Raw genomic sequence first — 63,624 nt, 5'->3', positions numbered from 1 at the left:
ATTTAAGGTTTATTAAAACAGCTGTATCTGTATATTTGTGTAAGTTCAAGATGCTGTTTTAATCTATTGCCATGTTTTAACTTGTTGGTTTGTATTGAAAATTTGAGCCTATCTTTAGGTAGCGTTTATATTGGTGCTAAAAAGTTGTGAATTTTTTTAATTGAAATCCACTCTTTTTAGTTAATCAAAAATGTTTTCTTCTCTCTATTTTTGTCGTTTTCTCATCTATTTTTTTGTTGTCATAGCGATGTATGCTAATCATGTTATGTCATTTTAATTCTTATTGGTGTGTGCATGTTGAGCTTGCGAGTGAGAGTAGTGTTGAATTTCTAGGCTCTGTATTCTGTTTTTTTGCATGTTGTTGAAATCAGTGCACCATTCCTAAGAAGCACATTCTTCCATGTATATTATTGTGTATAGTGAAAAGTACCCTGTATATATATATGTAAAGAGAAAGGATACAATGTGTGCTTTTCAAGCCACATTTTTGTGAAAATCTTAGGATTTGTTTTCTACTGTTTCTGATTTCACAATAAAATAAAAGAAAAATATTTCATCATTAAATAACTGCTTGTGTATTTCAATTTTGTCGTTTTGTATGCAGCTTCCCCAAACAACAGGTATGTGTAGTTAGAGATGTTGGCAATCCATAGAATCTTGAGACACTGAAATTGTTCATTCTTCCTAAAGGTCTTTGTTTGTGCAAGTATTATATTGATCATGATGTACAATAAGGTTATTACCTGGATACCTCAAAGTATGCACGAAGACAGTACAGCAGAAGTATCGACCAAAGCGACAGTGTACTGTCCGAGTGCATACTTTGAGGTATCCTTGTAATAACATGGAATTGCCGAAATCCAAAAAGTTCAGCAACAGCATCAGCAAACATCAAACCCTGGTGGCAGCCATGTTTGTTTTTATTATTGCAGGATGCTTAAGCACGTAATCATTCCATATTTGGAATTTGCATTTCCTTGTATGGTAGAATGAAAATATCGCAAAATCGCGGCAGATGTATAACAATCTATAGTATCATGCATGATCTAAAATAAAATTTTGATACTGAAGACCTTGTATATACAGCACTACATATCCAAAGAATGTCTGAATATGAGAACTTTATTCAACTGAAAAACACCGCTGCCCAAAACCAACTTATGGACATATATATTTTGGTGGAATTTTTTTTTGTTTTTTTGTTTGTTTTTTAAGGCATTCAGTGATTAATATTCTGTCCCAAAATTGTGTAACAGGAAAGGGACGGCATTCAACTGTTTACAAAAGTGCAATTTATTTCAAATATCGTGAACGGGAAACGCCATCCAATGCTATAAAATATTCTGAAAACTCTCGAAAAATATGATTGCTTCTTTTTACCATAGCTATGTTAGTATGTACGCCAAGATGGCGGCGATGTTTGTTGGTGCGCTTTTTGGTCACGTGACTATAGCCAGTACGCAATGCCGGAATGGAGTGGGTTTGATAAATGACATTTTGGCAGTGTGTCTACCAGATGGTCCAAGTTAGAATCCAGCCGTTGTGCTTTCTTTTTGTCACTGGTAACTATTTCATCATTGATGTCCTGTGATCTACTCGGTATATACAATAGAATACAGAGAGTTGAGAAGATTAAGTGTAGACGAAATCCAGCAATGGAGCGCTGACTTATTTGTATGTACTAGTAACCAAAAACCATTGTGCAAAAAAACATCTATTCGTATTACTCGTACCCTTTTTTTGTGCTTCCAATAGTGCTTTGACAGCATTTCCCTGAGATGGCGTGTCACACGCCATGCCAGGTACCTGAGGTCATACAAATCTAAAGCCGAAATTCAATCTTTCTGGTCCAACTGTTTGACGTGCTAATTCTAAAAACTCTAAAGCCGAAATTCGATCTGTCTGGTCCCACTGTTTGACGTGCTGATTCTAATAACTCTAAATCTGAAATTCGATCTGTCTGGTCCCACTGTTTGACATGCTGATTCCAATAACTCTAAAGCCGAAATTCAATCTGTCTGGTCCTACTGTTTGACATGCTGATACTGATAACTCTAAAGCCGAAATTCGATCTGTCTGGTCCCACTGTTTGACGTGCTGATTCCAATAACTCGAAATCCGAAATTCGATCTGTCTGGTCCCACTGTTTGACGTGCTGATTCTAATAACTGTAAAGCCGAAATTCAATCTGTCTGGTTCCACTGTTTGACATGCTAATTCCAATAACTCTAAAGCCGAAATTCGATCTGTCTGGTCCCACTGTTTGACGTGCTGATTCCAATAACTCTAAAGTCGAAAATCGATCTGTCTGGTCCCACTGTTTGACGTGCTGATTCTAATAACTCTAAAGCCGAAATTCAATCTGTCTGGTCCCACTGTTTGACGTGCTGATTCCAATAACTCTAAAGCCGAAATTCGATCTGTCTGGTTTCATTGTTTGACGTGCTGATACTAATAACTCTAAAGCCGAAATTCAATCTGTATGGTCCCACTGTTTGACGTGCTGATTCTAATAACTCTAAATCCGAAATTCAATCTGTATGGTCCCACTGTTTGACGTGCTGATTCCAATAACTCTAAAGCCGAAATTCAATCTGTCTGGTCCCACTGTTTGACGTGCTGATTCTAATAACTCTAAAGCCGAAATTCAATCTGTCTGGTCCCACTGTTTGACGTGCTGATTCTAATAAATCTAAAGTCGAAATTCGATCTGTCTGGTCCTACTGTTTGACATGCTGATTCTAATAACTCTAAAGCCGAAATTCGATCTGTCTGGTCCCTCTGTTTGACGTGCTGATTCTAATAACTCTAAAGTCGAAATTCGATCTGTCTGGTCCTACTGTTTGACATGCTGATTCTAATAACTCTAAAGTCGAAATTCGATCTGTCTGGTCCCTCTGTTTGACGTGCTGATTCTAATAACTCTAAAGTCGAAATTCGATCTGTCTGGTCCTACTGTTTGACATGCTGATTCTAATAACTCTAAAGCCGAAATTCGATCTGTCTGGTCCCACTGTTTGACATGCTGATACTGATAACTCTAAAGTCGAAATTCGATCTGTCTGGTCCCACTGTTTGACGTGCTGATTCTAATAACTCTAAAGTCGAAATTCGATCTGTCTGGTCCCACTGTTTGACGTGCTGATTCTAATAACTCTAAAGCCGAAATTCGATCTGTCTGGTCCCACTGTTTGACATGCTGATTCCAATAACTCTCAAGCCGAAATTCGATCTGTCTGGTTTCACTGTTTGACGTGCTGATACTAATAAATCTAAAGCCGAAATTCGATCTGTCTGATCCTAATGTTTGACGTGCTGATTCTAATAACTCTAAATCCGACATTCGATATGTCTGGTCCCACTGTTTGACGTGCTGAGTCTTGTCTGGTCCAACTGTGTGCCGTGCTGATTCTAATAACTCTAAAGCCAAAATTCTATCTGTCTGGTCCCACTGTTTGACGTGCTGATTCTAATAACTCTAAAGCCGAAATTCGATCTGTCTGGTTCCACTGTTTGACATGCTGATACTGATAACTCTAAAGTCGAAATTCGATCTGTCTGGTCCCACCGTTTGACATGCTGATTCTAATAACTCTAAAGCCGAAATTCAATCTGTCTGGTTCCACTGTTTGACGTGCTGATTCTAATAACTCTAAAGCCGACATTCAATCTGTCTGGTTCCACTGTTTGACATACTGATACTGATAACTCTAAAGTCGAAATTCGATCTGTCTGGTCCCACCGTTTGACATGCTGATTCTAATAACTCTAAAGCCGAAATTCAATCTGTCTGGTTTCACTGTTTGACGTGCTGATTCTAATAACTCTAAAGCCGAAATTCGATCTGTCCGGTCCCACTGTTTGACGTGCACGTGCTGATTCTAATAACTCTAAAGCCGAAATTCAATCTGTCTGGTTCCACTGTTTGACGTGCTGATTCTAATAACTCTAAAGCCGAAATTCGATCTGTCTGGTTCCACTGTTTGACATGCTGATACTGATAACTCTAAAGTCGAAATTCAATCTGTCTGGTCCCACGTTTGACATGCTGATTCTAATAACTCTAAAGCCGAAATTCAATCTGTCTGGTCCCACTGTTTGACGTGCTGATTCTAATAAATCTAAAGCCGAAATTCGATCTGTCTGATCCCACTGTTTGACGTGCTGATTCAAAAAACTCTAAAGCCGAAATCGATCTGTCTGGTCCAACTGTTTGACGTGCTGATTCTAATAACTCTAGAGCCGAAATTCGATCTGTCTGGTCCTACTGTTTGACGTGCTGATTCTGCTAATTCTAAATCCGAAATTCGATCTGTCTGGTCCTACTGTTTGACGTGCTGATTCTAATAAATCTAAAGCCGAAATTCGATCTGTCTGGTTCCACTGTTTGACGTGCTGATTCTGCTAACTCTAAATCCGAAATTCGATCTGTCTGGTCCTACTGTTTGACGTTCCAAAAAACTCTAATATATAAAAGCCGGAATTCGAACTGTCTGGTCCCACTGTTTGACGTGTTGATTTCAATAACTCTAAAGCCAAAATTGGATTTTACAGGGGATTTGACTAATCCTAACTGGCGGCTTCCAGTGAAGGATCGAATTGTATTCAACGCATTTCCCGACCCAAGTAAATTATTTGACAAATGTTGCATCCTGGCTCAGTCATGTGGTGATAGGGCATTTGCTGTATGTGGAATGCCCCGTCAAACAATGTAAAAATTAGACCAATATTAATGAGTTTAAAGTTCATTTGAAAACGTATTTGTTCAAGAATTCAATTGTTCTTTCCTGTTGTAGTTTTAATTTATGTCGTGTGCTATTGATCAGATTTGTCTGTAAATAGCACAAAACAAGTACTAGTAACTAAGTGATTACATTCAATTCTTCAATTCCAACAATAGATTTGCTTAGTAATTCTGGAATTCTTTTAGTGGTGGCTAGGATACGTAGTAATATTGCGATATTTGAATCCAGTTTACATTTTGAATGGGGTGGACCGTGGTCTACACAGCCACGCAGACTCAACAAAGATATTACATTACATTCACGTATAATTACATCGGATGTTACTAATTTAAGAAAACGAGTTAAAAATTGAACTGTGATTTTAACATTCTTCAAAAGTTACTATGCATACTATAACACCCTCAGTAGCATATCTGTAGTTTTTTTGTCGTAGCTAGAAAACACAGGCAGATGAAATAAACTAGCATGTGCGTCTGAACGCAGTAAGTGTTAAAAGCAGCGTCTTCAGGAGTCGGAATAGTCAAAAAAGCATAATTTATTATCAGTGAAAAAGGCCGTTCGGTAATTCCTTAGACTAACATTAGTAGAATACATGCATAGCCGATATGTACTAAAGTATTTTTCTATTCCCTTTAGAACGTCTGAGTCACAGGTCAATTTTTACACGTTTTACTTCTGCGACCATACACACCCGCGACCAGAACTAAGGAGTACCACAGAGCATATATAAAATGCAGAATTTGATTCGCCGAAAAAAAAATTCAACAAACAAGCTGCTCGCTGATTGGTCTGAATGTTACGTGAATACTTCGAATTTACTCGTATTGTGGGCTTTTTTGATTATTTGGCTATGATAGACATTTTTTTTACTTCCTTCTTCGGAGTTTCTGCTCGTGAGTCATTTATCATCGCCCAGGGTCACTCAGATATCAGCCTTGAAAGAAGAAATTAGCTAAAAGGGTGGTGGTCGTTGAAACGCGCATGTGCGAAACAATATTGATTTTCTCCGTCACAATCCAATGCGCTTTTCTAATGAAATCACGAGTACGAATTTTGAACTGGACGTCACTTGCACTTATTTTTTGTCGATACCTTCCAGTTATCAAAACATTACCGAAAGGGGGTAAGACAAAATATTACGAGGGGAGAGAAAAACATTGCCAAAAAAAGAAAGACAAAAGAAAAAACGTGGAAAGGGATCAGACCTCGAAAAAGACATGGAGAGTGGGCAAAAATAAAATCAAACAAATCTGGAGAGACCTGGAATAAGTTCTCTAGCCAGACGGCAAGATATGAACGGCTTTTATCTGTACAATTTTCAGTCTAAATTAGCATGTTCAACTATTTTTAAAAGTAAATCACTCGTTGACTGTATCAGGTCAAACGTTTCCGTTCTGTTTTCATCCAAACCAATAAACAATTGAAGTTGAGAATCAGTCTCAATGTGTTTATTTCGGCACTATTGCTCAGAATTATTATAATTGAGTAGAGCACTAATCATGTACTTATTCACACATCATTTTTGTAATGACTTTCTAAAAAAGGAAAAATCTCCCCATATTTGAACAATTGTTTTATAGTTTGACGGCATGGAGGTAAACACAGCGTCATTTCCTTTATATTCAGATTAAATGAATCACGTAGGGAATGCTATATTGGTTTTACTTCAGGGGCGTTGACCGTGTAACATGTCGCTTAGTGTTGGATAACTTACAACCCCAGCTGCCTCCGGGAGCTGCCTCCGTCTGTTTTCTCCGCTACTAGTATTCACGGTAAATGACAAAGGCGTAGTCAGTGTATTTGGTATTAATTACTTAATTAATTAAAATAACGAACGAATTAATGACAGCGATAAACAGAGAGTGTGCACAATAATAAAGTTACAATACATTTAGTTACAAAATTCACTGTAAATTATTGACGATACGTTTAATTCCAATACATCTATAATTATCAACCTCATAATTACGAAGACCCCCTCTCCCGATTATCTTCTGTGTCCTGGATATATCAAAGAACGATTGCGGACACCTTGGCGAGTGGACAACAGCACACGCTAGCACGTATGCCCAATCAGCTACTCACACAGCTAAATCTCCTTTTTTCTTCAATATTACGACATATAACGATGGTAAACAGACGTATTCAAAATATAAACATGAGTAATAGTTACAATAATATAAGTCGAGGTCACAATGGTAAAAACGTCAACATGAAAAGTATTTTGAAGGTTAACAACGCTATCTATACAGAGTGATGTCGCTAGTGGGTGATGCCCTCTCGGTCACGGTCTCTTTGCTAAGCAGCACATGCGCATAACTGTTTTGGCCTTCATCTACTGTATTGCGTTTCATGAATATACAATCTCAATTTATTAAATATGATTACTAAAAAAATAAAGAAAAAAAATTGCCCGCACAAGTTCTACATGTTTTCAATCCACAAATATTTTTTTTCGGCCTATATAATTCAAAATATTTACATAATCTCGCTAAACGCGTGTTTCATAAAGTCGCGCAGTTTACGTGACATCCGGACATTTGGTGTATATTACGTCTCCTAATCCAAGATGGCTGCTGCAGTATTTTTGCGATCATCCAGAGGTCTGTACAAATTTCTAATTATAGAAGACTTCTTTTTTCACAATTTTTGATTGCATGCTGCAGATTATTGTTAGTAGACATGTGTCACTGTTTTGAACGAACGGAGGGTCGCTACTTTAGGATATATTTTGTCCAGACTCGCTGTGACCTTGGTTGACCCCTTCGTATACGTGACCAGGCCGGGTTTCGACCGGCAATCGTTTATTATGTAAAGTTGTGATTTGCGAGGAACTTTTTACGCCGTATGTATGTTTGTAAGTGGAAGTAACCTATTCTGAGTACTTCTCCATGTTCCAATCTCTACGTTGGTGTTAATATTTTTCAAAATTCAAGTTTAAAAAATGTTACGAATTCCTGAATGTCTACCAGAAATTGTCAATGCGGAATGATCAATGTTTGAGCTACCCCCGAGTACTTACTGACCAAACTACAAGGACTGTACTCAGGGCTATGTTTGAGCAAACGAAAATTTGCTGGGGACTAAAATAAAAAATAGTAAAACTGCTGATAGTACGTGTAACCACACATGATATGATGTCCAATCTAATGAATGTGGACTCTATTGTTTATCAACAGCTAGGAACCTTTGCTCTTCAATGCCTTGGAGTGAACCCTGCAATTAAATTTTATATTTCCCACCTAAAGAGTCTTAAAGACTATTATTATCTAGAGGGGCATATATTTGTATACAATTGAATTGGGGGACTTGGAGTGTGGGTTATCGTTAACATTAGGGCTGTGGTACAAAAGGAAGTCTTTCAAAAAGTTTGATTGTATAATATAAACATTAGTGAGCAAAATGTTCACCCTATAAAATGCATGTTTACCACAAAATCTAAGTCGGCGTCACTGTCATTGTCGAACAAAATCCCTACAGCTTCATCTTGAAGTTCTTTGATGTTGCCACACACAATTTGGACTTAGTACTTTTAATCCACGGATTTCGCTGTCTGTCATATTGGCACTTTTAACTTGTGTCTAATCACAATAAAGAGACAAGAAGAATTAGATCGCGGCAAACAACTCTGCTTCATCATTTTTGACTTTTAAGCATCTTCTTTACTGATTGGCTAAGAATGACATCACTACTAAATAAATGAATAAACTATTGTTTCATCATAGAGGTCAAGTCATCAGTGTTACTTTGTAAAATTGCTGGCCCCAGTTATGGATTCGCCAGTTGCTACCAAATATTTTATAAAGCCAAAATAACATACTTTCAACCACTCTCCCAGGTACGGATTGCTAAAATATTGCAACATTGGTTTCATTGTCGATGATGCTAAAGCCGAACGAGTGCGCCACTTGCTTCGCTGCTCTCGATACTGTAAGATTTGCTTGAATCATTTATAAAGTAAACAGTGGTGCCCTGAAGGCAGAATGCAAAATTACCTATTTTGCTGTCACGGCTATTTCGTGTTCACCTCTTGTTTTATGCAATTGACATATATATACCCCCTGGGTGTATGCCCGGACATGGCCTCAATTTCTTTGTTGTATCAAATTGAGGGGTGGGCGTTTTTCCAGGCATGGTGCTTACGCGGACAACTACGGTAAATATGGCAGTTTATAAATGGCGAAAGCTGAGTTACAGCGAAATAAACACGAGACTTGTGACCTTTGCAAGAATTCCTATCCTATTAATATTAATGAGCATTGCAATGACGTCACAGGATTTGGAAATGCATTTGCATCTGGCAAAAGGTTGCAAAATTCATACAAATTACTCTTCCATTGCATAGCTATGAAAAAATTTAGATTTTTATGCTGTTAATGAGATTAGACTACAGGTAATTCTTATTTCAGACAATTGCTATTCCAAGACCAGTGATAAAGGGACTGTGTCAATGAAACTTTGCTGCATTCTTCCCACTACAAAATCAGTAAATATAAAATTAACCACTCTTTAGGATCATTGTTTTTATTGTGACTTTCATTCTGTTTTATTTTCAGCTTTTATGCTTGGTCCCAGGGCAATGACCCGGACATTCATCAAGCCTAGACATACTCTAGGTCACCCGGCTTTGTTAACTACAACTATTCACACTTCACCACAACATGACCAACAAAGTAAGTGACAACATTCAAATCTCCACCAATATCAGTAAACAGTCTTACAACAATCTGATTGGAAACTGTTTTGCATCAAGATCTTCTATTGGAGTTGGTCAGAAGTATATAGCTTACAAAAGCTAATGCAAAACGCTTACAGTACAGTACATAACATACAGTACAGTACATTTTTTTTTAATTTTGTTCTCGGGGTGGACATCCAGTAATTTTCACAGGGAAAACTGGCCGAAAACTCTGTGCAACATGTGTAAATTTGGTTGATGAGGATTACTTTGAAGTTGAGTTTCTTCTTTTTTTACTGCGTTCCACAGAAGCTTACGCAGACCCCATAGAAATACATGGTACATTTGTACATGTCTTGGGAATATAGAACATTCCAATTATAAACCATGTAATGCAATAAAAACCAAGTATTTTCTTCATTGTCTTTCAGTTCAAACAAGCGGTTTTCTGGCATCATCTCACTGGAATGCCGAGAGAGTACTGGCTACTGGTTTGCTTCTTGCTTTCCCCACCGCGTTCATTACACAATGTCCAGCGTTAGACTACGTCTTGGCAGCTGGAGTCACTCTACATGGGCATTGGTAAGTCAAAATATACCTCAAATCTTGTTTGAATTAGCACATATTCGACCCTATTTTTACTATTAGAAGTCTAATTGTTAGCGATCCTAAATACTTATTTATTCTCATCTCGCCTCAAAGACTTTTGCCAGTGATAAGAAGTTATATACAGAGTGTTCTCCCCAAAACAATTTAGTGTGGCGGGGTGGCTACTCTATAATTTACGCCGCTACTCTTGAGAGCTTTCTTGCAATGCTGATGGGTTAACTAGAATGCTGAAGAAATTCCATCCGAACTGATCGAATCTTTTAAGTTTTAAGACCCCTACGCTGACACTATTGTAAGGGTGGCTGATATTTATATTTTGGTCATTGGTTACTCACTTGAGCACTGCCATGGAACCTACTTCTGAAATAAAAAGTCGATGTGCAACAAATTGACAGGTCTTAGAAAACAGATACATGAACGAATACCAGTCAATTGATGACAAAAATCTCAATGAAGCATTTAATTTGGGATATGCAGCTTACTATGCATTATGTGAATGTAACAGAATGTCACCTCCTTTTATCAATAACAAGAATGTAAATGACAACCACTCTTACAATGCTGCAAGTCTATTACTAGGAAGGCCATTACCATGAAAGCCTAGACTATGATCTCCCATGCTTCCTTTAAGCATTATTTGCATGCAACACCACAGAGTTGTACAGTGAAAATGTTCAACAATAAAAAACAATATTTAATTTGACATTCTTGGATTAAACAGCAATGTTGTTTAGTGCCATATTTTCATTAAGGATACACTTTTTATCATCAAATATTTTAAGGCATTTTCAAAAGTTTTGACCTCACAGTTGGCTTGTCATGGGTTGGCAATTGAATATTGGTGAAATGGATTCCATTTCTGTTCCTGAAAATGAAAAAAATAAATAAAAAAACAATTCTTCATTCAAATGTTATTAATAATGATGTATTGTTTTGATTTGCAGGGGTCTACAACAGATAGTAACAGATTACGTCCATGGCGACATGATACCAAAAGTAGCGCATGCATCCCTCTACGGTTTATCAATCGCAGCATTCGCTGGTCTTTGTTACTTCAACTACAATGATGTGGGGATCGTTAAGGGTATTCTTGAGTTGTGGAAGTTGTAACTCAAATAACACTGTAATTTCATAGCATTTGTAAATTAGTTTGGAAATCAGTACTGTTTTATTTTTGTTTGCTTTACACGGCTTGTATCATTCACCTGATTTTTCGAGGAAATACAAAAAATCAAATTCCCAGAATGCAATTTTGAATATGGCAACTGTTTGAAACAAATCAAACTCCAAAAATGCAGTTCCAATACTGCTATTTACCAACAATGTTGTCAACTGTAGATCTTAATCCAGTATTAAATGCATATGTGCTCAGTCAAAAAAAAATGTTTTTCTATTGAAAATGTTTTGCACTTTTACGAAAACTTATCTTACACTTGCTAGTCAGATCTTTTATACATGTATTAAAATTATGGGCAGTTGTGATCGTAGAGTTGCATAATTAATTTGGGAAACAGAAACTACCTGAAGCTGGAGCCAAATAAGTTAAAAATCTCCAACCATCTTTTGTATTGTCACAGTGGAAATTGTCTGAACTGAAACTGGGAAGATACAATTTCTTGAAGTTTCGGCACTGGAAAAATCATGTAAATTATAATGAGCAAAATATTCAGTGTCTAGGCTACCTCACAATTAGTGTCCACCATTGTTTTCTGAAAAAGTCTCGTCACCAATTTTAGAATCTGCTGGTTTATTCAGAGGAGGCAGTCATATTTTCTGTGTAACAGCAATAAGAAGCTAGAAAGTCCAAAACGAGATTAATATTTTAATGCGCAATTTCAGTTCCCTGGGTACCATGTGTTTATTTCATATGCAAAATACGGTGGAGATATGATTCACTTTATTATTTCAGTATGGTACTGACAAGAAAAGTAACATCTATGTATGTGCTGCCGGACAATTCTGACGGGATTATTTACGGTAGTATATTCTGCAAAGTTGGTTCTAAATGCAACAACCTTCATGTGCCCTTTATAGCGTAGTAACAGAACTTTTTTTCCAGCAGTACAGAAAGCAATGCATGACAGTGGTGGTTTTCATTATTTATAGACAAACTCTGCACTCTTACCTTTTATTCAATGAAAAAACTTTCTCTGCTTGTTTTTCCAATGAAAATGATTCAAGTGATTATATATAGTTCAATGTAGATGTAAAGATTGAGTCAAAATTAGGACATGAGGAAATTGTTATTGCTGAACTTCGACTTTGCTTTGGAGTTATTGGAAGGGAGAAGCAGCAAAGGGAAAAAATACAGCGGGAAATTAGTTTAGTGTGCAACTCATGGACTTGTGTTACTTGCACTATGCGATCCTGCCTTTCTTGCTTCAATGAAATATATTAGCGGAAACGTAATGTAATCTGGATTGAAATGGTCATTATTAAATGTTTACTTCAAAAACAAAAATGGGACCACTTTGATAAGTTATATGTATGCATGTCTTTGTATCAGTCAAGCGAGGGGAATAGATAAATGAGCGTGTTTGTGGTTGGTAATCAGGTGGGATATCAACAGCCACAGTAATTGAAGCATCTTCATATGAACGTCACAAGCACAGACATTCAAAATTTTGAGTACTGTACAAGTGTTATTTCAACTGCAGTGCGAAAATAGCTTAAACTGTAAAGAATTAAGATCCAAATGCTGATATGACACAGAATCTTTGTCACAAGCCACTCTTGACTGAAACATAATTTACCAACTCTGTAGGCTCCGTTCATGGCACGGATGTCTCTTATCTGGATGAATTTGATGCCAAGTGTTTACAGGGGTTTGTTTTCTTTTACTGTTTATTGACTGAGAATAGATAAAATCATGTGATGATAGTAGTGTTAACAGAATGGGACCATGTGATTGATAAGCTACCAACAGGTTTATACTGTACCACATCAATTCCTTTCTTTGTGGCACTTGTAAACAACCAGTCTCCTAATGGCACATGCGTAGATTTGATACTAAAGGCATTTCCACAGGCTTGACATAGTATTTTACTTTTATCATAATTGTCGTTGATCGTCTCAATTACTGTACTGTTCATATTTTTTTGCCATAGCTTTGGAGTGAATTCTATTAAATAATGTATAATATAGTCTTGGTTTGTGGTTTGCATTCATAATAGTTTGGGAGGCAAAATATAAGCTAGTGATGTGACAGTGCTAAAGTTAAGTGGTTCTGTGTTGGTTATTTCATAAAGCAGAGATGCAATCTTGCCATACAACACTGCACTAGATTTAATGTTTTGTTCTTGGGCATTTTTTGACTAATTGTACCAGTGTGGGGAATAATCACGATAATGATTGCCTGCTATCTAGATACAAAGTCAACACTTGTCTCAATTTTGCAGACCTTGACTTCCATATATTTATAAAAAAAATACCAAATTTGGGTCAAACCCACTATTCAAGGTCAACGTCTTGAAACGCATGAACACAGATGTATCAACACAATAGAACATGCGTTTTCAGCCATATGTGGGAACGAAAAAAAATAAACATATGTGACTGAGGCCCGCCCAAAGTGTCATATTAAATGTCAAAGCAAATCAAAAATAGCCATTTTTAGCAAGGATGATGAAAATTTTCAATAAAATTAGAGAATTTAAAGTATCGCTACAAAATGAATTGATTTGACTAACTTAAGGTATCTGCATACAAAATATAGAAACAATCAGCCTAGAATGTTTCATAAGAAAGTTCCAAAAAATATAAGCTAAAACTAGAGATTTAAAGATCTCAAAATGAAGAAATCTGAGAGGGGGCCACCCAAGATAAATATATAAAAAGTGTCAAAGCATGTAAAGTTGACGATGGACAATCGTTACTATGAACAGCTCCACTCTGTTATCTTTGATGAGAGTGCAGCTGATAAGACCATGGTGAAGCATACACATGTCTTTGTATGTGCAAAATATTTTTTACAAAATACACTCCATATCACTATGATGCATGCCAGCATAGCATTGTAGAAAATCATGACCAGTAAGGTATTAAAGGGCAGTGGTCGTTGTGCTGTGCATGTGCGACATTTGTGTTGATAACATTGATTTTCCCACAATCCAATGCGTTCTAATCACAAGTATTAATTTTGACCTGGGCGTAAAGTGCACTAATTTCCTTCCAGTCATCAAAGAGATTACCTAGTTAAAGCTTGGTAATGTCTCAGTTTGTATTCATTCATACAAGTCCCATATCTCACACATGCATGGCACGACGACCATCACCATTTAAGCATCAAATTGCAGACTGTGATATTCTTATTTTTCAGATTTTTTTTAATTTTAAATCATAACACGCAACTCTGTGTTCCACTTACCATGGAAACACACTGGAGAATCCAAACTTGTTTGATTTCATTAGCAGTGAATACAGGCGAAGGTGTTTTTCCTACAGTACTGGCAAAATATATTCAACATTCAAATTCAATCAATGACAAAATTAGCACAACTTGTTTTAATATACTGATTTTATATTCAACAGCCGAGATATTTAAAACTATTCGTTATATTCAAAGAAATTAAAGCTATATTGCTATCTACATTTTATTGCAAGTGCCTGAATTACGTCATTGATATTCTTGGTACAACAAAGACATTCCCAACTTTTTTATGCATATTTATGAATTTCACAATTCAAATTGAAATGGGAGGTTTCTATTGGCCAATTAAATAACATTGGAATATTTTCAATTGACATTGCAAACTGTGCTTGTTGGTTGGCTCGTTTGATTAAACTGACATTGAAATTTATAAATATTCATGAAGATAAAATGTCTTTGTTGCTCCAAGAGTACAACAGCAGAAAATTACTGAACATTTCTGTAGTGATGTTGTGATTAATGCCTTGCATATACAAGTATATCACAACAATACTATGTAAATGCAAAAATAACTGCATACACTACTACCGTATAATCTGTATCAGTAGTCACTTCTCCTAATAGAAGTTGCATCCATTCCTTTTCAACAATTGAGAACCAAAAATTCATCATTTTCATATGTGTAGATGCTCTTACAGAAGCCACATCCCATCTGTTGCATTGTACCATTTTAATAGAAGCTGCGGCTTCTAATACAAATTTTACAGTACTTCTCATTACTGTGTAAACACATTCAGTGACTGACTCATAACTGTGAAAGTAATCTTCAGATGACTTCATTTATATAGCTAATCGAATGCTGACACTACGAAGCTTATGTCACTAAAGGTCTACATACACACAAACCAAAACTGTGGTTGTTACCAATATGAAATGTGGAGTTACAGAAAATGAATACATGGCCAGGATGGTCACATGATCATCAGTAGTAAATCCCATTATCCAAAACAGAATTGTGTTTTTTGATAAAATTTAAGATGTAAAAAGGCACACACATACTGCAAATAATTCCAGCATCAATGGAATCCTATACATCTTGATGTGTGGAAACATAGGATGGAAGTTATATACATAATGTTCATTTTGTTGACACCATCACAAGATGCGTTACTTAGGTTAACCATTTTACCAGTTGAACTCTGATACCTTGGTGACTTGCGTTACCTAGGTGATTCATTAATTGATTGGTAATAATCTTCTAATGTATTCCATTGTTTTTGTCTTAATATGATGTGACTTCTTTTAGACTTGATAAAATTATAAGCTGTTTGGGGATTCCATCCATTGTCCTACAAAACAAACAATGTTGTAAATGAAAGAGAATTCATTACAGCATCCATGTCTGCATGGATTCAATTCATTGAAGCGAGTTTTATAGAGCTATGTCACAGGGGAACGGCTGTGAAGTACTAGTATGTTAAGTCGACTTCATACCCCCCTCGACACCTTGAGTCAGGCTGCCATCACCCTTTGTTTCTCAGTAGTAGGCGTTAAGTTGTCTTCTCCAGCCCTTTAACGGCCAATTAGCTACACAATGTGACAAGACATTAGTTCTTTTACCGGGGGTACTTCAAAACTGCCAGCAAAACACAATCAAATTTTTGGGAGCAAACCAACTACCAGCGACTTAGCCGAAACCGTGACTTACTGATTTTCAACTTAGCGAGGGGTAATTGTATTACGACCACCAACCTTTAGCTAGAAATCAGACATCAAGTTAATCTCAAACAAAAGTTTATCTATATACAACCACCAGAGGGTGATATGACAAGAAACCAAACCAACCTTCATAAGATAACAAGCTGTTATAGTAGCACTTCTCGTTCTACCAGCTTTACAGTGAATATAAACACTTTTGTTCATTTCTTTATATTTGTAAATAAAATCCACAGCTTTATTCACATTCTCTGATGACGGTGTACCAACAAAATCTTGTGTCGTCAGTCGGAGTTGTTCAACACCAGCTGCTTCCCATTCCTAAATATATCAAGCAGCACAATGTCAATCATATTTTTTGGCAGGGGGTGGAAATCTGGGCATTTTCACCGCCTGGCAACCATCGCGGTGAAAACAAAGGCCAAAAACTCCCCTGAACAGTGTAACAGGGGGTACCCTGCGTGTGCAACATATATAAATTTGGTGTTCAGGATTACTTCGAAGTTGAGTCTATACTGTTTTCTCGAATTTAGCTATTTTCACGGGCCATTTGACCGGCGTTCCACAGCAGCTCGCGCAAAGCCCATAGAAATGCATGGTACATAGATGCGCATCTTAGCAACGTGGAACGTCTTTTGACGTAGCTCCGCCCCCGAGGATGTGTGTTCATTAGTGATCAAACAAGAAGGTGTATAGTTCTAAAAAGTCACTGGTATATACAGTGAAGGGCACAAAGCTGAGGTCATTATAAATGTTTTACAAATACATATTTTTATAAATCAAAATGGGTGCTAGAATTCAAATTGACCAATCCAAAAATTGTACAGTGACATCATTATTTATTCTAATTAATTTTAATGAGTTAGTTCAACATTATCCAATCAGCAAGCACCTCATTTTAAATAAGTGGGCGGTTGCTATGTCATGCGAAGGTATGTGTGTGCATTATTAGCATAGAGCCAATCACTATTAAATTTTTCAATTTGAATGAGAGTTAATGATCAGTATTTATAAATTACATAGACACAGCTTTATGCTCTACACTGTATTTAATGTTTCATAATACCTCCTTATTATTCACCCAGAATCTTGTTTCATATTCTTCATTCATTGTTATCACAGCACGAACATTCTCATCTTCCACAAGCTGAAAGAGAACAAAAAAAGCTTTAGTCAAATCTGTTTCAAATGTTATGACTGGCTAGTTTTTTGAGACATACAGGATGAAGAACCAATAAGGTATAACCTTGTTTTGAGAAAGTTGGTCATAAACCACTATTTATTGGGTTATTGTGTAAAAGCATGAAGCTATATTTCCATGGTAACATGAGGATACATTTATACGCATCTGTTGGGGTACTAGTATATGATTGGCTGCGATTAGCAGAACAAAGGTCATACAAATTCAAATTTGCTTTTGGCTGAAGTCAGTGTCACTCAGTGGCCTGAATGGCTGGAGTCAGTGTCACTTAGTGGCCTCAATGGCTTGAGTCAGTGTCACTTAGTGGCCTCAATGGCTTGAGTCAGTGTCACTTAGTGGCCTCAATGGCTTGAGTCAGTGTCACTTAGTGGCCTCAATGGCTTGAGTCAGTGTCACTTAGTGGCCTGAATGGCTTGAGTCAGTGTCACTTAGTGGCCTGAATGGCTTGAGTCAGTGTCACTTAGTGGCCTGAATGGCTTGAGTCAGTGTCACTTAGTGGCCTCAATGACTTGAGTCAGTGTCACTTAGTGGCCTCAATGACTTGAGTCAGTGTCACTTAGTGGCCTCAATGACTTGAGTCAGTGTCACTTAGTGGCCTCAATGGCTTGAGTCAGTGTCACTTAGTGGCATCAATGACTGGAGTCAGTGTGGCTTAGTGGCCAATAAGTGGCTGGAGTCAGCGCAGCTTATGCTCCAGTCAATGTCAGCCCGACCCCTCCCACCTCGGGCAATACGGGACAAATGTGGGGCATTAGACAGGGTTTACCGCCAAACTGTGTCCGTGGAGGTGGGGTAATAGCCGTGTTTCATGTCCCATCATCGCTAGCATTGCTAGTACTCTGCTAACAGCAAGCATGGCGAACAGTGGCGATCGGTGGGAGAAATGTGGGGGGGTTTGTTTTGGGTAGGGATTTGCCTATCCATCTTGCCCCAGGAGGTGGGGAATTTTGCAAATTTTACAACAATAATTTCCAAATCGCCCACTAAACCCTGAGGTGGGGAGGGTGGTTGACATTGACTGGAGCATTAGGGGCCACAGAGTGGATGGAATCAATGCAGCTATGAGGCCACAGAGTGGCTGGAGTTAGTGTCGTTTAGCGGTCGGAATGGCTTGAGTCGTTCTTGCAGCTTGGCGGCCACAGAGTGACTGGCATCAGTGTATATAGCTTCGCGGACTAAAGATCTTGAGTAACTTTTGGGAACGCAAAACAGAATTTCATTATTTAACACTTGCTGCAGTTTTAGCATCAATGTAACAGAGAGATGACAATAAAAGTGTAAAGACTTTCCAATTTACCCCCACCCCTTATTCTAACTCGAAACCTAAACTTCCAGCGCCCCAATTCAGTTCTATATGCCCCTCTAGATAACTGTAGGTGTTCTATAGGGGTGTTACCATAGAACGTCACTTACGCACATTCTAATTCCTATACAATTATTTTGAGGGGGCAATAGAAGGTCGGGTTAGATTTAGAATTAGAGATGTACATTGGGAAGTCTTTCCCAGCAACGATACACTTACCTGCTTGGTAATTCCTCTGAAGGGCAATGCTCCTAAAATGACAGTAGAGTCGATCCGGTCATACCAGCGCCTAGACGATACTTTAGACATGACAACGTTAAAGAGTAGAGTCGGGTAGTAAAGAACCCGGGCCGTTATTCCACCCATTAGCACAGTCGACGGCGTAGCTTTTTTCAACCTAAATCAATTTAATCAATGTGGGCAAGCAGTTTTCAGTCGTTGTAAACACTGTGCATGAGGTAAACAGTTAAATAAATACTTCGTACGTTTTCGCGAGTTTTCAAGCCTGGATTTCTCAACGCCAACAGTAGCAGGCGACGAGCGCATGGTTCATTGACTTCCGCATTGTCAGTTTGTTTTTGGTTTAACTTCTCCGCATCACCACATGCGCCACCGTGGGTCACAGTTACATACAAGACCACATTTGTTTTTATATGTTCGTAGATTCTCCACAACGTGATGAAGTGGGAGCAGCAGTTTATTTGAAGAGCTCTATTTATCTTATAAATTCTTGATAATTTGAAAACAGAACTGAATAGCCACTTAGAAGAAAAGTTTGCCAACACTTTCAGTCACGTAAACGACCCTTGACCCCTGAATAGCATAAGACGTTCATATTTAGTATTTCACATAAGACCAAATAACCACAGATGTTATACACTCCGCTGTCTATGATAGTACTGGCGGACATCAGACACTCCTTGACTGACTCCTTGACCCTCCGACTGCATCGCGGTGTTTCGTATATTTTATATCTTAAATGGGTATTTCCACTTAAAGCGCGGTGGTCGTCGCACAGCGCGTGTTCGAGTCTCATTTAAATAAACAATGTATTTTACACGCGTTGTATACGTCGCTATGAGTTCCATATCGAACAGGACGCGGCGCGACGACTGCCGCCCTTTGATTGTTTTGGCTGTGAAGGTTCCCCTTTAATATGCCTCTACTGAGCATTTAGTGAAATTAGCTGCAACAGTTATAGATATTAGCATCAATTATAATAATGGGCAACATTGTACCAGAAGATGAATATTCGGCACAATGATACATGCAAGGCAAATAAAAAATTAGTCGTGCCACGCACGCGCGAGATATATGTGTCTCATATAAACAAAGATGGCCACTTTGGCTGTTGCGCAGATCAGCGAATACAAACTGAGACATAACCAAGCTTTAAATAGGTATTTTTTAGGTGATTGCAAGGTACCGAAGGAGTCAGCGGCGGTACTTAGTGCAAGTCGCGCCCAGGTCAAACCTCCTACTTGTGATTTCCATTAGAAGAGCGCATTGGATTGTGGGAAAATCAATGTTTATCGACAAAAATGTCGCCGTGGCGGGGCGCGACGACTACCGCCCATTAAAACAATCATTCCTGTCACTTATACGTCTTAATAAGTAATTTGTATTATTATTATTTTCTATGGTTAATATTACGAAATATTTAAAACGTCTATGAATACTAATAAATAAGATTATGTTTTCAAATTTGCAAATTTATAATGAGATCAACGATATGTGTAACAAAGTAAAACTGCAGTATGTATTTGATGATCGTTTTTTTTGTTCATTTGTGAATGATTGGTGTTCACCCCGGGCCAATAACGCTAAAGATCATATAAAACACGTTTATCTTTGGATGTACATAAAAGTAAGCTATTTTCAGTGATATTTAGGTCAGTTTATTCAGCAGAATAATAAATTCCAAACAAACGTCAGGCCAATAGACCAGATACGCCATTATGCGTTACGTAAATTAAAAATCCCACCTCGACGAAAAGATTCAACTCTATCGGTACAAACTATGATCACATGGTAAATGTGAGAAAAAACACGTAAGTTTCAGAGACTATTATGACGATTTGGTCTGTTTTATTATTATATAATGAATAAATGAACGAATGTATGAATACATTATTATTACATATACACAAAAAATACAATTATACACATTATGAGAGAATGTAGACAAATAAACAATTTAAATTAAAATGACATACTAAATTTGTATCTGCGTTTTTGTAACTCCCTATAAACAAAGAAGCACGCATTTTTCAGCACACTAGCATCTGTAGTACTCATTTAAGATTTACCGGTGTTTGGGTGAATACATCGATGTCGTTAGTATTTTATCTATTATCATATATTTTATTATGTATTGTATGAGTTATAATAGTACGACATACGTAACATGCTTTTTATTTGTAGCATAATAAAAATGTGAGCGAGTGAATTAATTAAATAATAAATAAATAAATAAATAAATAAATAAATAAATAAATAAATAAATAAATAAATACATGTAAATAAATAAATAAATAAATAAATAAATAAATAAATAAATAAATAAATAAATAAATAAATAAATAAATAAATAAATAAATAAATAAATAAATAAATAAACGCTGCTGTACAGTTGTAACATTTGATTTAGACAGCTCTGTTTATCCATAATATGTAAGTCAGGTAGTATTTACAAAGCATCCCGATGACAGCCTCTATATATTAGTGAATGCAAAAACAAAACACCAATGAAACCGCGCTATAAAGTCTAGAACAAAACAATCCCCAGTGTTTTAGACATTTACATGTCATTTATTTTTGTTATGTAGCATAATATTAACTCTTTCTTTACAGATGCCATTCATTTGTTCTTCTGACCTCCATCTCTATATTTTCTTCATTATCTTCCACGAAAGTCTTTCCACGTATAGCGTTTTCTTCATTTGGTTTTGCGTCAGGTGTATCATACTTGTCGTGGCCTCGACGACAAGAGCATGACGTCATGTTAAAACACAATACCAGAATAGATACAGAGCATACTAGAAGTACCAACAGTGGACCATTGTACGCCAACCAAGACGATTCTATTAAAACAATTTTAGCATGGTTAAAGAAAGTATCTATGTTACCTAAAATGTAATGATTTTAATGACCATGATACTATATGCATTATATTACATTGTAATGGTTACATGTATCTTTATGCATCAGATACTCTAACTACAAGGTTATTGCGTATTAATTACATTCCACAACATTACTGTGTCCGCCAGTATCAGTTGTTACGTTTGGCGTGGTACGGCGAGAATTCAAAACACGCTTCTATACAAATATTGATTAAATGAAACGCAGAGGAATAATACTAATATTATGTAAATCGAATTTCACTAACTATTCATAGCACAGCTTTTAAAACAGTAACACATAATGGACTCTGATATCGCATTTCTCAGTTAGATAAAAAATAAGACACACCTATAAAATATAGCCGTGTAAAAAATGTCCAATGATATCAAACATTAACTTATTTCCAATAAAACAAAGTATTACATATTTTGATATATCTGTGTTAGTAATGGAATGCCTGGGTGAGAGTAAATACAAAATTATAACACATTTTTCTGAATGTGATGTGATAGGTTATGTTGTTAAATTTTTCAAACTGCCGTGTTTTCTTTTTATAATTATTTCTTTTCAGTCAAACGCACAACGCTAACGAGAACATGCAAAAGCACACAACATAAAATACGGTTTACCTACACTTGATTCTGGTGTAGTCCAGTTTTTATCGCGCTCAACATTTACAAATAAATACTATTAATTCAGAATTCACAGAAAAAACGGATTTGACGAGTGGTCGAATTCACCCCGGGTGTATTTTACTGTAGGATCAACAGTATCAAGCGATTCACGTATAAAATATTCTTGTATCCCATCTTCTGCACTACAATTAGTATGCTAGTCGTCTGAATGAGAAGTACATTTTGGGCTTAAACCTTTCACGAAAATATCCAATGTCAAGTTCATTCACCGTCACATTCTGTATCACAAGTTGTAACTTGTTGACATTACATATGAATAACCAAATTCAGTATTTACCAAAACAATAAAAAGCTGAGGCGAAACTTGAGAAAAGATTAATTGGATATGTGAAAAATAAATTGAACTTTCAATCATTCTCCCATTCTTACGTACCTGTCAAATGATCACTATATTCCTCGTCTGTGTCACTAATATTCTTACTTGTGGTTTTATGGCTATAATTAAAATTAATACCTTCGGAACTCTGACTTACGAACTCTAAAAAAGAAATGAAGTGAATAAAGCATAAAAAGATAGTCAGACTGCCATGCAGCATATATTTACTGCCATCATCATATACAAACACGCAGTGAAATATGACATGACTACTAGTTCTATTGATTCAATAAATAATAATGTTGGTAATACTATCATTAAAACTGTATAAAAAAAAAACGATGTTGTAGTCAAATTATTACCTTCTTGTGTCATCTTCTCTGTTTTTTCTGTGCTCTCATCATACACATTCTGGGTGATTATACTTGTAGCAGAATTTATTTCGTTTTCTACAGGTTCTTCAATCGTTTTTGATGGATATGAGTGTTCAGTGGTGCTACCTGGTGGGATGAAAACGCAGGTACAACTTGTGTTTAATTATATATGAGTTTCGAGGGTCCTTACTAGCATACAAATAAAAACAAATTGAAACACTATTGGAAATCACGGTACACATATGTATTTGTGTTTAATATGAGTAGTATCTCGGGTTCGCTTCTTCAGCTCGTGAGGGAGTGACGTATACCTAATGGGTTTAGAATGTAATTTTAATGTTCACTAACTATGGGGGTGCTGCGTTTATTTAAAAACATGTCCGGTGCTTTATTTATTACTTAAAGTGTGACACACAAATTGAATACAACAATATAGAAAGAAGAATAAAAAAAAAATGACTTGAATAGCTTGGATCGTGAATGTGTACATACCAGTAGTTGCCGATTTTTCGCATATAAATTGGATTATCATTTCACCACTCACGTCATTCCATTGGGAATCCACGCCACGCATCACAATAAAATCCTCGTTAAGATGAGGGCCGTCGCTTGGTTCTCCGCTCTTCCAGTTTGAGTAATCCACGTTGGTGCCATCAAGCCATTCCCATCGATCCTCAACCTAATATAAATTACGTCATGTGGAGGAAGTGTATAATACTAAGTAGTATTGTGCAATTTTTAAAATATTATTAAAGGGTGGTGGTCGTCGCGCCGCGTCCTGTTCGATATGGGACTCATAGCGACGTATACAACGCGTGTAAAATACATTGTTTATTTACATGAAACACTGCGACACGACCACCGCGCTTTAACCTTTGCTTACTGGCCTATACCTTGGTCATGTCAAAAATGATAAGCTGCGATTTGCAGTACCCATGCTGCCCGGTACATGTGATTAAGGGTTAACCATTTAAAATCGTTGGGAGTATGACCAGTTATCTGTGTCAACGATTTTTTTCTCGGTAGCTAGCTTGCAATTTCTTACCAAAATTTGTTTAGACCCCCCGATGATTTACAATGGTCGACCCCTTACTGTCTTATCCAGATGTTACATTTTGCTCGCCGTCCACTCATTAGTGGGCCTGAAGCACTTATCTGAAATTGTATACAGCACTCAACGTTATGTAATACAATATTTCATGTGTATATTTTTATCCAAGACATAGGCACTGGAAACCATATTTCCATATAATTTGTTTTAGAGTGCCAATGAGTGCCCTGTCTGAGTGATTGTACCTTTAGGTTTTAATTTGTATTATATTATGTTGCCCTCCACAGAATTACGTACAATTATATCTATATTTGTTAATGCTAAATACGAAATTAAAGAAGATTAAGAAACAGTATGATTGTTATTACAATCAGGGGTAAATCCTTTTCCCAGAAAATCATATTATCTGTAAGCTTGATCCAAGAGGCCGTTTAAGGTAAATAAAAAGGGGGTAGTAAATCTTTCACATATGTGCAACTTCTATTGATTATTCACTTACGGCGCTATCTGTGCCACCAAGCCAGCAGATGGCTGACCGTTTACCGCTGGTTATCATGTCGAATATATACTCGTTTTCAGCTTCAGAATTGATGCTCACAAGATAGCTACCCATGTTTTCACAATGTCTTTTTGCCGAATACCAGTCAGTATGGTCGAAATCACTACTGAACCAATATTGAGAGTTGCCAAATTCTAGCCAGATGATATCACAACCTAAAATTAATATTTAATTAATTTTAATTAAAACTGTGACGATAATATTGATATATGATATTTACGCAATAACTTGTGAATAGCAACACACTCTTTTAGGAAAACGTTACCATACCACATTTTGTGTGAGGTTATACAGAAAACAAAGAAGGCCTGAAAATGGTTGATTTCTTTTTCTGAAATTGTACCTTTATTAAATTCATATCTGAAAATCGATTTGTTTTGCATTTTAGAAAATTAACAACAAAAACTGCGACGCACACATTAAAATTGAAGTGCTCGAAATATAACAAGTGTGGTCTTAGTTTAACCGACGTGTATACTCGTACTAACATATTAGACAGAATAGTTGATTGCTTACCGCAGTCACCGGGCTCCTTGATAGGAACATTATATAGATTTCCAATTTCAAAATCATACCAGGAAATAACATCACCTTGCCAACTGGTGTTCGTGCAATTATAAAGCAACTGCGATCTCTCGTCTATTGAGATACGACGGCTCCAAATGTTGACTGAAGTAATCTCTCCGTGGAATGTCTCGTTCATTGTCACCCGACTACCTATAGTTAAATATCCACTGTCAGATAATGTATGGTTTCCATCGATACTGACCATTGTATTCAATATCCCATCTTTATACACGTCTACATGGCCTTCATGTGCCATCAGTATTATACACAGATGATAGAAGCATCCATATATCATATTTCTCATTAATGGTTCACATCGATGATTGACACATATTTCAAGATTATTTGACTTCATTAATCTCAATTCGAGCCCACCATTTATGTACGATAGGACATTACCACGTGATCGACTTTGCACTGACATCCACATACAAATTGACACATCGGACATATTCGTCGACGTATGCGAGATAATAGCACGCGACGAACCAATAAATAACATTGAAAAACGTTGTCCAATTTCTGAAACATAAACAAGAAAGTATTATTTAGTATAATTATTTAAAGACTGATAATACTTGTAAAACCTACAGCCATTACCCAGTCTCCTCCAATTCAGCAGCCAGTCGGTAAACAAACCCCTGAAATAGATTACTTGTACTACCTTTGTACACATCAATATCTGTATTACGTGGCGATTAGTACGAAATAAAACAAAACACATAGAAGTGATTGTTTCAACAAAAAAAAAAAAATAAACGGTAAAATGTATAATTTGCAGACATGCTTGGAAATACTGTGGTCTCTGCTGCCAATCATCTTTGTTACATACTGTTCGAAAAACATTATCGTCTCCCATCCAACTCCTAAATGTACAAATAACACGACAAAATGAATAAATATGAATTACAATATAGTACTTCTTTTACCTTTCTGTCAATGTATTACTATGATATTTATAGTTTTAATGTTCTTTTGCGATGTTTTTGTCTCTCGGACGTTTTTCCTTTTCTCAATTCTCGACATGGGTTGTTTATGTTTGAACAATCTAAGGTGACACATCAGTGATTAGTCAGCCATTTTTTCCAGTTACTCGGCGAATTTTAAGGTACCAGTATAAGTACTAAATTACAACAATACAGAAAAATTTGAGGCTTGTGCATATTGAATAAAAAGCAAATAAACGCCTAATATTTTATCAGTACGGTCTATCTTTGAAAAAAAGATCAATCCTTGCTTTTATTTGGAACGCTATTATGAGAGTGATGGTCAAATCCACTGTTTAAGACCCATCACTGATGGGTTTTGAAGGATTCTTGACTAGAATCTAATTTTGCTTGTCTTCAAAAATAATAGAACAGTGAATTAATATTTGGAGGTCTCGTTTTTTTTTAATATAACAGACTTTCACTTTCACTGCTGTTTTCACTAAAATGTTCATTTTATAATAATATTCTATATTTCCCCGAACCCACTGCTTTTATATTGGATTTTAGCCTCATTGCCTCCCCCTGAAAGTGGCAAAATGCTATTACCTTATGACCAATTTTTAAACTGGCACTGTACGTGGTCTATAACAATTGAATCAATTGGTAGTTGGCGTGTTTGAAAACAACAGTAAATGCCACCTATTGATTAACAATTATTTTCAACCTACCATATGGTGCCGATGGTTTCTCGCATACAAATGGAGCACGGTTACTGCATGCCGCGTCATTCCAAACCGCCAAATTTAATAATAAGAGCTGTAAACAGTCTTCGGAATGTTTATTGTTTGGCTCACCGACGCGCCAATTCGTATACTTAATTTCTCGTCCATCATGCCACATCCAATGACCTTCTCTCTAATTGTAAAACACAAACCGAATAATTAAAGCGCGGTAGTCGTCCCGCTGAGCATGTGCGAGATATATGGGTCTCTTATAAACAAAGATGGCGACTTTGAATGATCTTTGACGCAGATCAACGAGTACGAACTGAGACGTTTCCAAGCTCTAATTAAGTAATTTTCATGTTATTGGAAGGTATCGAAAAAGTCACCGGCGGCAATCAGTGCAAGTCGCGCCCAGGTCAAACCTCATACTTATGATTTCTATTTGAAGAGCGCATTGGATTGTAGGAAAGTCAATGTATATTAACACAAAAGTCGCACATGCGCAGCGCGACGACTACCGCGCTTTAACTGAAGTTGATGTTAAACAGTATTATACATAATATAATAAGTTTTTGCTTAACCATGATATCGGATCCTCCAAGCCACAGAATGCGTTCATTAACTAACAATACGCGGGTAATTATGTAGGAAATGAACTCCTCGTCTGTATCGTCTTCGATTGACACGAGGAAACTATCCATTCTCCCACATTTCCTTTTAGCTAAATTCCAGTCTCGTTTCATAGGTATCGTACTACTAAACCAGTAGCAGCGATCGTTGTGATATTTCCAACCATTCTCACAAGCTGAATACAAGACGAAACAATGAGATAGTTATACAAACATTTATTAAACATGAATAATAAAACATTGAGATAACAACACGCACCTCGCCACTTTAGTCGGACTCGATAACCGCTGGGCCATACTCACCGAACCAGCTCGAATGACTGTTAGCGAACACAACCCCACAGTGCCTTGATGGAAATACACAAGCTTTATCTTAATGAACACATACGACGTGCCGGTATTATAACATGTTAACTACACACATAAACAGCCTAGTATTTATGGCCCAGCTTATGACAGACATCGTCGCCTCCACCAGCAGAATCATTCGGTTAAAGGGGAACCGCTCAATCCCATGGATTGCATGGGACACTATTGTTTATGTTGTTTACAAAGTTAATCTTTTTTTTGTTATCCATTGTAATTTTAATCCAGAAAGTAAATTTGTTGTGAGATTAGGCTTAATTGGAAGTGCCCATTTAAGGACAATCGGTTGACTAACATTGACATTACATTACAGCACGCAACACAGGATTCAGATTCGCTCACACAGCGTGGTGTCTTGTCATTGCAGGCGAAAAACGTTGTACTTACAAACCTACTCACAAAGCATGTCTGGTTATGTTTCTGGTTTTCAATTTACTGTGTTCAGAATGTAAATATGAACCGAGCTTTATAAGAATGATCCAACGTCAGTGAATGGTCTAAAACAAATATCGAAATTATACGAATGTATACGCATATACGAATAATCATTTTACCGAGCAGACATGCTTAGATGTAACACGTCAGTCATTTTGATTATTTGTTTGCCCTTGTAAAAGTTTCAGATATATCACGTGACCAGGCCCGTAGCCAGCACTTATTTGATGTGAAACGTGTGAACTTTATACTATTCAAAAAGTGTCTTTGAGCTCTGATACAGACATTTTTATATTCTCGGTTTTAAATTCAATTGGTTTACTTTGTGTTACGTTGGTAAGTTATTTCAACATACAATCTTTGAACTATTTTACCATTTTCGATAAGGGGTCCTGAGCCATTCCCCACCCACAGACAAACACACCCAACCCTAGATCCACTACAGCAGATGTTAGCGCACATAAAAGTGACACAGTTTCATGTCGAAATCTGTCTACAATTGTTCATTTTAGTATTAGTCAATTTTGTATTATGTAATTTTATTTCTGTACAGGGCCTCAGCCCATCGTAGAAAACGTAATGGGTAGACAAGTGCATAGCACGTTTTAAAAACAATACAACATCTATGTAAACATATGGTACTAAGTTCAGCTGGATTCATATTCATCTCGTCACTTGAAAACTTTTAAAAGATACAGAGCTAGTTAATATATGGTGTGGCAGTTTGTGTAGCGACGAAGTAAGCCCAGACTGACAGTATTTGCATAATTACATAGGGGTTTTGACAAAATATCAGCCCTTAGATCATTATAAAATGGACATATAAAAACAAAGTGAATATCATTTTCTACCGTGCTAAATTCAAACGTATCACTGCAAAAACTAAAAATGTATTGACCTAACTGTATTGTTGTGTGTCTACCTAATTCAACATTGTTTATGGCCAAAACAGCGAAAACTCGTCAGTATATATTTTAGTCTATAATTGCTTGCCAATAAATCTCCCAGGTTATAATACTACTTTGATTTTTCCGAAAGTACACAGCCTGGATGATTGTAAAATTGAGGCATGCCATTCTTACTGACAACATTTTTTTATTCTTTGAGTAAATATCTCTAAGAAATTTGCAGTATCTCCAACTTGTTTTTCAAACCAGACAATGCCGAAACCATATTTGAACAGGCGATTTTTATGTGGGCTTCCCAAGTAAGTCTGCTGGTCTTGTCCAATCGTTTATAAAGCATGATATAACATGTTTTGGGGTTACAGCTATTTTTTATTTCAACTAATTTTAACCAATATGAGATACAACGCTTAAAATAACCACAGCATAATGGCAGCCTTCCACATTCGTCCAACATCCCTACATTGTTTGTACAACTATTAACGCTAAGTAGATATCTGCAAAATGTTGTCTGCACCCTCTCGATTTCCGAATTTTCGTACCCCCATAAAGATACCATAAGAAATAGCTGGCACAATGATTGCATCAAACAAAATAAATGCAGTAACCAATGGCATACCACCAAGTTTCTTATAGTATGTAAATGTTTTGGTTCACTGTAAATTTGTTTTTAGAGGGCGTTAAAATAATATGCATATAGTGGCAGTGGTCTCAATAGACTTCAATGACTACATATCCTTTTTATGAACCCACTAAAAATATAGTAAATCTTCTAAAGACATCAAAAAAACGTGTAAAAAATATGTTTGAAAAATATAATTCATCGCATAGTTTCAGTGCTGAAGCAACACACTGTGGGGTAGATTGTTGGCTGCAAGAAGATCTTCGACCTATACAACTCGTGATGATAAATCTTCGACATTTTTTTAATGATCTGTTCAACCCGTAGCTGTACACTATTGTCCAATAACACAGGCTTCACGTATTAATACAATAAGTCGACTACATTTGGCCGATACACTTGGGAAAAAACAGTATATATGCCATCATTAATTTGAAGAATACAAAACTAATGAACCAAACTAGGAAAGTACAGTGTCGTGTTGTCGTGTCAATCCCCATACTTTACTAACTGAGCGAACACTAACACAAGGGCTATTCAGGGCCACTACATCCTTCAGAGAGTGACTACCATTACAATCTTGTTTCAATGTTGTTTTAATATTTAACATCATCTGCTTGAACGCGATCTTCATTACACCATCGCGGAATCACCGAATAAAAGCTTGCCCATTTATAACAATCTTTTTTGATTGGATGCTGTTGAGCTGAGACGGCGTAACTTCACGACTGATATTTAAAGCTCGTTGCCACCAAAATGCTCATTGCTATGCAATTTCAGCTGAGTATGATAGTTACCTCACTGAGTCAAGTAATTTAAACGATGGTAATTATTTTAATTAATACTGTTTATTTTATTATGTTCCAATTTACGATCATAAATCTGTTCACTTCCAAAATTTAGGGGGTTCGACCGAACCCCCCGAACCCCCCAAACTACGGGCCTGGTGAGATTGTGTGATATGTGATAATCCCAGACACATAATCCCAAATGTGCCGATGCGTAAAACGACGAAAATGCATATCGAGAAATGCACAACAGAACAAAATAAAAAAAATTTCAATAAATCCAATGTGACACAGAGCCTTTGTATACGTATCTGTTACATACATATCGAATAGTAACTGTGACTTATAATGACATCGAGTAACCGAAACCCTTATCGATATACTCGACATCCAACCAGTGTTATTTCCATGACGATTTTCAAACATTTTTATTCGTTTTCACATTCGAGTTAAAAAAGCTGCACGGATTTTAATGTGTTTATCCAATACAAACGAACACGTTGTAAAGAAACCAAACTTTGAGTTGTACGCTTGTGAATTGTGAATGCGCCCAGTTTTGCAAGAAAACACAACTTTTAGCAGGGACTATTTTATCTCAATAGCATATCAGTTGTGGACGATACCGACGATATTCCATGGCAAATTACATGTACTGTTTGTTCTGCAGTACATATGTAACAATACTAGTTAAACCATAATGCAATAACCAACGATATATCGCTGAGTTGTTTCGCGTTAGGATAAGCACATTTACATAATGAAAACACAATACACACATAAGAAGAACATATTACAATAACATACTTACAAGTGTCTGTCATAGTACTCACTGCAATGGCAAAGAATTCAACAACACATATCACTGAAATTCAATTGAGATTATAGCCAACATTGAGATAAAAACAGGTTTTTCGTATTTGTTGATTCAACTTACAAACTTATGTTGTAAATATTGCCAAACATCGACATTAAGCAAAAAGTGAATTTCACAGAGGCATATATATGCTAGCACAACTAATGTCATTAAATTAATGCTAAGAATGAATAAATCTCAATTTCACGTACTCCAAAATTAACATAATATATTGGCTTTGGTGGATTACAATGAAATAGTGTTATTTCACAGAGCGATTAAAATCAGTGACATACATGAATAGGTTCAATTGATGATAGTTTATCAACCTTTAGTCGTCCATATAAATGTGTGTTGTTTTTCACAATACATCTTCCCCAGATCACAATATCTCACTCCCATGCCATTTTACAACCAACTTACTTCCAATAAATTGCATGATTGCTCCACAAACCATTGTTTATAATAATATCATAGAGTAATATAGCCAGCATTAACTACAAACGGTTCACAGATCCGAAATGATGAACAACCATCTCCACTCTGTCGACACGTCAGCTGCTGCAATGGCAGATGGCAATCGCATTTTTCTCTTTGCTGTTAAAACCTATTTTTAAAACTGTGGATATTTAATTTCCGAAAATTCAACCATTTCATCATAAATAGAATTTATAAACCAAAAACATTTAAATCAACTATTGGTCCAGTTTATGCAAATACTTTACTTTAATGTGTTTAAGATAAGGAGGACGGGATATTGCTTGTTATAATATAACATCCCTCGGATAGTCACCATACATATGGAAACATAATATGATTTATTTATAGTATAGTTTTATCAGTAAGTAGTTATTTCCCGCGGCGTTGGTGTATCGCATCTCGCAGATGTGTAATTATTAACAAGTGTCACTGCATTAATTGGAATCAAGTAGCCGGGGATTGATTTGATCATTTGGCACGGTTGAAAACTACCCTAAAAACCAACTATATACAATGCATTGAATGAATTTTATTGCACCGCCAGTGTAGAAATACATCATGGACTACATGATACTTGCCATGTCAAGAACCAGAATGATGGCCCAAATAATAGAACCAAGACGAACTAATTAAATGTCATATCGCTCGTACGGACACCCACCATGGGCGTTGTCAGGATTCCCACGGGTGACGCTTGTATTGAAACAATATCAAGCGTATCTTCACATTGCTATCAACATGCGTGGTTTCTAAAACATTATCCGCGTCGCTTTTAGCAAGTATGTGGTATATGGGAAGCTGACAGTGTATGACACCACGTGTAATAATATAATTCGTAAAACAATATCACATGTGAAAAATCAGCCTGTAAAGCATTTCACCACGATGTGGAGGGGCTAAAATCACTTAAAAATGTTTTTATTCAGTGTATATTTATTCATATACGGGTGTATTGAATCACTGTCCCATCATAAAAGGTGTTTTGAATCATGTGATGTATCAATTTGGGTCACGTGATTTATCTTATAAAAAGACATGCTACTTTAAATAGAGAGACATACACATACACACCGGACCTGGTCCACCTGTTTGCTCTCCGGGCATGGCCGTTTAGCCAACGCCCAGATACAACTTTTGTACTCCATGCTCTGGCTAAGCTTCTTCCTCCTGATGTCTCGACTCCGAATAAAAATCACCGGTTCATACCACCCCCGTTTACAGTCTCAAATCATTTATTGACATAAAAGTCATATTGTCATGTTTTTTTTAATAGTCGATATATTCAATTCCTTTTAGTGTATTCTATCAGACTGAGTACAACTAAAAAATAGTACTAATGCTATTTTAGGCACCGACATTTCTTGTGACGAAGAAGTACGCACGAGTGACGAAAATTCGCTAATTTTATAGTGAATTTGAAGTCCCTAAACGAGCAAAGTAGCGACATGCTGCTTTGTCGTTTTTGTAAGAACGGTGGAGTTCGGTTGGTGGGAGACATGGACAGACTCCATTGATGGAGCATCGCGTAAAAAAATTATCGCTAAAATTTAAGCACGTGTCACTTGCTATATCCGGCGACAGTACGCGAAACACAGCTTACGTTCACGTCCCAAAAGATGAATAAATTATTAAATAACTATTAGTGCTGAACAGAAACCAAAACGGACATTCATTATTTGTAATAATATATATAAACATACCCAGCGTCATCCACGTCTTGTACAAGTGTTTCTATTTCAGATACCGTTGTTGGTACATTATTTGTTGTACATTTTTTTCTTTTACGGTTTAGAATAACAAAGCATTTCAATTAATAAAGTGATTATGAACCAGTTCAATGGATATTCGCAAACACTTACGGATTTTCGCCGATTTCATCCTCCATGTCGTTTATTTTAGTAGCGCACTCCTAATACCAGTCAAATATCACAAAAAGGCAAAGACAAAAACATCCAGATAAATTTGTTTATTGTTTACGCATATGCACTATTTTGAACTTTTCAAGAAAAAGTTGGCGGTACTTCCTCTCACAGTACGCGCTTGTAACACCAAGGGTTGTCAGGATATCAAACAATATAAATAGGGAGAATTTTGCTGCAATTGTTTTTGTTTTATGACCCCCGTGCTTCATTAGTGACTTATTTTTTTAAAGAAATAATTAGTATTTATAATAATTATTAGAAAAATAATCATATACACGTTCATCGACACTTTATAAGCGACATTATTCTGAAAACCAACAATCAAATGAATAAATCGCCGGGGCAGAACTTTTTGATTTGTTATTTTGACAGGGTAAAGGTAACCCTCTGTCACATGAGCCCTATGTAAACAATCTTCACAAAACATGAATTATTAAATTGCCGAATACTTCAGCTTTCACAAAATATATAGTTTTTTTATAAATATGTTTTGATTTGAGTTGCTCAGATCATTTTAACTAAACTATGGGATTTCCCCTGTTGCTACCTTAATAATTATTGACAATATTAAAATACAAGAATTTAAACATGTCCATCAATGTATGTTCGATTGTATGGAATTTCCTTAGCCGATTGTAATAACCTTCTGCAAGTTTTACATGGGCGGGGGGGGGGGGGGCTGTTCAGATTGTTTTTTAAAAGTGATCGGCACTTGATTTTACGGTATTTACATAACAATTCACACCTACGCATAGTTGTGTGACCAAACGCTTGGTTTTACTGTTAGGTGATGATAACTATGGGCCGAGGTAGCAGAATCGACATAACGAGTGAAAAATAACAGAATCTGAACACCATGAACCCAATCGATCAATACTTTAGAATTGTAAGCTGCGACAAAACTATTGAATATCTCAAAAATTTAGTTGATTTTGATACGAAATATTATCAATGCTATATGCGATGACATTTTACCAGGTTTCTCAATAATTGTTACCCCATAGAGCAAAAGTGCAAGCAATTTTCTTTCAAGATTTCAAAATTGAACTACAACATGCAACGTTTTGATTTACATTCTAATATAATAAGCACGTATTTATTGCAATAACTATACAAACCAATAACACAACAGCATATTTATTGTAAATCTGTTTGCTCTGACGTGTAACATTATTGAATTCAAGTGAGGTTTCTCTCACCGTCATATTCTGTACTTGTGCACGCCATTATGTCGACTGATCATCAAGTTGAAAGTTGAAGTATTGCTATTTAATAATTATCCAAATATCATCCAATTAAATACAAACTAAAACTCATTATTGTTTCAACAAATTATAAACTCATAACACCACCGACTATTTAACGGTTTTATTGTTTTAATTAATAAAACGTATACTTAGCAAAATGCTATTAATTCCCACTACTACATGGGAAAATAGTGAAAAAAATTAAGATGCCCCATTTGTTCGACATAATTAAATATGAATCAAGTATTGAAATTAACATTCAACGAAATCCACCAAATATATTTCCAACAAAATGTCGTAGACATAGTTTTTACAACATTCCAATCCGCTCAATATGCAAATTGGTTCTGTTACACAAAAACCAGCGCCGTCATAAAACATATCACAGTGTCATGTCAGGCACATTGATTTTTGTCTAGAGTAACTACCTCCTGTCCAGAAAAGAAAACTGCTTAACTACTCAGAATAACTTTTTCCAGTCCAGAATGGCGATGATTTAAGCTATGAAATTATATAAAATTACAAAGAATCCAAGGAAAGTTGTCCAGATCGTAGATCCAGTGGCGGTCCCGGCGTCTAATGAAACAAACGGAAAAAAGGTTTTCACAGTGTACGACTAAAGCAGTAGCCTGACATGTAGGCGTGAGTGGCGCCCTCGTCGGCCGAACGGCATCAGACGACCCCTCTCGTGTGTTGTGTGTGTTGGGTTTGAAGCACCGCGGAGGGCGCAAATCACGCGACCATGTCGGTCTACTAAAGGAGTGGAAGTTTCGATAAATATAAAAAAAAATTCAAATTGGCTTTGAATTCTAACTAATAAAATCTATTCATGGTGTTGACATCATAGAGATCAGACATTCTATATTTATGAGTTAGATTGGCGTCATCCAATCAGCACACGTTTTGATTGTTTCGTGGACACAACAGGTATGATTAAATGGGGGTGGTCGTCGCGTCACGCAGGCGCGAGATATATGAGTCTCATATAAACAAAGATGGCGATTTTGACTGTTGCGCAGATCAACGAGTACAAACTGATACATTACCAAGCTTTAATGAGGTATTTTTAGGTGATTGGAAGGTATCAAAAGAGACACCGACGGTAATTAGTGCAAGTCGCGCCCAGGTCAAAAACTGTATTTTTGATTTATATTAGAAGAGCGGATTGGATTGGATTGTGAGAAAATTATCAACACAAATATCGCACATGCGCAGCGCAACGACGACCACCCTTCATTTGCGCATAGACAATATTGGGTCAATCGAATAATATACTACACCAAACAAACGAACGTGACTCACCGACAGGTGCCGGTGTTGGATCAGCTTCTGGTGCAGTCCATTTATGTTCTAGTGGTCTCCAATTCAAATCCCATCCTATAATTTCATCATTTTTCTCATTTTCAGCCTTCAACCATTCCGTTAAAGGCTTGTAGAATTCAAGCAGCGGACCGGCGTCCATGTCTCGTTGTCCCGTTATTGCCTCCATTGCGTCTTGCCATGGCAAGCTGGCCCCAAGTTTCAACATGTCACTGGAATTTAAATGTGCATAATAATTCAAAAGAAAAAAAAAAATAGATCTCAAATAATTTATTATAAAAGTATGTCTCAAAGGCATAATTTCTCACGTAGCAAAAATAGAACGACGCTTTCTTCAAGTAACAACTTAAGTTAAAACGCATGATGTCTTCCATTTATCACGCCTTTTACACGAGTTGATTTCAGAAGGCTAATTTATAATTCTTTCAGTTTCGGAAAAGTCTCGTTTTCTTTCACACCAGCATATTCTTTATGAAACGAATCTTCTCATTTACGTTTTCTTCAAATATATATATACTACTGACCTTTGTACAAATGAACACTGAATCACAGTCACTCTCCTAGTAGAGTGACTGTGACTAAACGAACATTTATTTTAGTCCTCGTCAATGAGTTATTGACTACATGAAAGATAACACGTGTTTATAAGTAGCAGCAATCATACATACCCTAGTTTTTTGCCTGCTTCTTTAGATTCGTAAATATCACATTGATGTAGTTCCTTGTCTTCCAACTCTCCAGCAACTTCACATAGGGCTTTGTGAAACTGAAACTGGAGGATGTGACTGACAAAATACCTGAGAATGTATAATTTAATGAAAGACATTTCTCAATAACATTTACTAGAATACAGTTGTGTGTGTGTGTTCATGCCTAAAATGCGTGGATAGGCATCTTGATAAGAATTCTAATAAGAATGATATATTCTACATTTTGTCTAAAAAGTGAGGAATCTTTAGACTACAAAGAAGACCACAAAGTTACGTGGTGGATTCAACATACACACCTCAGTATTAAGTGATTCACAAGTTAAAGTTTCAACTTATAAAAACGATATGGTTCCACGCAGATGACAATTAATATGACTGTGTTTTTGGCTCACCCAAATTAACCAAAATTTGTGAAATCTTTATCTAATTAGGTCTTTCAATGAAAAGTGAAAATATAGCTGCAAAGCAGCATTGTGAAGATTTATCTTATAACACATTATTTTTACTGATTATATTGGCAAATATTTGTATATTGTACAATAACTCAGGAATCTTAAAACCAAGCGTAGTATCCCTGTATCTGTGCTTTAAGAAATTGTTTATTATTGTATACACAACCTTTTAGTTTATTTATTTTTTATTGAATAGTTTGGAATTTGGTTTGAACGGGTTCACGGGCGGAAGCGAGAAAAAAAGGTTACATTCTGTTTTACCTTATATATGGTACATCTGCGGGTATGTGGTACTTAGCACCGGGATCAAAATCCATCACCAAATCACTTCTGGTTACAGGAGAAACCACGCCCTGCAGCTCAGTTCTTCAATTAAAAAAAATATTGGACATTGTTAATGTATAATGACGCTATTGATATCCGCCACAAGTCACCGGACATTTATTTTGCTTTTCAAATTGTGTTCCCTTCTGTGTAATGATATTCGAAAATGTGGACGTGATGACATTAGGGAATGAAATGAACACCACCACACCAGTACCTGTGGCGTGTTTATTATAGTCTCCATTCTTAAGTGAATATATGCTTATCAACTGAAACAGATAATAAGACATGTCGCTCTTTGTACCTTAACTGCCACCAGCGTTCATTGTAATTGTATTCAGTGACATTGCCAGCAAACACCTCCCATCTCCACATATCAACCAATAAAGAGAACGGTAAGAAGGCAATCTTCTGCAACGCCATTGACATTAAAAAGTTCAAGTCAGTTTCTGTGAAAAGACAATGTTTCAGTATTTTCCTCATTCCCATATATTATTGATATTCACTGGCACTGACACAGTACTAACCAACTGACGGTGCATGGTTAATTGCTTTGAATTTGTTGCAAGCATTGCTACCGTTGGAGTTACCTACCATTTATGAGACATTCTTTTTCTAATACACATTGTTCATATTTTGATCTTAACGTTTTTCTAGTTTACTAGTTAGTAGGATTGTCGGATTTTGGATATCGTTAAGGTTTGAAATTATTAGCATTATATTCTCATAAATTGTATTATAGTAGTGCACTCACTTTTGTGCTTATATTAGGTATGAACACTTTATTTGTATTTCTCGTTTTTCAGACTTGATTTGATTTATGCACTGTTTGAATTTGTTTTTTACTTGGTCATTATATGTAATTAGCCGCTGAGATCTCGTTCAAAGTGAGAGTTGCACGTAAATTGTTTTTGTTGCTCAATTACCGTCTCATTCTCTTCGTTTGTCGCACATACTAGTAGTTTCTCAAATACCATCGTTACATACACCAGAGGAACAGTCGACAAGATGACGGGAGAGAATAAAAAACGTCTCGTAGCTCTGTTCTCACTACGTGATTTCAGCGGCCATTTTCCACATATTGGCATCATGGCCACATCTGAGTAGTGAACAATGAATGCGTGTCATATGATACAATCACAGTCCCTCTATCACGTGATAGAGGGACTGTGATACAATGTAGTATATTGCAGCCTTAATACTATTGGCTATCCTACGCTATGGTGAGCGTAAACATCGAAACTGAATAAGAACTTTCTAACCTTCGTCCTGAACAAACTCATCCAAGAGACCAACTTTGTATAGATGCTCCGGCGTCTGGACAGACAGAGCTATGGTATCCCCAACTGCTTCGTGGAAGCCAGGATTGGCGCCGTCTCTGTATTCAACTGGATGTGGAGCATACTGGAAAAAATACTGAGTGTGTCCCATCTCGTGATGTATCACAATCAAGTCATTGTGGTTGATTTTTGTACACATCTTAATTCTGTAAGAGTAAGAAAATTAGCATAAAACACTTGGGGTAGGATGGTATACTGTGCGCTCCTTCACTCAATTTCGAACTAGATTCGTATTAGGACAGTGGCGGCGGCACAGGGGGCAGAACATGTTGGAATGTCGCCCCTTCAAAATCAAGCTGAAACCCTTTGTGTCAACCAAATTTGCCCCTCAAAATGCAAGAAATAGCGTTTCGGAGAGTTTATATTTCAAAATTGTTAAGGGGGAGCATGCCCCCGGACCCGGTCGCGCGAGGTTGGTGAGTAGATCCCCCCCCCCATGCACAATTTCGTTCCGCCGCCTCTGTACGTGTTTCTGCGATGTATTTGTTCACCGAAAACCCAATAAAACAAAATATAGTGATTTTTATTGGGGTATGGTAATTATTAAACGTTCAATTTTTAGCTTCCCATTCGAATGTTTGTTCGAATTTCATTCGAGTTACCGCACTGATTTCGTATGTTCCGTATTTCTATATTGGCCACACTTATACTGTAATGTGTATAACGGCTATATATGAAAATTGCTGACAACTTTCTTGATATTGTAACTTTATTGTCGTGCAATGGTTGAAGAGATATCGACGCATTATCGTTATTATATACCTGAAATCTTTTCTGTTGAAAAAATCCCATGCAGAAGCATGGCACGTCACTTCTCTGTCATCTGGCTTCTCGAACATCGAATCTTCCCAAAAGGATTCTGGTGAGGGAATTAATCCAAGTGATACAAAGAATTCTTCAGACAATTGAAACATGTCGTCAACTGTATAACCCTGAAATTGAAGATTACGGATTACGGAGTTGGTAACCAATGCTACCCACTACTGACGTGAAAACTATAAAGCACTAGAAAGTCAGAGTTTTCTCCTTTAAGAAACAAATAATGTGAGTAACTGCCACTGGCACTGTAACTGCGAAAAACGTTATTTTATTGTCTGAAGTGCCATCAATGTCCATTTTTTGGGTTCAGTTTTCAATTAGTTGCCGAGTATTTCCACGCAAAATCTAGCTGAGTACCACCCACCCGGCATTTACGACGGATTTATACTCACCTGTTCAATTAGGGAATCAGTGACATCTATGGTCGGCGAGTCTGGATACGGCATAACTAGGTCTCCAATATTCGCCCAATCTTGGGCCCACATATTTCCTGTATAAACACGCAGCAATACAATATTACGATTGCAATTTCTCGCATTTTATGTGTAAACATTGCAACATATACTACGTTCACACGGCAACATTCTATGGGGGCCGAACTACTGCCTCTCCCACTGATTAACAGGAGATTATCTCCAATGCATTTACACGCTCGGGCCGAACGAGAGCCGAGATCTGCCAGAGTACAATTCAGTTCGATCAGAGCCGAACGGAACATTGTCCTCAAATAATTTAATAGTATGAAAAAAACATGGCTGAAAACGATTTTGGTGCCGTGCTTGTGTTATTTCTTTACATGTCACGATTCTGTTGAGCTGGTAGATAAAAAGAAACTGTATGTCACGAGTCTGAGCATGGAGGTAGAAAAAACAATGCGCTGGTGTTACGATTTAGGTACATTGTACTAGTATCTCGAATAAAAAGGAAACATGGCAGCTAAAATGTGTTACAACCTATTCTTTTAATATTGTCATGCAAAATTAGCATTTTGTAATTGTTCAACTGTTGTGATATGTGTAACAGTTGTCAATCTAAACCTGCTAGGAACACGCCACCGTACCGTGACCGCTTCTACGAGTTTTATCTTTCACTTGGATCTGTTCAGCCGTCCTTTCAAGTTGTTTTCGCATAATTTCATACGCCACTTTTCTGTTTCCCGTTGAGCTATCAAACTATCGCAGTATTTCTTTACTCTTCCAAATAGATATTAGGTCGCGTACCTCTTCGTCGAAGCGGAAATTGCGTGAAATTACGAACGATGTTGTCTCCGCCATAATTGAAATGAGAGGTAACTTGAAAAAGACGATTGAGGGCGTGATTTGGTCTCCAATAGTTGGGCCCGATGCGTATACACGGCCGGGGCCATGTCGGGGCTCAACCATATCGGAGTTTACCCCGAGGATTTATTGGAGCCGAACTTGGCTCGAGCCGGACGCGTATAAACGGCCGTTTTGGCTGGCTCAAGCCGTAGGGCTCAGATAAAATGCTGTCCTGTGAACGTAACAATACAGACTGACGTAATCCTAACCTAATACAGGCCCGTAGCCAGCACTTTCGAATAGGGGGTTCGAAAACAAAAATAATATGTTTGACGTGAAACGTGTGAATTTTATAATATTAAAAAAAGTGTCTTTAAGCTCTGTTACAGACATTTTTATATTCTCGGTTTTAAATTCAATTGGTTTACTTTGTGTTACGTTGGTAAGTTATTTCACATAATATCATTGAACTATTTTACCATATGATTTTAGAGAAGGGGTCCTGAGCCATTCCCCACCCACAGACAAACGCACCGACACCCTAGATCCACTACGGCAAAATGTTGAACACAAAAAAGACAAGACTATACGTATCTTAGCATTATTGTCTAAGCATTTTAAGGTTGGATGCTACTCACTAGTTTTTTCGCTCTTCGCACATGTTAGCGCACATAAAAGTGATACGATTTCATGTCGAAATCTGTCTACAATTATTTATTTTAGTATTTAGTCAATTTTGTATTATGTAATTTTATTTCTGTACAGGGCCACAGCCCATCGTAGAAAATGAAATGAGTAGAAAAGTGCATAGCACGTTTTAAAAACAATACAACATCCATATAAACATACGGTACTAAGTTAAGCTGGATTAATATTCATCTAGTCGCTCGAAAACTTTTAAAAGATACAGAACTAGTTGATAAATGGTGTGGCAGTTTGTGTAGCGACGAAGTAAGCCCAGACTGTCAGTATTTGCAAAATTGCATATTGCATTATTTGACAAAAGATCAACAAAGTGAATTTCATTTTCTACCATGCTAAATTCAAGCATATCACTGCAAAAACGTGCACAGTCTGATGATTGTGAAATTGAGGCATGCCATTCTTGCTGACAAATTGTTTTTATTCTTTGAGTAAATATCTCTAAGAAGTTTGCAGTACCTCCAACTTGTTTTTCAAACCAGACAATGCCGAAGCCATATTTGAACAGGCGATTTTTATGTGGGTATCCCAAGTAAGTCTGCCGGTTTTGTATAATCGTTTAAGCATGATATAACGTGTTTTGGGGTTCCAGCTATTTTTTATTTCAACTAATTTTAACCAATATGAGATACAACGCTTAAAATAACCACAGCATAATGGCAGCCTTCCACATTCATCCAACATCGCTATATTGTTAGTACAACTATTCACGCTAAGTAGATATCTGCAAAATGTCTCTCGATTTCCGAATTTTTGTATCCCCATATGGCTACCATAAGAAATAGTTGGCACAATGATTGCATCAAACAAATTAAATGCACTAACCAATGGCATACTACCAAGTTTCTTACAGTATGTAAATGTTTTGGTTCACTGTAAATCTGTTTTTAGAGGGCGGTAAAATAATATACATATAGTGGCAGTTTAGCAGCGGTCTCAATAGACTTCAATGACTACATCTCCTTTTTATGAACCCACTAAAAATATAGTAAATTTTCTAAGACATCAAAACAAAAAACGTGTAAAAAAATATGCATAGTTTCAGTGCTGAAGCAACACAGTGGGGTAAATTGTTAGCTGCAAGGAGCTCTTCGACCTATACAACTCGTGATGATAAATCTTCGGCATTTTTTCAATGATCTGTTGAATCCGTAGCTATACACTATTGTCCAATAACACAGGCTACACGTACTAATACAATACGTTGACTACATTTGGCTGATACACTTGCAACAAAACAGTATATATGCCATCATTTAAAAATACAAAATTAATGAACCAAACTAGGAAAGTACAGTGTGTTGTGTCAATCCCGTTCGATCCCCACCGTGGCACTTTACTAACTGAGCGAACACTCGCACAAGACAAACTGCCCTATTCAGGACCACCACATCATTCAGAGAATGACTACCATTACATTATTTTTTCAATGTTGTTTTAATATTTAACATCAGCTGCTGAATCTGATAGTTACCTCAATGATTTAAACGATGGTAATTATTTTAATTATTACTGTTTGTTTATTATGTTCTAATCTACGATCATAAATCTATTCACTTCCAAAATTTAGGGGGTTCGACCGAACCCCCCGAACCTCCCCAAACTACGGGCCTGTAATACATATACAGTCTGACGTAATCCTTACCTAATACATACAGACATTGTACCATACATACTGACGTAATCCTTACCTAACACATGTGCAGGCAGTGCACCATACAGACTGACGTAATCTTCCCCATATACTTTGCTAAGCTTGCGTCTTACGTAAGCGTGTAACTGTTGATAGAATGGCTTCACCTCCCGCCACAGTCTTAACACCTCTTCTTCAAAATTGTCCATCTCGTACCAGGATCGCCAGTAAGCTCCCATGTCAGGTTGGTCTGAAAAAAGTGGCACATACGATTAAACGAATTGCAAATTGTGTGCATCCACAGACTGTTTTTATTTCGCACTGCCATGACCCTCGACTCGTACTGTACGTCGGCTGATACATTTTGTTAAGCGTGTGAAAGAAATAACAACTTTACATTAATTTAGGACGACTGAGATTACTGGAACTTGTCCCGATATTAGTTTGGCGAAAAACACAATATTAATCATAATCTGAATTTTCTGACTGAACGTTGACGCATTCATTATAGAATCGCTTTTTTACACAGTGATGCAAATACCCAGGTATATATTGTCTCAGTTGGGGTCATTAAATACATAATGACACATTCATTTTAGGACCCCTTTTTTACACAGCAATACAAATATCCGGGTATATATTGTCCCAGTCGAGGGCATTAAATACATAAGAACGAAGTGAAAGTTATACCATTCAAAAGTGCGGCTTCATTGGCTAGTTCCACATATCTGGGATACATGGGTTTCATCGGTGGTCCGCACACATCTCGCCATCCCTCCCACGCCCACACCAGCTCGTTGTAATTCTGACTTGTTGCCATTACTTCGTAAAGATCTGAAATAGATAGTTTTATGATATTATTATTTACAATGGGAATCAGCATTTGTGCTGTACGATGCTACTTTGAGTAATTAAAATATAATTAGATTTTCAAAAGTGAATTGTGTTCGACAGTAGATAAAACAGCAAACTTGATAACCCGATTCTGATGACCAGTTACTCAAATATATATCTTTTAAATTCTTAGTCTTAAATTGTCCACACGAATATAATTTTCATAGTAATACTTGCTAAATGCCATTTGAGGTGGTATGAGTGCGTCGTGGCCAAACAGCGGATTTTGTCGCTCGTTTTGTGGAATCTGAATCTGAATTTGAAATGAACACATTCCTGTAGCTCAAAAGACGGTGTGCACCAGTGAATTTACATTAACCTGTTCATTTTAACACATTATTTACACTGTAATTTTTGTAGACGTGGAACGTAAACATAAAGTTTGAAAGATGCGTCCTCTGGCGATTACTATCAATTAGCTCAATTTATGCAAATTTCTTATCTCCATTCTCTAAGGTATATGGCCACTGCCCGGTAAAGGGCAGACCTCTAAGAAAAAAGACTAGCAAAGCTGTTTTTCCTTGATAAGATGCGTGTCACGTTTATTTGGGGGAGGGGTAACTTTTTAGCATAATAACAATCGATCGATCTATTTCATCTAGTAACGCGATGGCTTCTTCCGTGCGAGGAAATGGTTTTCTTCGAATGCATTTGTTGACTGGGGCGATGACATCTAAGAATTGGGAGCTAATCTGAGGAAATTCTTGTAGCGCCATCACCCAACTGTATATATATTGTAGCTGATGCATTATTCAGTTATCATGATGTTAAACAAGGAGACCAACTGATGATTAATATCATCATAGTTTTTTACTGTCAGTCAATGACTTATAGTAATTAATTATGTTGTACATATACATTATTTATTTGCGAACATTGGCCATTAGCCGAATAATAAATATAATTATAAATTTAAATAAAATCAACTGATAGACAAACAATAGACAAATATTCGATTACCATTCGGACAAATAATTAATAAACTAAAAACAATTACTAAAAAAAACACAACTTATTTATTAGTTTTGTCATGCATTGTTTAAGAAGGAAGTTAATGTTGTCGTTTGATCTGGAACTATGGACTGTTTAATAAATAAGGGATGTTTACTTTGCTGTATCTGATGGTGCATCTGACCCGAGTAAACAGTAAGGGAAGTCTGTTCTTGTTTAGTCATGTTAGTCAAACCGAGAAGCTATGAAGAAGCAGTAGCTCTCTGCAAATGTCTAAAATAACAGATTTTTAAAATATCAAATATGGGGGTAAGAGACGCATGGCTATGCTTGACTGAAAGAATTCATCTTATTTGCATTAATTTAATATCCTTTAACTTAAAGTGATTTTTCAATCGCAGTCGGACAAAAACAACAACGCAACTTAACTAACTAAAAAAACGTGAACGTTAAACAAAGGTTCCTGCAGGCAGGCCAGACTCTCTGGTTCTCAGCACAAGGGGTTACGATCCCCTACCAATCCCTGAGCAGAAATAAAACTCACTACGATGTTAAATAAACTACGAGAACCACACTATGGGTAAATGACTGACTACAAGGAAAGTGTTGTTAAATGGTTCTTCATTAAAAGTAAAGGTAAAGAGCGAGTATCATAAGATCAACGTGGCAACATGTAAATATATGTACCACCCACGTTGCGTACTTGATGTTCGGTGACAAACTCACCGGAAAGGTCATAGCCAGATGTTCCGCAAAACGGCTATAAGAACAGACTATATAAAAATATTGAACATTTTTCTATCTCTATTGCACGAAGCACTGGCACCCCAACAGACTAAATGTTATCAAAAACATGTAACCGCGTACTTAAACGGCAGTACTCAAACTTTATATTAAGTCTGGAATGCGTACGATGTTTACAAATCGCCAGTGGATCAGTAGTGCCCATATCTTTACGCTTATTCCTTATTATTATTAAACTTAAAGCGGGGGGGGGGGGGGAGTCGGCACCTGCGCATGCGTCAGATTGCCATAGCGTGTCATTGTTTACAAACAAGCTTCTACCCATGAGCCTTTGCGTTTTTACATGTGTTGTTATCCTCGATTGGGACTTAATTCCCGCGCGTGCGCAGGTGACGACCCTCCCGCTTTAAAGTAAAACTGCGCCAAAATGCAATACAAATAACCAACGCAGTAGTTCTAAATTGACAGATTATATTGTTACGAACTGAAAACATATTTAAAAATTACTGTAAAAGTACCTACAGGATTTTGTTTTACTGTGATAATAATGAGCACAGTATTACGGTCTGTATATTGCTATGTAATTTTCCCAAGTTTCATTGTGCAGTCGTTTTTAAAGATAAGAAATCGTTGAAATTTTATTTAACCACGAAAGAAATGATATTCTTTGGACGACGGCCTACGGGCGAAATGCCCCCCCCCCACCTCCAAATAGCGTCAATGTGATCCCTCTAAAACACAGTATTGTTAATCTCTGCATGGCGTTTACAGTTCAAAACAATATGGACGCCGTGAAACCTTGTAACCATATGTCTCACTTCGTCGCCAGAGGGCGTGTCTTTGTATGACCGGTAATCTGTCAGCAACTATGCTCTTAATAGGTATATGCTTATCAACACAGCAGCCCGGCAACGTGTCAGCTGTTTAGTTTAGTTTAGGTGAGTGGTGTCTTGAAAAATATGTATGACTAAATTATTATATTTCGTAAGAAGCTAGTATACTACCTGGATCAAGTGAGTAGCACGTGTCTGGGTCTTCATCCCCAGGTTTGTCACAGACTTTACCAGTTGAATATATGGCCTCCATGTCAGCGACAATTTGGTTATACTGGGTGCAAAATAAGTATACATTTAAGTTATACGCTACAGCCTCCACGCCGTGTTTGATTGTGGGTCCCATGCAACTTATACAACGCATGTAAAATACATTTTTGAGTTTTTCACCATGAAATTTGTTTAAATGGGTGTTAATTTGCATATGTCGTTTATTTCATACATATTGTACAACGAGAATTCGAGTTTCGTGTATTTTACATGCATGGTATAAGTACGTCGCATGAAACCCACATCGACACGCCGCTTTATTCAACTGAAGGAATCCAGGGCGACGCACTGTTCAATACTGCGTGATAAAGGACGATGATGTATGCAAAAATGGGTGAGACATAGCCGAACATTAAAGCGAACATCCCAATCCGAGCCCGGTTTTCACGTGGAGTCGTTTATTTCAATTACAATACTCTGAAATGTCGACAAATTGAATATACATCATGATGCAGTGGTGGTCAATTTGAGAGGAAGTAATCGACAGTATGGTAAAATAGGTTGCTGACACTTGTATTTCGTTCATTCGTAGAACGTTCTCGGTCGATACGACACTGTGAAGCTCACAGGTGAATTGGAAATAATGCTTACATCAATCACAAAAAACGTTCAAGGTGTATGATACAACTCTGTTTTTGTGTTGTGACTCACAGATATGCAAATTAAGTCGACAGTTCAAAGTTCAAATATTTAATGTTAGTATGTGGCTCACAGCCGATGGTATTGAGTATGAGATTGAAACCCAGTCGGGGTTCTACGCTATTGAGAGCAGCTGTTTTTGTAAAGTCAATTTGTACGATTTGGCAAACTGTTGTAAACATTAGAACAGAATATAAAACTTCAGAAAACAATTTTTCACAATCTTATAATACTATCATGGCTCGAAATAGAGCCCTACATACTACCCCTTCCGCCCATTTCAACAATTAGGGTCAAACACCACAACACTACAACCTACTCTCATCTTGAATTAAACCACCACCAAGATTGTCACAACACTTGTTCCGGCGACTATCACGGGACTTCGTATACAATCGTGGCAATAAACTTGGAAGTTAACTATCAAAGAAAGGAACACGAGGACGGTAGTTTATTTTGAATTCCTTTGACATTATTAATTGTAATCGTATATTTTTTTAGTAATCGCCTTGTCAGTCATAACAACTTTTTATGGGGCGTAGATACCATCAACCAATCAATCTTACCTCGTTTAGCTTGTCATCGTTCAATGCTGAAGATCCAATGTACACGAGGCTGTCCAGTCTTCTCTCAGTATCAAAGGTGAAATCAGATCTGTCGAACACAAGGGCACAAACCCTGGCGTCCTTTTGGAATTCACCGGCATTGGCTGATTCCTCCAACTGAAAAGACAAACTCCACTTGTAATACGAGTGTCAGAGTAAGTCCCAGATAACACATGTTGGTAGTTGTGCTCTGGCAGTCTTTTCACATCGATTAGCTTACTTCAATCAAAGTTCTCATCGATTATAAATATTTTAATATGAATAAGTGATCATGAGTGTTTAGGAAATGCCAACTCCACTTGCCGAGATTCGTTCACTAATATATGCCAGCTTGAGAGAAAATTGGTTATAGATCGGCAGGTGATTGTGTTGGACTGGCGTTTATACAGGTATACGCCGGGATAGCGCATTAAGTTGCCGTAATTCTATCATTATTGGTGTATAGGAAGGTGGTCACACAGAACTGTCACATTTGTCTCAAACATAGAATATTGTTTATGACGCAACGTACACGATATAGACCGTTACTACATGCAATTAAAAAAATACATTGACATTCCATGACACATTAAAAAAAATCGCCGAAATGCGAATTCTAATATCACAAACTGAAGTTTATTTTTCCCCGATGTTGATTGAAATTGATGTAGCACGAGTGGTTGCTATGATACTAAAAGAAATTAGTCGCAGATAGATGAAAAAGTTTCAAATAAACTCACCATGTGCTCTTGGTTATACTGCGTGATGTTCGTCTGGTAGTCCCACGAGGCCGACACGGTGTTAAAAAACACGATCTCGGCCTGTGGATTATACGTGTTATTTAACCAGTCGATCGCTTCATTTTCATCAGTTATCGATCCTTCGGTTTCATTGCAGGTTATGGCCGCAGAAAACGCCAGGCCAATGGACAGAAGAACGAACAACGAAATAAAAGCGTTCATGGCGCAGTACAGTGTCGACCACGAGCAGACTTTGACTGCCTGCACTAGGCGTGGCAAGGATGACATTCATGGTGTCAACATTATGGTTATCGATAAGAGCCGTGATTTATTAAATTATTTATCTATAAAGTAGCATATTTATTTATGGTTTAAGCATACACACCGGGCTGTAATATCGTACAGCGTTAAACCTTCGAACCATCACACCTAAATTTGACGTACTTTTCATGTAGCATAGTACGCCGAAACATCTTACGAAAAATATGATTATTATAAATAAAACGTAGCTTATTTTGTGATGATCCGGTGAGAAACCGCCACTAGCGTTCAGGTGAGTAAATGACCTAGATCAAGGACAGGTAATATCTCATTGCTCGGCACAGTAATTCTATGATTTAGTGGATCGTTATCAGACCCGAGTTGGTTGGGTAAATTTACCGAGGGAGATAAACTTAATCTAAAATGCATTCATGTTTTTTTTAGCATTTTTGAAGACCGCACTAAAGATTATTATTTTATATTGTTGAACCTTGCTCACACAGGATAGTCCTTAAAGGGAACCTCAATCCAAACAACATAATGACCCGTTAGTAACCCTAAATTAGCCATATATTGAGCCAATCTGTGAAAAAAATTAAAAGAAGCTAATTTCAACTGATTTTATAAGGTATGGGTCTGGACAACTACCAAAAAAAAGAAGGGGAGATAGGGGCTGGGGAATTTTTTTTATCGGAGGTCAAAGGTCATTGACTTTTGCCAAAATAGCTATGATTTTTGTATGAATCATATTTTATCATCAGAATACGGTATATAGGTAAAATTGGTGTCAAAATGCGCAGAATTAAAAATGAAAGAAGACTTAAATAAAAATTAACTCTTTGCATCAAATTTTGACCTCCAAAAATGAGGTCAAAGGTCAAAAATTGTCATTTTTATCACATAAAACGGCATATTAATCATATTTTAGTTTAGCTTTAGTTGTCAGAATGCGTGGAACTATGCATGAAAATGAGATATTAAATTTGGTGTCAATATAGCATACAAAAAGGAAAAGGGTTTCTAAATTGCCATTTGTAGAGGAGGTCTTATGTTATTGAGCCAGTCTAAAACACTCGGCCATACTTATTAATCATACCTCATCAACATACATTGTATGTATATGACCTAGTATGGTCTTGGTATAAAAATGAACATCATTAATTAAACTGGAAGGAGAGTGAATAGATCTCATAGTCACTAAGGGGTCAAATGTCTTCAACCATGTCCATCTCAGGAACAACATATGGTGTATGTCAAGCATTGTTTTGACTTGATGTCAAAATCCACAACATTACATTGCAAGTAGAACACATTTAAAATATTGATATGGTGACTCTTACAGTGGCCCATACTAGGCAAGAGTTATTATGTAGTTTGACGCACTTTGTAGGAATTCTCGGACATGTATGAATCTATGCTAGAAAAAGTGATGTTGTCTCTAATTAACAACAAGTAAAACGAAAAACCCTGTATAACAAATTATCAATATGGAAATTTGTGAAATATGTAGTGAGGACTCTTCAGAAGCAGGAAAGCTACAACGGTTGTACACAAAGGGATATGAGAACCTCATTAAACAGTGTAGACGTATTGATGACTCTTCATTGTTAGAGCGATTGGCAACCAAATGGACCAGAAACATTCCTATGAAAGTCCATCATAGATGCCGAACACTTTTCATTCAAAAGGAGCCAGATGTTGAGGAGCAAGAGCATGCACCACAAAAATTAACGACAAAAAGTTTCACAATCTGTAAATGATGGCAGAGATCATGGTGAGTTATATATATTTATTCTTTGTACTTGATTCATATTCAATTTAATTAAGATCCGAAGCCAAATTAATTTTAAAACTATTTTATTTGAATTTTGAATGTTAGTACTAGTAGGGCATAGGGTTATTTACATGTGATGGCGGCTAACTTTGTCCTAATAATATTTTCCAGGCCAGGGTTCAACTCGATTTCCGTACAGTGAAAGATGTTTCATATGCAACGAGGACATCCATTTTGATGAAAGACATCCTAATAGACAGCGGACCATACATCGAGCATCAACTATCACACTAAAGCAATCCCTTTTGAGAATCGCAAGTGAAAGAAATGATAGTCTGGGAATGGCTGTGAAAGGACGCTTGGAAGGCATGGCAGATCTTATAGCAGAAGAGGCTGTTTATCATAATAAATGTTACTGCACCCTTAACAACGTTCCAGGTCGCTGTAATGTAAGTTATATTTATACAGTAGACATATGCTCTTAAAGTTCCGTTTGAATTGTAAAGTATGTCACAGCGTATGAAATTTATTCAAATCTTCATATTTACAAAGATGCATTTAACCATTTTGTCAAGGCTTATTATTTATAAATAACGTCTCTCTTTTCCTTCTCTATTAAATTCATCTTTTATTTAAAGTATTTAATAATTATGCAGATTGTTGATTTCTAAAAATTCACGACAAATAAACAAAACACTTGAACATTTTGTTTATTCTTTAGAAACCAGGCAGACCTGTAGATGCTGGCAAGGAAAATGCCTTCTACCAGCTGTGCGGATGGCTTGACAGTGAAATGGAGAGTGGAGTGTACACAGTAAGCCAATTATATGACCAGATGAAGATGATAGCAGGCGATGACACTTCAGTGTACCATGAGAGATACTTGAAAGAAGCACTTGAGAGATACTACGGTGATAGTATATTCATAACCAACCAAGAGCGCAGGAAGGATGTTGTCTGCTTTAGAAGCTGTACAGCACGCATCATCCGAGACTACCATGAAATGCAAACTGATGATGAAGAGGCAAAGAAAAGAGCCATCATCAAAACTGCAGCTTCACTCATTATCAATGACATCAAGTGTCTCAATTTCAGCAAAGAGGACTTCCCATCGCTTAAAGAAATGACATCATTGTATGAACTACCAAAATCTCTTGAACTGATGTTGATATCCTTAATGCCTCATTCATCTGTTAGGCGAAATGTTGCGGGGCAGAATATTATATCTTCACAGCGCCCAAGATCATCTAAGATGCCTTTCCAGCTTGGCATGAGTTTGTACCTTGATCACAAGTTTGGTTCAGATAAGCTGATTGATGTCATGCACAGGCTTGGCATTTGTGAAAGTCAAAAAGAAACAGTGGACTACAAGTACACGTATATTGACTCTACTAATACTACAAATGCAGCATCAATGGCAGTCCTTGAGAATCAGGTCGAACAACACATTGGCGACAACATGGATCACGATCTGATCACATTGGATGGCCAGCTGGGTTTTCACGCTATGGGGCAGATCAAAGTAACGACTCCAGAAAACTCAAATCAACTTGAAGTTGATGAGAATCGGAAGTTACAGAGAAAGCCAATCGTTAAAAGTGAAACTCTGTCAAATATTGAAGGCCTGCATAATTATGTGCCACAACGAACAAACGCCCTACTGGAGATGAAACTCATGGAGTATGAAGACCTTCAACACAAAGTACCAGAGAAATCCATCCCAACAGATGATTCGGTCATAGACTGGTACAATGGATGGATAGAGGGAAGAACCGTTCATCCCAACTTCATGGGTTTCATGCATCAGACCTACAATGGATTAGCACTGAAATCCTCAATCGAGTTTCTGCCAATCATCAATGCGAATCCTAATGACATGCAGACAGTATACACTACCATCACGAGAGCTATCAAGGGAACGTACAAATCTCCAGCAATAATAACATTTGATTTGCCTCTATTCATTAAGGCATCTCAAATTGTTAAGGAGCAAAAGTTGGCAGTTGTTGTGAGGCTTGGAGGATTTCATTTCCTTAAGAGTTACCTTGGCTGCATCGGCTACATCATGGATGGCAGTGGTTTGGCAGAAGCCATGGAAGTCATCTATGGACCTACCACTATCAAGTACATCCTGAAAGGTGCAGCATACTCAAAGGCACTGAGAGCACACTTCTTGACAGATGCCGCGCTGGTCAAACACATGATGGGTGGAAGTGACAAAGAAAGTCTTGATGAGACACTCAAAGACTTGCACAAAACATCAAGAACGGCAAAGCTATGGGTTTTGTACCACAAACTTGTAAGAACAGCACAAGATTTCATCTTAGCAGAAAGACTCCACGATTGGCACGGACATCTAAATGCTGTTTCTAAGATGATTGGTATATTTGCCACCGCTGGACATGGTCAGTACGCCAAATTTGGACGCATGTACCTACAAGAGATGCTCAGACTTCCAGAAGATTATCCTGAGGTTAGTAACTTCAATCAATCGTTTTGCAAGTAAAATCATTATCCGTCTTTTTTCATTAATTGTTGCTTGTTATCATTCTAAAGATCTGACTATTTGTGTTATTGGCAGGTGTATGAATCATTCATGGAGGGTAATCATACAACACGTTACAGCAATGAACAATTTTCAGGACAATTTTCTGACCAGACAATTGAAGAAACACTTATGAGGAAAGCCAAGTCAAATGGAGGTTTGACACGTGGAAGAATGCGCAACGAAAACTCTGTGAAAATATGGGCTGGAACATTTTCACATCTGAAGCTTCTAAGCGACCTGATGGAAGATCTGATTGGTGGTAAACGGAGTAAGAGGACTCACAAAGACATTGGAGCAAAGCGTCTAGAAAAAGACAGCCAGTGCGTCAAGATGATATCTGTGTGGTTTTCAGCTCACAACCCATTCATAGAGGTTAGTATAGATCTGTATCATCTACTTATAGTGTCAGATAAATCATTCCACAGTCCACATTCCACATTTGAGTAAAAATTTTTGAAATATTTTCTTATCATCTAAAGGGATTTTTCATTTCAGGTAAACGATGTCAACATCATTGCTTCACTGTCTAATGGGATAATAACCATCGACAAGTCAGTTGTCAATTGTGATGATGCAGTGAGAATAGGATATGAAATGCAGAAGGATATTGATGATGAGTCACCTGTTACAATCATGAAGACATCGAAGAAATGCAAAAATCTAGCTGACCTCCAGAAGAAAGTAAAGGTAGGGGACAAGAAAATATACATCGAGAAGACACTACTCTTCAATAGATTGATCATCATGTCAGAGAGGAATGAAGGTATAGAAGACATATTCAAATTTGAGTTGACCCCTGTCCCAACATCTCTCTTCACAATGGACCGCATGATGAGGAAACCCAAAAAACATGAATTTGGCAAGATGCTAAAAGAGAAAGCTACAAAACTCAACGTAGACATGAACAGCAAGGTGCATGTGGTTGATGGAGGATGGCTTCTTCATCAGGTAAAATGGGCCAGCGGAGCAACTATCAAGGCTATAGTTCATTCTTATGTCAGGTATGTTGACAACAAATTCAAGAATGCTACTGTCGTGTTTGATGGCTACAGGGAGGAATCATCAATTTAAGACCATGAGCATATACGCCGGATGGCTGGAAAGAAGGTTTCTCCGGACTTGAGTGTCACACCGGACCTGACTGTGTCATGTGATAGAGAAGTTTTCCTGGCAAATGAGAAGAACAAAGGAGCCTTAATCATGATGATATCTACAGAGATGGCAAGACAGCATATCACTGTACGCCAAGCAAAGGATGATGGTGACACACTGATTGTTAGATCTGCAATGGATTTGGTAGTAGGTGTTAATTCCCCAATTGTTGTTGTCGCCCAGGACACTGATATTTTGATTTTGCTCTGCTATCATAGACCTATCGACTGTACTAACTTGTATCTTCAAGCAGACTTTGGTGGTCTTTACGACATCTCTACCATAGACATCGGTGACCGTGAGGAGTTCCTCTTCAAGTATGGCTGGTCTGGAAACGACACTGTTTCATGCATTCATGGACATACCAAATGTGCTCTCTACAAATGCAAATTCCCTGCCAGTGTCATCACAACATTCACAAGTAGCACTTCACCCGTCTCCAAAATTCGAACAGCCGGATTAAAAGCAATGCAGATCACATATGGCTGTGGGGATATTCCTCTCGAAAAGTCTCGCTATCTTAAGTTCAAGAAGCAAGCAGCCAAGGGAAAGATCGATCCTGACCATCTACCACCAACGCAAAATGCAACCGCTCAACATTCCCTGCGTGTTCATCTTCAAGTTGTGATATGGAAGCATCTGAACACCTCTATTCTTGAACCCAAAGGAAGAGGATGGGAATTAGATTCCAACAGAAAACTAAAACCAAAGATGATCTCTGGTGGTATTGCGCCAGACAACCTTCTCAAAGGAATCTGCTGCAGCTGCAAGGATGGCGAAAGGCAATGTCAAACCATGAGGTGCAGCTGCATGAAAGCTGGCATGTCATGTGTATCTGCATGTGGAGTGTGCTGTGGACATTGCGACAATGGAACAGATAGCACAGATGCAGAAGAACTAATTGACAGCGATGAAGAGGACTGAGGAAGCACTATAATCATTCATTTATTTTGTGTTGGCGATAGTTACTGTAAGTTTCAAGTTATTATCAGCATCATTTTGACCTTGTATTTGGTGGTCAAGACTTGATATAAGAGTCATTGTCAAATTTAGTTTGACCCATTCATTCTGTGCGTTTTGACACCATGTATGATCATCAATTTACATGTTGTAACTTAGGTCCTACCATTGTGATAAATAATAACCCCTTACCGCCTCAATAAGTCAAAATTAACATCTTAAATATTTTGGGGATTGTTGGTCATTTTTAAAAAATCAAAAACAAATCACGAATATAGCATGTTCACGATACAATGAGTATTTTTGACCTTTGACCTCATTTTCTAAGGTCAAGACTCAGTCCAAAGTTGTTTTTTTTATATTCTTTTTATTTTATTTTTATTTATTATTTTATTCCCTTTTTAATTCTGCACATTTTAACATCAATATCATCTATATACCATATTATGTTGTTGAAATATCAATCATATGCCATTTTATGTGGAAAAATTAACTTTTTTGACATTTGACCTCAATTTTAGAGGTTAAAATTTGATCAAAAAAGTTGACTTCTATTTTAAGTCTTCTTCCTTTTTTAATTCTACACATTATGACACCAATGTTATCTATATGCCATATTCTGGTGATGAAATATGACTAATACAAGAATCATAGCTATTTGGGCAAAGGTCAATGAACTTTGACCCCCGATAAAAAAGTTTCCCCAACCCTTATCTCTCCTTCTTTTTTTTTGGTAGTTGTCCATACCCATACCTACCAAAATCAGTTGAAATTAGCTTCTTTTAAATTTTTTCACAGATAAACCTTTAGTTAGGGATACTACGTAAAGAAAAAAAGTTCCACAAATGCAGGAGAATGCAATTTACACTTTTTTATATCAGTTTTCATTCTCTAGATATTCAACTTTTCATCGTTATTATGTAGTCAGCCATCTTGATTCTCAAGCAAAGGATTATGGCTAAAGTATGACATCATAGAATCTGTTGTCAGAAATTGAGAAAATTATTTCATCTATAACATGAGAAATACTGATGCGAATTAGTTCAAATTTTCGTTGTGCATATTACTTATGTATATAATTATAGTAATGGAAATTGGAATTTTACAAATACACATAAAGTGAAGATATTGTTAAAAACGTTAAAAAAATAAAAATCAATATTTTAGTTGTGAAATATAGAATGGTACTTTTTTGTCCCCTTTTTGTGCTTAACATGTGATATATCACCTATATAACCTACTCACGTTGGTAAATTGTATACAATATAAGGAAAGTTTGGCATTTGGTAGAAAAACATAAAAATAAATATTTTCAGTTCTGTTTCCATGACAACTATTTTATAAGCATGGATGGCACCAGTACATGTATGCTACCAATTTCTAAAGTTTCAGCCAATTTGAAGTTCAACTTTTGAAGTTATAGATGAAATCATTTTCTAAATTTCTGACAACAGATTCTATGATGTCATACTTTACCCATAATCCTTTGCTTGAAAATCAAGATGGCTGACTACGTAATACTGATGAAAAGTGGCGGCTGATCTGCACTGGCTCGGAAGATGAATTCTGATTGGCTAAAAAAACAAAAAACTTGTGGCGTTGAATGCACGTTCATTGTCAGTATTGTTATGCAAATTCAAACTAGCTAATCATTTACAACCTTCCGAGCCAGTGCAGATTAGCCCAAAAGTGGAATATCGAGAGAATTAAAAGTGATACAACAAAACTGTAAATTGCATTCTCCTACATTTGTGGAGCTTTTTCTTTAGGGGTCATTATGTTGTTTGGATTGAGGTTCCCTTTAAACTTCCCCAGTCAAAAAGAAGTAACGCTTTCTCTAGCAATGAAGCTCTTCTCTTCAAAATAACATAGCTGAGTGTAAGCAACAAGAAACAACACATCTGTTTAGTTGTGTAGTTGTTCGTCATTTAAAATAATATTTTTTTAGGACAGTCGACTGCAGATTAAGACTACTAGTATGCCGACGTTATGAACAGCGCCGCCATTTACGTCACATGTGTTCTTCACTGCTAGAGAACGCGACTTATTCTCGGGGCGGACAAGCTTCGCTTAACATTACGGAGCGAAAATCGCAGTGAAGCTATGCGTAATCCAGATGATATGAATCGGCATGGCATGCCCCCCCCCCCTCTGGATCCGCCACTGTTCCTGTTGTTTTCTCGAATTTTCACCGGCTCTTCGCTCGGCGTTCCGCGTTCATCAGCAACGCGCGCAGAGCCCGTAGAAATACGTGGTACAGTGGTGCCCGTCTTAGCAACGTGGAACGTTTTGTGACGTAGCTCCGCCCCCGAGGACACGGTGGATTCAGCAAAACAATGTTTATCTCACTTATATCACTGACACGGCTGAAGCTGATCAGCTATCTTCTTACATGTACCGATAATATCAGACTGGACCACCACACCTCAACTAGTGATGCCACAGATATTGCAGATGCGTAACATGTAGTCGTTATTGCATTACTGAGGGCGCAGTGAAACCACAAGAACCGAACACACAGTCACTCCGACCCGGTGTTAACACAATAATCATTATTAAATACAACATCTTAGGCTGAATAAAATGCATTGCCCGGATGCGCTCACTGGTTGCGAAAGTTGTGAGCTAGGTGTTTTTTTTTTCGCTGAAAACACTTGTGTTTAGAAGTGGGTATATACATAGAAAAAAAACAATGGTTTAGAAGTGAGTATGGTTTTGGAGAGGTGGGCTTCACACCCTTACCCACTTAATGTGGAAGTACCCCCCCCCCCCGGGGTGTAGCTCCTGGCTATGAACTTTCAATTATATCGTTTACTTTCTACAAATAAGCCAATAATTAATCACGTCGTCCTGACCAACACTGTATCAATTGAATTAGTACACGATTCTCTCACGTACGTAGACACCACGTGTAATTCCATTTTCCGGGCTAACACGTTTTACACGCATTGTATATGTCCCATATCGAACAGGAACCACCCTTTAAAGTCTGGTTACTACAACTCAAAACAATATCAACGATGTTGTCAAATCCGCCATGAACCACTTTCCCGGATGTACATGTAAATTTCAATAAAACTTGTAAATATACTTTACTTTATTACACAATTCAGAAAATAAAATAAAAAAATTAAGGAGATCACAATATACGTATAAAGAAAACAAACAAACATTTGTCTTATGTATTTTAATACAGACTGTTTTCTATGATAAAATGCATTTAAATGGAAATATGTTGCCACGTTCCCCGACCAGCTATTACCCATACTGCAAAGCGGCAATTCAGTACATCCATGTATCTGCAGAATCTCTTACCATGAACTCACGGCGTTGTAGAGATGGATGATATTTATAGCTGGTCGCGTAACTTGGCAGAATGCATTCCATTCATACAATTCAAAGCATGTGTACACCGTTTTTAGAAACCCTGGTTTACACCAAACCAAGGGCTTAATTGAAGATTAAAGGGAGGTGGTTGTTGCGCCGCGCCGCGTATGTGCGACATTTGTGTTGATAAACATTGATTTTCCCACAATTCAATGCGTTCTTCTAATGGAAATCGCAAGTACAAGTTTTGACCTGGGCGCGACGTGCACCGTCGGTGGTTGTTCTGCGCAACAGTCAAAGTCTCCATCTCGCCATTCAAAGGAGACCCACATCTCGCACATGCGTAGCGGGACGACCACTACGCTTTAAGCGAGGTTCTGGTTCATTAAGCGTTTAGTTAAAAAAACACAGAACGCATCAATTTGTAGAAAATTAGTAGAAAATAGTAGAAAATTCATGGCAGTGTTCGAGTGGGCAGTCAATAACTGAGTGTATCGTAAATACCACTCACTCTGACAACGCTTTGGGTCTACCCCTGATGATGCCAGCGTACTATAGTGAACTCAAGTGCATAGTAATTGTTTTAATTGTCTACCTATACATGGAGCATGTTAAGACACTTCACCCTATCCCCGCTGTGCTTTACAAATTCGCATCGTCCAGATGTGCTTCTGAACAATATGCCACTGTTTCAACCTTGTGGCGTGTTCGTACATATCTGTGTTTTCCATCGGCCTAAATACTTGAACTAATGTGTTCTTGGTTGCAATGTGTGCGAGAGGAGGAGGCACTCGGCTATAATTGTTTTGACAAGTACATGACTAAAAACAAAAACTGGAAATCACAAGAAATGTTTAAAATATGTCTAACTGAATTCAATTAGAATAAAAGACTCCAAATAATTCAGACATTTAGTTTTGATCGTGGAAGTGAACGAAACGGCCACGCTGTACGCAATTATCGATGTGAATGTACAATTATTGACCATCCGGCTTTTAGCTTTTTGAAAAAATAACCAGCACCACATTTATACCTTATTTTCTTATACATATTAGTGTATATATAGTGCAGTTTACCACTAAAATCACACTCAGAGCATTGTGGTCATTTATAGTAAATTAAATAACTTTCCCGGCGTCAACCAAGTCCCAGTACCAGGCACAGTTCGAAACAACCGTGGACACCTCATTGAAAGTCGCACCATTATTGAATAAGTATCTACCAGTGGATTTAGTCCATATGTTGAGTCTCTGCTACAGTCAATGTTCGAAACCATTTTCATTGTTAAACCCTGGTTGGAATCTACCTATCAAGCGTCCGGCCCAGCAACCTGTGTGATATACGATGCAATACACCACAACACAGGAATTAAGAAAAAAAACATAATTATATAGATATTACTATAATTTACCAGATTCTAGAACCATATTTCATTCACATTACAAGTAAAGATCACAGAATCGACAGCAAATATTCAGTTGCTAGGTGCCAAATTGGTGACCGCACGTTTAGTGGACTTTGAGCTATCCTGCAAGTTATGATGGCGAAGTCGGGCGGAATATCGTGCATTAATTATATTACCCGGTTGTCATTTTGTATTTAGTTATTACCCGTGTGATTTTGATTTCTGCTTATCATTCTGTTTTCACTCTAGATTTGAACTATTTATGAGTATGAAGCCGTCATGCCACTATGGTTTTTAACAACTACTAACGTATTCGACTTCTCCGAAACGACAGGTTATGGTCAGGTCAGGCCGGTGTTTCATCAAAATAGAAAAAAAAAATACGAAAGTTATAAAGAACTAGTGAGTGCCAAATCTGAAAATGTCCCCAATTAAATTAACATTAGTTTTCACCTGAAGTCTGAATGTTTTCGTTTCCATGGAATAAACCACACTTAAAGCGGGGTAGGGGTATGGGGGTTGGGAGTGGACGGCTCCTGCGCACACACGAGAAATGAGTCTAAGGCCTAAGCGACGATAACAATGCATGGTAAACAACGCGAAGACTCATGGGTAGACGCTTATGTGTAAACGGACGGTTGATTTGAACTCGATTCGCTTACGCAATGGGTTACAACGATATCAGAGGCGGCGGCACGAAATTTGGCAGGTGGGGCGAGATCTGCTCACCAGGCGCGGCCTTACTAGGGTCCGGGGTTTCGCTGGTTCCCGGCGTCCTTTGCGAATGGCAGGTAGGACGCAGGTAACTAGTAATCGCCATATTGTTCCATTTGGGCCGGTTTTCCGGCCGGAAGGAACGCGACTGGGTGACGTAATTTGAAAACATTCCAAGTTCCGTTTTGCGTAAACGTGTCTGTAATGCTACAATAAAGCCTTGCTCATACATACTGCCTGCTTAGATTTACAGATTTGATATGTTCTGTGCAAATTTATAACAAAAGAAACAATTCTTTTTATTCGCCCAACTTTCGAAAGCAAAAGGAAACCCCTGAACGGCCACGAGCGTAAGCGCTGACGTCAGGTAACTAAGGGAAATGGAACAAGCAACGAGAAAGTGATGTACCAATCAGAATGCCGGAACCGTTACTAGTTACCGGCCTCTTGTGGCTTGGTACGCCATGACACTTGAGGCGGGAACCAGCCAAGGTCCGGGGTATGCTCTCCCTTAAAAAATATATATAGACCCTCCAAAATGCTATTTCCTGCATTTTGAGGGGTAAATTTTGCTGACACAAAGGGTTTCAGCTTGATTCTGGAAGGGGGACGCCCCCATTATTTTTTTTCGAGGGGCCCCCGCCACTGAATACATTTTGGCGACTCGGTCGAACCAGCTCTTTGTTATTGTACTACTCAATGACAATTTGCGAGTAGTATATTTTCACGATATAGTCAATCGAAGAAGTGTCATGGGACCCTTTTATCACCAGGGGAAAGTAGACAATACGACACCACAAAAAAGTAATTAACCTTCAAGCGATGACCACAACAATCGGTCTACTAGTGTAAAGGTATGCAGGACTCGTCACCTCCCGTGTAGACGCAAAGGTGTGACCGTTATCACAACGTAGCCCCGGACGTAGCCAGTCAAGAAACCATAGTCGCTGTTCGACAAGGTAAGTAGTACATTAACTACGATCATAAGACGACACGCCATTAATTAGTTCTGGACAGCAAACGTTTAGGATAAGACGGCATCCTATTGTACGTGTCCTGCCATGATCGGCATTGTGGGGGCTAATTATAACATGTTTATATTCGTGAAATTTGGAACTGTTCGAAGCCCAAAGATGAGATTGTCGACAAATGGACGCCCGCATTGCCAGGGGTTACTGTGTCAAAAAGAAGAAAATTATTCAAATTATATACAATATTGTCCAGATACAATAATGTTCACTTGTGACAGTTGTTTTTTCACGGTACTGTGATAGGTATTTTTGATGGTTAAAAACCTTTCACTTAGGTAACCGGGGTTCGGTCGTTTCCACGCTAGGCTAACAAAAGACACACACAAGCTTCGTTCATCTTCCCAAAACGATTCTCTGCCAAGTCCCTGGTTTTCACCCGAGACAGCATTAAATCCATCTTTATTTCTTGTCACCCCTTAACCAATTACAATCAGTATAAGAGACTCCAAGGCCTTGCCTTCCAACAAACAACCAATCACATGAAAGTTTTACACATCATAATCAATTAATTACTCGTCAAGCTGTCTAGAGAAAACATTTCTATACATTGTCAACGCTAACTAATATTGATGGGGTAATAATCTCGCACTAACATTCCACAAAGATACTACCTTAGTTAAACTCGAAACAACATTGGTTTAGAATTACAGCTACTGTCTTGCATCTTAAAAACTGCAGAGTCATAAGATGTTTTTGGTTGATTTCGACCAGCTCGCCATCTGGTCTTGTCATTAACATTTATCAGTATATGTCATGGCAACCACTGTCAAACTGACTGAAATATAAATCATGATACAACCCCCTGTTTTACATTCTGCATGTTCTCCGAACATACCGTTCCAATACCAAGGATGTCATCACATTTATATTTCACACGTCAAATACATCAACAATTGTTAAGCAAGTAAAATACACTCTAATATAACAAAATACATAGTTTCAAATGAGTAAATACAATGATTACATATGGTGATTATAATTTCAAATAAAAAGCTATAAATTTAAACACTACCGTTATGATTCTAAAA

The 63,624-nt window shown here is 37.3% G+C and overlaps 3 protein-coding genes across 3 annotated transcripts; 1 reads left to right on the top strand and 2 right to left on the bottom strand.

Moving 5' to 3' along the window:
- Window positions 1–7,258: 7,258 nt before the first annotated feature.
- Window positions 7,259–11,519, top strand: LOC100371519 (succinate dehydrogenase [ubiquinone] cytochrome b small subunit, mitochondrial-like). The gene is made up of 4 exons (XM_002734802.3): window positions 7,259–7,348; window positions 9,302–9,418; window positions 9,855–10,005; window positions 10,977–11,519. The coding sequence occupies exons 1-4, from the start codon at window positions 7,315–7,317 to the stop codon at window positions 11,140–11,142; spliced, it is 468 nt and encodes a 155-aa protein (XP_002734848.1). The 5' UTR covers window positions 7,259–7,314; the 3' UTR covers window positions 11,143–11,519.
- Window positions 11,520–15,621: 4,102 nt separating this feature from the next.
- LOC100371673 (protein-tyrosine phosphatase mitochondrial 1-like) lies at window positions 15,622–19,172 on the bottom strand. The gene is made up of 4 exons (NM_001184869.1): window positions 18,841–19,172; window positions 17,184–17,264; window positions 16,247–16,438; window positions 15,622–15,750 (listed from the first exon to the last, which is right to left on the bottom strand). The coding sequence occupies exons 1-4, from the start codon at window positions 18,985–18,987 to the stop codon at window positions 15,622–15,624; spliced, it is 549 nt and encodes a 182-aa protein (NP_001171798.1). The 5' UTR covers window positions 18,988–19,172.
- A 5,498-nt stretch (window positions 19,173–24,670) lies between these two features.
- On the bottom strand, window positions 24,671–49,683 carry LOC100371822 (angiotensin-converting enzyme-like). Its single transcript, XM_085498742.1, has 16 exons — window positions 49,425–49,683; window positions 48,667–48,822; window positions 47,363–47,465; window positions 44,460–44,603; window positions 43,828–44,019; window positions 40,568–40,665; window positions 40,119–40,288; window positions 39,279–39,502; window positions 38,321–38,465; window positions 37,954–38,058; window positions 37,199–37,327; window positions 36,513–36,742; window positions 27,545–27,768; window positions 26,967–27,153; window positions 25,259–25,831; window positions 24,671–24,897 (listed from the first exon to the last, which is right to left on the bottom strand). Exons 1-16 carry the CDS (start codon window positions 49,644–49,646, stop codon window positions 24,671–24,673), a joined length of 3,129 nt encoding a protein of 1,042 aa, XP_085354868.1. The 5' UTR covers window positions 49,647–49,683.
- Window positions 49,684–63,624: the final 13,941 nt, after the last annotated feature.

This window comes from Saccoglossus kowalevskii, chromosome 5 (assembly GCF_978046115.1).
Source record: "Saccoglossus kowalevskii chromosome 5, keSacKowa6.1, whole genome shotgun sequence".
NCBI classification, from domain to species: Eukaryota; Metazoa; Hemichordata; class Enteropneusta; family Harrimaniidae; genus Saccoglossus; species Saccoglossus kowalevskii.
The sequence above is the reverse complement of the archived record's forward strand: the minus strand, read 5'-3'. Positions and strand labels throughout refer to the sequence as shown.

Excerpts from the sequence above, each read along its gene's own strand:
- LOC100371519 (XM_002734802.3), top strand. The coding sequence starts at position 7,315 with ATGGCTGCTGCAGTATTTTTGCGATCATCCAGAG. Across the intron at positions 7,349-9,301 it reads ATTTTTGCGATCATCCAGAG|CTTTTATGCTTGGTCCCAGG; the intron begins GTCTGTACAAAT and ends TTTTATTTTCAG. Across the intron at positions 9,419-9,854 it reads ACCACAACATGACCAACAAA|TTCAAACAAGCGGTTTTCTG; the intron begins GTAAGTGACAAC and ends ATTGTCTTTCAG.
- LOC100371673 (NM_001184869.1), bottom strand. The coding sequence starts at position 18,987 with ATGGGTGGAATAACGGCCCGGGTTCTTTACTACCCGACTCTACTCTTT. Across the intron at positions 17,265-18,840 it reads TCAGAGGAATTACCAAGCAG|CTTGTGGAAGATGAGAATGT; the intron begins GTAAGTGTATCG and ends GTTCTCTTTCAG. Across the intron at positions 15,751-16,246 it reads CAGCTTGTTATCTTATGAAG|GACAATGGATGGAATCCCCA; the intron begins GTTGGTTTGGTT and ends TTTGTTTTGTAG.
- LOC100371822 (XM_085498742.1), bottom strand. The coding sequence starts at position 49,646 with ATGAACGCTTTTATTTCGTTGTTCGTTCTTCTGTCCATTGGCCTGGCG. Across the intron at positions 47,466-48,666 it reads ACGATGACAAGCTAAACGAG|TATAACCAAATTGTCGCTGA; the intron begins GTAAGATTGATT and ends TTTTGCACCCAG. Across the intron at positions 38,466-39,278 it reads TGAGTTTGTTCAGGACGAAG|AAACTGACTTGAACTTTTTA; the intron begins GTTAGAAAGTTC and ends GTCTTTTCACAG.